This window comes from Sorghum bicolor, chromosome 1 (genome assembly GCF_000003195.3).
Source record: "Sorghum bicolor cultivar BTx623 chromosome 1, Sorghum_bicolor_NCBIv3, whole genome shotgun sequence".
NCBI classification, from domain to species: Eukaryota; Viridiplantae; Streptophyta; class Magnoliopsida; order Poales; family Poaceae; genus Sorghum; species Sorghum bicolor.
The window spans coordinates 24379763-24440980 of record NC_012870.2 but is presented as its reverse complement, the minus strand read 5'-3'; the positions used below and the strand labels follow the sequence as shown (position 1 = coordinate 24440980).

Below are 61218 nucleotides of genomic sequence, written 5' to 3'. Positions count from 1 at the left end.
CAAGACCAGGTACCCCCAGATACAAAAGCAAATCTACGCAATCTTAATCACCTCAAGAAAGCTGAAGCACTACTTCGACGGACATAGGGTGCTAGTTACTACCAGTTTTCCATTAGGAGACATCCTGCGCAACAAATACGCCAACGGAAGGATTGTGAAATGGGCAATGGAGTTATGTCCATTTTCCTTAGATTTTCAGAGTCGCACTACCGTCAAATCTCAGGCCCTGGTCGACTTCATTGTAGAATGGACAGACCTAAACGAGCCTCCCTCCCAGATGTCTCTGACCACTGGTCAATGTTCTTCGACGGATCCTTGAACATCAATGGAGCCGGGGCAGGAATACTTTTCGTCTCGCCAAACAAGGACAAACTCCGCTACGTCCTTAGGATCTTCTTTCCAGCGTCCAACAACGTCGCCGAGTACGTAGCATGCCTGCACGGCATCCGACTAGCTGTCGAACTGGGAGTAAAACGCCTTTACGTCCACGGTGACTCCGCACTGGACATCAACCAGTTAAACAAGGAGTGGGACACAACTCACGAGAAGATGGACCTCTACTGCAAAGAAATCCGGAAATGGGAATCCAACTTTTACAGCATAGAATACGTCCATGTGGTCCGGGACAGGAACCAGGCAGCAGATGCGTTGTCGAAGATAGGGTCATCCCGGGCCCAGATTCCGCAAGGTGTTTTCGTCCAAGATATCCACACGCCAAGTGTCGGTACAGTCCTGGTCGACAAGCAACCCAATGAGGCAATGCTCATAGACGACACCACTCCGACAACCAGCAGCCGCGACTGGCGCACTCCCTTCATCAAGTTTTTATCGGACGGTTCGAGATTTCAAGATAAAACGGAGAATGAACGTCTTATACGACGATCTAAGAATTACATACTGGTTGATGGTAAACTTATGCATAAGAACGCAAGCTCAGAAGTATTGTTGAAATGCGTATCGCAAGATGATGGCGTCAAGCTCCTGGATGACATACACGTCGGGTCCTGTGGCAATCACGCTGCTTCCAGAACACTGGTCGGGAAGGCCTTCCGAGCAGGTTTTTACTGGCCAACCGCAGTGGCCGACGCCGAGAAACTGGTCCGACACTGTGAAGGATGCCAGTTCTTTGCCAAGCGGACCCACGTACACGCTCACGAGATTCAGACGATCCCATCGTCCTGGCCGTTCGCCTGTTGGGGCCTCGACATGATCGGGCCATTCAAGCCGGCCCCCGGCAATTTCAAATTTGTCTTCGTACTGATCGACAAATTCTCAAAATGGATCGAGTACATGCCACTGGTCAAAGCAACTTTCGAGAAGGCTGTGGAGTTCCTCAGTCAAATTATACATAGATTCGGGGTCCCCAACAGCATAATTACTGACCTAGGCACCCAGTTCACTGGCACTACATTCTGGGACTTCTGCGATGACAGGGGCATAGTCATAAAGTAGGTGTCGGTAGCCCACCCGTGGACTAACAGTCAAGTGGAGCGAGCAAATGGAATGATTATTGATGCTTTGAAGAAAAGGTTGTACACTGAAAATGACAGAGCACCAGGACAATGGATGAAAGAGGTACCAGCTGTGGTCTGGGGTCTCCAAACACAGACTAGTCGCAACACGGGCGTATCGCCCTACTTCATGGTTTACGGCACCGAAGCAGTGCTCCCTTCGGACGTTGTCTTTGGATCTCCAAGAGTCGAACATTTTGACTAGCCTTCGGCCGACCTCGCCAGAGAGCTCAAAATCAACTGCACAGAAGAAAAGCGCTTAATCTCATGCCTTCGAACAGCAAAGTATCTCGAAGCTATTAGGCGCTACCACAACAGGAACGTCAAAGACCGCTCCTTCGTGGTCGGTGATGTGGTACTCAAGTGGAAAACAAGCCAGGAAGGAATGCACAAGTTATCTACACCTTGGGAAGGATCCTTTGTGGTCGCCGAAGTCACACGCCCTACATCTTACAGACTGGCGTACCCAGACGGAACACGCTTGCCCAATTCCTGGCACATAGACAAACTGCACCGTTTCTATCCCTAAGTTCTAGTACATTTTATTTGTAAACCTTTTATGATGAGTAATAATAAAATTTGTCTTTCTTGCTATATACTTTTTCATACGCAGAATATTCGACAAGTGCTACAATTACTTTCGAGGGCAAAGGTCCTGAGAGGCCGTCATTTTGACTCAGTGATACATCACTCAAACAATATTACAGTGCTCAAAGCCATGGTTATGATAAATCAAGCTTTATTACAAACTTTATACACAAAGTTTACAATAACAACCCCTCTGGGCGGTCTCTAGTCTACTCCTACAGACTACCTTACAGGCCTACTGCTCGGGCTGATCACCCGCATGGCTCTGCTATCCAGTCGAAGGGGTCGGGGCCACCGGCGTCTGGCTGGTCAAGACCGCAGGCGTCGACCACCCATCTCCTGCAATGGACACCCCCGACAACTCCCTGGCAGACCTGTCTGATCCGGGTTGGTTGAGGGGAGTTGACGTCCCACAAAGGTGTATGTCGCCGATCATTGTCGACGACAGGTCGAGCAGGCCGACACGAAGGTCATCAGCCTCCTGCGGACCAACCTCCTTGGGATACCCCCGCTCCAGCCAGGACAAGTTGACCAGGGGGTAGTGGGCACGCACCATGCTGAGGACGTGCGCCCCGGCAAACTCCCCGGCGTCCTTAACGAACTGCTGTAGCCAACTCCATGCCTGTTGCGCCTTCTCGACAGGGGTTAGCCTCAGTGCGCGGGGTTGGTCTTCGGGGAGCTCGGGGCTGATCAAGTCGAGCACCGGGGCCACTCCTTTCCAAATTTCGATACAATTGGCTTTCCAGGAGTCCCGATCCTTCACCAGCTCGTTGAGGTGCTTCTTGGTGTTAACTTTAAGCACTATGATAAAATTCCCAAAGACAGCCAAGCAAGAAGTCAGTATAAACACGTCAAGAGGAACATTGCGTAGTCAAAAAGGGTGAAACGGCTCTCACCAGCCAATTCTCGACTCTTGTTCTTCAGCTCCTCGCCAGCCTGGCGCCCGGCCTCCAGTGCGCCGGTACGCTCCTAGTCGAGTCGCTCCCTTTCTTCTCAGAGGCGCTCAATCTCCTCTTCCAGAGCTGCAGAAATAATAGCTGGTTAACAAAACCGACCACGCAGTTAACTACAGCTGCTCAGAGCCCATGACTCACCTTTCTTCTCCCGATCCTTATCGACTAGTCGCCGATTTAGATCGAGCAGGCGCTCTTCCTGAGCCGTTGTCTCGACTGCCTTCTCCTCGGCCTCTGACCGAAGGCGGTCTACCTCTATGGTTAGGGCCTTGTTCTCGGCGACGATACCTTCAATTTGGTCAAAGCACCTTTTTCGGTACTTCGCCGTCTTCATTGCGCTCTGCAAGAATTATATGTATTGTGAAGTAAACAAACAACAATACATACACATTTTTACAGAACACAAGAACACTTACTTTGACTTCTTCGACGAGCCGCTTGGCAGCGCGCTCTACTCTTGCCACCTCCTCGGTCTCAGCGAGCTCTTCATGACCGATGAAGTGGTCCCCACATTGGCGCCACACGAAAACGTGTTGGCGACCATCTTGGGGGCGCCCCTGGATCTCCTCAACCTCGTCGTCGGAGGTCACCTGGGCCTCCTCGTCCTCCGCGCTACCCCCAGCCGTAGTAACAGGTATCACAGGACCCTTGCCCCGACCAGGGGAGCCCTTTGGAGAAGAAGCCTCCGCCCGGGGTGGAGTTGGGGCCCTCCTTTCTTCAACAGGCGGGGGAGTCGGGGCTCTGCCTCCACCCTCCGCGACACTACTCAGGGGAGGCATCCGTGCAGCCTCATCGTCCCTTGTCGGGGTGCTCGCCCCGGCCCTCGCTTGAGCTGGGTCCTCCCCGGCAGTCTGCGTCGCAGTCACAACCGTGGGTTGCTCTTCGGTTGGCTCCTGGGTGGTTCGCTCGGCGGCGCTTTCAACGACAACTGTCGGATCGGCCGTTCTCTGGCCGGCGACGTTGCCCGGATCAACGTCCGATGCCGCACTAGCAGGAGACATTATTTTGACGTAAAAACCAAGAAACAACAAGAAGGAAAGAAGTGCAGAAGACAAATTGAAAGAACTTACAGATCGGAGCGCCTGTGCGTCGCTGCGAAGAACCTCCTCCTGGTCCTACCAGTCGCCACTGCTGCATCTACCCCCCCAAGCCGCATTGGCTCGGTGTGCGGGGCGGGCGGATCACCGGTCACGTGACCAGCGGTGGTCGGCGCAACGTCAGGCCAGCTGCGCGGTTTCCGGACCAAAGAGGGCGCAACCTCCTCCTCTTCGTCGTCGTCGTCGGTGATCCTCACGAGCCGGCGACGCTTCGAAGCATGGCTGGTCTCCACCGGCAATGCCTCCGTAGGGGATGGCTCCGCGGCCATTGGCCTCTTCCCCGCCACCCTGTCCTCGGTGGTCGACGCCGGTCGGTGTACCGAGCAGCATCGTCCACTGCTGGGTCTACCCCAGCAGGATGGTCTATTTCGGGTGCCAATGATACATACACTGAGCACCGGTCAATATCTCCAATCTGCATAGAACAAACGATAAGTTATCAATCAAGAGATTGCAGTGATCACATAACAATGTAACAAAGGTATTCGTTTACCTTAGGAGCTGGTCATCCCAGCTTGAAGGCGTGCATCCAGTCATCACTCTGAACGAAGTTATCATCAGACAAATTGAATAACTCGTTCATCAACTGCTGAACCTCTGCCTTCTCCAGACCATCCGGGCACATTCTGGTCGGGTCTTGGCTCCCCGCGTACTCATACGCCGAGTGTACCCTCCTCTCGCAAGGCATCACCCGACGCACAAGGAAGTTCCCGACCACTCCTGGCCTGTCTAAGCGGGACCAGTCGATCAGGCTCATTAGCTCCACCACTTGCCCAGTGTGCTCTGGACGGTCTGTCCAGCTGACCCTCTTCTTAGGGATGTAGCCCACGTCGCAGAACGTGGCGCTGCCCGGCTCTTCTCTGATGTAGAACCACTTCTTGTACCATTCGGTGAGAGAAGTGTTCCATGGGCAGCTGAGGTACCGGTTCTTCACCCCGTCGCGCAGATTAAGGTATACTCCACCTGCAATCTTGGAGCCTCCAACTGCTCCTTTCTTCCTAAAGCAAAAAAGATAGCGGAAGAGATCGAAGTGCGGCTCTATTCTAACATAGGCCTCGCACAGATGGATGAATGTGGAGATAAGAAGAATAGAGTTCGGGTGTAGATTGCAAATCCCGATCTCATAGTAGAGAAGAAGACCTTGGAGAAAAGGATGAACGGGAATGCCAAAACCCCTCTTAAAGAAATCCTCGAAGACAACAACCTCACCGGCGCGGGGGTCGGGGTAGCTCTCCCCCTCCGGCGCCCTCCATCCTCCGAGTTCCTGATTGTGCAGAAGCCCCTTTTCGACAAGGTCGTTGAGGGATCTTGTGATACTCCGGGACTTCTTCCATTCCGTGGCCATCATCTCGGCCCTCTTCTTGGAATCGCTCTTCGCCATTTCGGCTCTTGGAAAATCTCAAGCTCAGTTTTGAGGTTTGAAGGTGAGGGGAAAGATGGTGGCTTAAGCAATAGTATGCGATTGCCAAGTAAAAAACAATGATACGACCCTGAGCTTTTATAACAACAGCCCCACCTCTACCACTTCCCGTATTCTGGGGAAGTGGGCGGATCCTGCAGCGGCCGCAGCGTTTCAGTTCTCAATAATTACCGCCGGTTAATATGGTGGATTTTCTGAATAATTAATGGTTTCCTTTTCTTGGACCGCGCAAAGAGCGGCTGCACAGTTACCAGGCGTACCTTTTTACGCAACCGCCTCACAATGCGCCAGGATGCCCCGTCACATCGCGCATTAATGCGGTGACATGCTTTTTCCAAAAGACAAGTGGGTCTGTTGGAGGACCGAGCATGACATGCTCGGGGATTGGTCGACCAGTCTGTTTATCTGACATTTTGATTGACTGCACCGACCACCGAGCATGTCACGCTCGGGGACTGGTCGTCTAGTCCGCTTTTTTGATATCTTGATAGCTTGTGCCGACCACCGAGCACGTTTACGTTCCCAACCACACTCGGAGACTTGTCCACCGATCCCTATGCCGTGCTCGGGGACTGTACCGACCACCGAGCACGTCTACATTCTCAACCGTGCTCGGGGACTCGTCAATCACCCCCTTCACTGTGCTCGGGGCTTACTTCGATCACTCTCCAACCACAACTTAGGGACTGTTCTTCTCAGTTACATATGAATTGGACTCATATACAACTGAGGGGTAATTATATTTTTTAGACCTTGCTACAAGGCTCATATTTCGCCTTCCAGCAAGCTCGGGGACTACATTGGTACGATGCATCTGGCGATGCATCTCAGTTTTACGAAGACTTTTTTGACCCTGGCACCACGTGCCTACGTCACCTACTACCAGGCTCGGGGACTAAGTGGGCACACTTCACCTTGCGGTGAACAAGCTTGCTTTTTGAAAGTCTGTACTTTTTAGAAAAGTAAAGTGGGCACACTTCATCAGGAAAAAATATTTTTTGATTAAGAGCACCATGCATTCTTTGAACAACCTGCTTCTTCGATGTTAATGATGGTCAACTGGTTGTCAAGTTGGTTAAAATACCGTTGCAACTGTTCGAGCGACTTTCCTGGTTGTCAAAGATGTTAAGTCTTACTGGTGGAAGAAGCTCAAGATAGCTTGTTACATCACAATACATGGTGCTCGGAGACTAGCTGTGAGGGTATAAACCCCTATACCCTTACGGCTAGACTTGGGCCAGGAGACTTGGCCCATCACGAAGGCAGTTTGAGGCTTGATCCAACTGCTTGGAGTTTCGCGCAAGGAAACAAGACGTGGAGATCAAGCCGGATTCTAGTCGGTTAGAATAGGAATTGATATCGTACTATCCATGGCAATTGTAACCGACTAGGATTAGTTTCCAGATCTGTAACCCTGCCCTCTGGACTATATAAAGAGAGGCAAGGGACCCCCCTAGGACATCGAATCTCAACTCAACACAATCCACAGCAATACAATCAGACGCAGGACGTAGGTATTACGCCCACACGGCGGCCGAACCTAGATAAAAACCTTGTCTGTGTCTTGCGTCACCATCGAGTTCGTAGCTTGCGCACCGTCTACCGATAAACTACTACCGTGGGTATACCCTAAGGTTGACTGCCGACTAGCTTTCGTCGACACCGAGAAAGCCCTCGGTAAAGAATTTAAAAAAACATTTCTTTGCCGAAGGCTGACTCTTGGCAAAAAAAATTGCCAACGATGTCGACACCATGATGGCTGTTTTTCTTTGCCGACTGACCGATAAAGAGCCCTCGGTAAAAACCCCTTTATCGTCTAAAAATTTCTCGAGGGGTCTTTGCTGAATGCAGCTCTCGGCAAAGCCTTTGTCGAACATGTGAGTCCAGTAATGTCGCGTACGTTTTGGCACAACATGTCATATACTGTAAATGGGTTTCCTAACCTCATCAGAGAAGGAGGATCGAAGTAGACGAGTGAGATCGTGGTATCTTCCCCTCTCTCAATGTGGAATAACTGAAATAATGTGGGCCCTATGTTAAAAAGTAAGTTCGTAGGACAGATAAAAGCCAGCGCGTGGCTTCCATATACTCTATCCGTCGTCCTATAATATTATTTATTCTTGCATTCAAAACTAATCAAAATATATGAGATTTTAGAAAAATAAAAGCAGTCTTGCATTAAATAATCACATAAATTTGTATGTAATCATGTGGATCCTTGTTATTTGTCAATCAATCACCATTAATCAAACTAATAGAAGTGTCTGATGAAGAAATAGAAAGTAAGGCCACATATATATATTTTGTATTCTTCTCTCTTAAGCTGTCCTAAAATTTTTAGAGTATACTATATTATAGGACAGAGGGAGTACAAGTCTATAATGCTTGAATTTATATTAACTTTTGAATATTGTTTTTGCCCATTTATATCCATTACCTGTTAAGAATCAAGGATGTGAATGATTAAATTAAAGTGCCAACTCAGAGATAGTAATTAAATTCGTGGGTTCAGTTCCGTTAGATACAAGCAATGACATCTATTGTAACTAGCTCTCTATATCCATAGAATCTCATCCATGATCCATACACATCGAAAATATAGTTAGTTATATTCATACCATAACATAAGAATAATAGGAACTGGGATTACTTGGGAAAAAAAGCTGAATTTTGCATGGATCAAATAACATGCTATCTAAGGAAATGAGTATTGCTAGTTTACTGAAAAGAATCCCATACTTAATAGCAATCAATATTCACTATGATAAAATTAAAGTATTGAACGAACTCGTTGGAACCTAGAATATAGAACTCCTGACGAGCAAGTTCCACTAATTAAGGAACTTAACTATAGCAAATGAGCTACACACTACCAACTTATGGCTTCTCTTGTGCAGTTGGACACTTGTACATGCGAATTGAGTTCGTTAAAATTGTTACGATATCCCCTCAAATAATTTTCTGGCTAATCCGTACGTGAAATATTACGAAATTCATTAAAGTCATGTCATCTCAAAGAGAAGTGATCAACATCGATCTGATATGGTTGATATTCGTTCTCGAGTCTCGACCGACGTGGAGTTACAACTGGCACGTCGTTTGCCGGCAGTTTAATTCTAAATTTGTGAACCATGCATGTAATATCTTTCTGCATCGTCACTACGAATTCACATTTGGGGATCATATCGATCGGTTGGCCGGTGCTAGCTCTATCTTCAGAACCGCAGAACATGCAGCGAACAGGGTTTCGACTAATGTGTGGAAGGAATTCTGTTAGTTGATGGTTGGTTGCCTCAGAAATCTTCTTAACAGATTGGTCATTCTATCTATCAGACTGCGACCAACTAACTCACCTTGCATCCATGATTAGTTGTTCCAACGCCAAAGTCAGAGGCCTTGCTTGGAGCCAGCAAGCCTGCATGCAGCCAGCAGTGACTGCGCGATCATCGTTGCATCTGCAGCCATGTGCTTCGATGGAACACGGATTCTTGTCAATCAGGATGATCGACCATCATACCCGTAATCAACACCATCCGGTGACTAATAAATTAATAATATAACAAATTCTTGCTCATTCGGTTAGCCACGTCGCGCCTCTTCCTCTAGCTATTTAAGCACTGGCCTCACAGACGCCTTCTTGCCATCTCATTCCATCCACAAGCTCAACTCAGGAACATACAGCTTGTTAAGAACCTCCATTGCACTTGCACAGCCAGCTCACGAACACGCCCTCACCAGTCACCATTCTCTCTGCATTGCCGACGACGTCCATATATGGATACGTCGTCCAGATCCCTGATAATCCTGTGCACAGTCCTTGCAGCGTGCCTTAGGCTCGCCGCCGCTGGCTGGTCTCAGGGCACCGCGACGTTCTACGGCGATGCCGACGGATCCGGCACCATGGGTAAGACAAGATATATATTTGCATGCACATTGTCTTGCTGTACAAGAGCTGTGTGCACATATTTTGTATAGGCGACCTTATTATTACTCCATCCGCACATCACATATATACTAATTAATCAAAATGCATATATATGTAGGTGGCGCGTGCGGGTACGGCAACCTGTACAACGCCGGGTACGGCATCAACAACGCGGCGCTGAGCCAGACGCTGTTCAACAACGGCGCGTCGTGCGGGCAGTGCTACCTGATCACGTGCGACAGGTCACGGTCCGGCGGGCAGTGGTGCAAGCCGGGCAGCTCCATCACGGTGTCGGCCACCAACCTGTGCCCGCCCAACTACGGGCTCCCCAACGGCGGGTGGTGCGGCCCGGGCCGCCCGCACTTCGACATGTCGCAGCCGGCGTGGGAGCACATCGGCGTCGTGCAGGCCGGCATCATCCCCGTCCTGTACCAGCAGGTCAGGTGCACCCGCACCGGCGGCGTGCGCTTCAGCATCGCCGGCTCCCAGTATTTCCTGCTCGTCAACATCCAGAACGTCGGCGGCAGCGGCGCCGTGGGCGCCGCCTGGGTGAAGGGCGACAAGACCGGGTGGATCCAGATGTCCAGGAACTGGGGGGCTAACTGGCAGGCGCTGTCGGGACTCGTCGGCCAAGGGCTCAGCTTCGCCGTCACCACCACCGGCGGGCAGTACCTGCAGTTCATGTACGTCGTGCCGGGGTGGTGGCAGTTCGGCATGACCTTCGGCACCAACAGAAATTTCGCCTACTAAAACATGCTTCAGTTGTTCGCCATTTCTTGCGGCTCGGTCGAACGTGGCGTGTGCGTGCTCGTGGTTTTGACAGAGCTAGCTGCACTTGTTGCCATTGCATCCTTGGTGGCCGCCTGATGACTGGCTTCTTCCCTACGTGATGCTCCGACTGCAGGAGGTGCGCGCCCATGTATATTTCAATTTTCGTCGTCTATGTATATTTTTTTCCTTCTTACAGACGTTTGTTGTCCCAATAATTTCATTTTTAAACATTGTGTTTTTTTGAGTCTTAGATTTATTGATAAGTGCATTGTGTGTAAACCCTATATATAAGTACATTGTGTAAACATTATGTTATTATTTGGAGATTTATTGTTACTGAGTCAAAAAATCATTATCACAGTATTCCAAAATACGTACTGCCTCCGACCCAATAGCAAAATAAGCCACATTTTCCGTATACTGGGAAGCAACTTATTAATTAGGATACTATTTTTCTATAGAAATATGTTTATATAAAGGTACAGTAAAAAATTATGACGACATACAAAACAATTTCAACACAAGTCCACAAAGACAAAACTTTAACACATATCCACCAAGTTCGTATGCCGAATGAAGGCACGGCATATGCAAAACAGCCTTATTTTGTTAGAGTGAGTAAGGCGTACGAGCTCACAAGTTTAGCTACCGAAGATAAAGCGGAAGAGACTTCCATATACGTGACAGTATCTCTCTATCAAATAATTGTCCTTCTAGCCATTAATAAACAATGATAGGGTATGTGGACAGATCATTTCACTATAGCAATAACATCCTTGTAGCTTTTTTTAGACATACTTTCTAAATTAATTATAAGATGTATTGGATTTTTTAGGTTCATAGCTTTTACAATACACTGTCTAAATATACACTATATCTAGATACATAGTAAAAATAATATATCTAGACAAGCCAAAACATTCTAAAGAATGGAGTGTATGACAATTTTGTGGTACACTACTACTATTATAAATTTTGTATTATTTTTATATAGTTAGCAGACTTTGCAGATACATTACAGATGACATAGTGAATAAAATTGTGCATTTCAAGTGTCAAGTAGGGCTCGTTCGAAAATCAAAATGCCATTTTTTTCCCTTCCAGTGACCATATTTTTTCGTTATAATAGGTGGGTGCGGTTCCTAGAAGCTGCCAGTTATATGAATTATGCACTTCTATATCAATGTGGTTTACTGAGTGAAAATAAATGACTACAACTTATTTTTATCATCTTAAGCTGTAAACATGGATGTCAACGATAAATCCCATGGACCAATTATATTCACACCCTCAAAAAAATTGAGTTGAGTTTAACAAACCTATATATGCTGATACCATGAAACTAAGTTCCTCTGTATTATATTATCATTTAGAAGCTACTGCTCTGCTGTAACGTCACATGATCACCAATCAGCATCTCATGGGGCAATTCTGTTGGAGTTTATTAATTAGTAATTAATTATTAGAAGGTTTCTGACTTTGAGGTGCCTGTGTCTGGTGCCAGAGGAGTACTACTAGGTTTAAAAAAGGAATGATCGATGTTGGTTATTTTATGAGTTGTAATTACAGATGAGATTGGTTTATTAATTAGTTAAGCCTTAAGGCACTCACAATGCAGACTCTATCATAGAGTCTAAAGTTATTTATTACATCGAACAATGTGGACTTAGAGTCTAAATAAGACTTGGAGTCTTATTTTTTCTACCTCTTTCTTCAATAAATATGCTGTCATATCAGCAAAATACTATAAATAATATATAATTAATTATCTTGGACTCTGTGATAGAGTCTTGCATTGTGAGTGCCCTTAGAAAGGTAGAAAGGTGTTTCAGATAGCGATCTATCTAATAAGCCCTTTTGGGGCTCAGAAAACTCGGATATTTTTATCTAGATAAAAAATAACCAAACTGCTCACATCTCATCCCAAAGTCCACGTCTTCTTCCTCTTCACTTCCCTCCTCTCGCTACTTCCTGTTCTTGACCGCTGCTCATTTATGGCACCTGTGCACATGTATGGAGTATTAAATATAGATAAAAAAATAACTAATTGTACAGTTTATCTGTAATTTACGAGATAAATTTTTTGAGCCTAGTTAGTCCATGATTAGATAATAATTATTAAATAAAACAAAAGTGCTATAGTAGTCAAATCCAAAAAAATTCGCGAACTAAACGAGGCCTTAGTGTATTGCCCCGCTTAACCGTCTTCCCTACTGCCTGACCAGCAGTGCCACCGCCGCCTCACCCACGTGGCCATGCATGCCGCCGTCGCCACCATCGGCATCACTAGTCTTGCCTGTTATTATCCACAAATCCCCTTTCATTCTAAGCCCGTCAGGAACCGATGAACCCTACCTCGTTGGAAAACGAAGACAATGACACAAGGAAGATGCTAAGCCAGGTATGTGGCGCCGTTTCTTTATTGGTAAAAAGAATCGAGAGTGTGGGTAAAGAGTAAAACAGTCGAGTGTAGTATATATAGCGCATTTCTCTGCAGATAAGAACCGGTAGCTGCCAAATGAGCAACTGTATATAGGATGATCTGATCAAAATGAAACTTAATACCATATACCATTTAATAAAACAATTGAACCAACCGACAATACATTGATGTATACATATGTGCATGTTCAGATCGTAGAAACTAATAATTCAACCAAATGCGATATATCACAGATCAAAATCTAGATCAACCCACATCAATTACACCATCAGGTCAACTGATCTTGATCAATTAAAATTTTCAGAGGCTGGCCAGGCACACGCACACGCACATGCAATTATGCGGCCGGTTCCGATGATGCATTGAGCTGCTAATAGTCAAACTGCGCGTTGGTGGCGAAGGTCATGCCCAGCACCCACCACGCCGGCACGACGTTGTTGACGTACAGCGTCTGGCCGCCGGTGGAGGTGACCATGAAGGAGAGCGCCTGCTTAAGGAGCGCCGAGTTGCTCTGCCATTGCGCGCCCCAGTTCCGCGTCATGCCAATCCACCCGGTGTTGGTCCCCTTCACGGACATGGACTGGATGGATCCACTGCCGCCGACATTGGTGATGAGAATCAGCTGGAAGTACTGGGACCCGGTGATTCTGAACCTCACGCCTCCCTGCCTCGAGCATCGCACCCTGCATATGCAAATTAAACCACCCAACAATTAAGATCGCGAGTCATTCATGCATGCGTATCATATCGATCGACAATATTAATATAGCTAAAAGCACTGTTTTCTCATGTAATATAAGAAAAAAACAATGCTGGCTGACAGAAAAATATAATTTATAATACAAATGAACAAATTCATGTCGGCTGTAGCTACATACCGTTGGTAGACGACGGGGATGATGCCGCCGCGGTAGATGCCGATGTTCTCCCACGCTGGCTGGGACATGTCGAAGTGGGGGCGCGGCGGGCCGCACCAGCCGCCGTTGGGGAGCGCGTAGTTGGGTGGGCACAGGTTGGTGGCGGTGACGGTGACGGTGTTGCCGGGCTTGCACCACACGGACTTGGTGGCGTCACACTTGATGGCGTAGCACTGGCCACAGGAGGCGCCGTCGTTGAACAGCACCTGGCTCAGCGCGGCGTTGAGCACTCCATAGCCCGCGTTGTACAGGTTGTCGTAGCCGCACGCGCCACCTGCATATGCATGCGTCGATGGCGTACCATGAGTTCAAGCAAAACCAACGTAACTGTGAGTATCAGTAACAAGCTAATTAAGCTTGCCGCCGCAAGGCTGGCTCTTGCTGCATGGAAATCGGGCCCTACGTACGTACCCATGGTGCCGGAGCCGTCGGCGCCGCCGTAGAACGTCGCCGTCCCACTGTTCCAGTTCCAGTAGTCCGCCCTTGCCGCCGCGACCAGCAGCGCAAGGACGACGACGACCACGGCCAAGGGCTTGAGCTGCGCCACCGTGGTGCCCATCTCGATCGATCGGTCGCTTGAATCGATCGCCGGCCGACCACTAGAGCGACGAACTGAACAGCAGCTGCGATAGCTAGAGTTGGGAGAAAGAGAGAATGACCGAGAGTATATAGTAGATAGATCAGGATTATTGATCAATGGCGGATGGATGGATGGATTGCGACGACGCCCATGGCATGCAGTAGGGCTTAAATAACATCAGTAGAGCAGCAGCCGGTTGCATGGATGATCATCGGAATGATGGTCGTTGGCAGGGAATATAGGGGCATGATTGATTGCACGGCGCGTACGTTCCTCTCTTGGTGCTTGGTGGGTGATATTATTACGGTATTAGCTGCTAGCTAGCTATAGCGAAGCTCACATGCATGCGTTCATCATGCATGCAACAGTAGCGCAAACATGTCAACGCCTTTGACAACTGGTACGGTACGGTGGCGCGCGCCGTGCATGTTGCGGCGGCTCGGTTGATACTTTCCTACTACTTGACATATATAGATAGACGAAGACCCTCTCTGTGATTATTGCTAACAAGTAATCCCTTCAACTAGTACCAGTAGTTTTTTTTGGTTTGTTTGTTTTTTGATAATAACTAGTACCAGTAGTCGTGGCCACTAGCCAGCGTACTTCTTCAACTCTTACGTATTAATTAGTAGGCCATTACGCGCGAGTCTCCTTCAGACTGAGCCTCGCAGGGACTAACGGAGGTTGATCAGAATAAGCGTGGCGATAAAGAAACGAGGACCCCACATGGGACCACGAGAGGCAGCGAAGTGGCCACATGCACGGCGGTTGGGACGACGGAGAGCACGGCCGGCCGGATAACTAGCGAGCGGGACATGCATGATGGCCTCGTCATCGCCGAGTTTGCAATGCGTCGACGGGCTCCATCTTCTGCTCAATTGCCACCGTCTGCGATCGGCGGCGGCCGCGCCCCCTCAAATGGTCAAATCCTTGCTGGCTGAGCTAGGGAGCAGAGCGTAAGTGTACCGAGCGCGCGCGTGTCTTTGCTCAGGGGAATGGTCGCTTTTACTACGTACAATAGCTCCGTCAACGTTCTTTTTTATTATTACTGGACATCGAAGTTGTTTCCCTACAGCTTTCGCAGATTATGTGTTCCTTATGTTGAATATAATGGGCTTTTAGCCCATAATTATATTTGATGATTAATTTAAAAGCCTATAATAAATACTATAATGAAAACGGTTTAGTACCGTATTGATGATTGAACATATGTTAACTTAAATAGGTGGCCTTTGATAGCTCATATGGAGAAGTTGAGGAAGGGAAAAGGGGTGCCACACGCGCGCGCCGCCGCCGAGCCGAGGCGTACGACACACGAGGACCAGACCAGACGTGACTTGGCACACGCGTGGTGAATAAGAAAAGAGAGGAAAACACGATGTCGAGGGTATCGGTAAGGGGTACCCTCAGCAATACGCATTATGAGATTGCCCGTATGAAGGTCGAGACCCTTAATTCGACGCTCCAGTCTTACGTATGCGCCGCCATCGACGGTCGCAGCCTCGAAGACGGAAATAGTCTCGAGCGAATCGGTTCAGGACTCGAGCGACGACTGCCCTCGATGACGGAAGCGGGCTCGAGCGAACCGAGAGGTGTCGGGCGTGAGGACACTGTCCGCCGCCCGACGCGCGCACGCGAGCCGAAGCATTAAATGCACCTGACGCTTCCCCACCTAACACACAGGTCACGGAAGGCGTGATAGGGAGCAAGCTTCTGTCCCATCGTTCTTTTTGCAGCCTTCCCACCGAACGACCCAGGGCGAGTCAGGACACAGGAAACAAGGATGGAACGTCTAATCGGGACCCCCTCGAGACACCCAAGGTCAGCGCTCCAGATATCAGCATATTACGCGGCGCCCGACCCTCGACCGAACAAGGTCCCATCCCAGGGACAAGTCGGGCGTCGACTGACAACACCACAGCTGCTCCGCCGGATCCGCCACCATACCATACGAGCATGCGACCTCAGAACCAGCACAAGGCGGCTGGCAGGGCAGCACGCAGGAGCACGCGTAATCATCACCAAGCTATCAAGATGGGACGGCTCGAGGCCATGCCGTACGGAAGCCTCGAGTAGGTCAGCGCTCCATGCGGCTATCGATCCCTACTCTAACATCTATGCATGTACCCTGTGTCTCTCCTTGGAGCTATAAAAGGAGGGACTCAGGAATAGAAGAGGGACACATCACAACACAAGAACCCACACACACGTAGTAGAGCGACACATTTCATACCACGCTTGTATTCGCCCCTGTACAAGCACTTAGGTGCAAGATAATACGAACTCTCTCCCCCCGCTGGACGTAGGGCCTTCTCTTGCCCGAACTAGGATAAATCTCTGTGTCTTCTTGCATCACCATCCGGAAAGGGGAGCACGCATACAAATTTACTCGTTGGTGTGACCCCCCGGGGGAAAAAACACCGACAGTTGGCGCGCCAGATAGGGGTCCTGCGTGTTTTTCACCGATTTCCCACCACTTTCCGGATGGCTACTCCTGCCTCGCCGCTTCCGCACTCCACGGTGATTTGGTTTGGGAGTCTCGAGTTCATGTCTACGGGCTCCGGCTACGACATGATCTTGCTCTCGGTCAAAGGACCAGGAGGAGTCCGCGTTACGCCAGCACGGTTGAAGGCTCCAAGACGCCCTCACCACCACGCCTCCCCGCCTAAGAAGAGGCGCGGGCAACACCACCGCGGCCCCTCTGCTTCGGCACGACCAACAACTCGTGCAAGGCAGGATGTGGGCCACGGGTCAGCAACACCATGTGATCGAGCAACGAGCGCGACGACTCAGCACCACGCGACGACGGGGGGAGACGCGTCTCGCGCGCCCTCCCCCACCACAGCTAGGCTACTTCCACACGGGTTGTTCTCTCCAAGGGCGGCACTGCCGTTCGGGTTGGACAACGCCGCGGCATCGCTCGCCAAGACGATATGCCCAAACGCTCAGACATACGTGGAAAGACCAATGGTCATCCCACGTAGCTCCGAAGAGCGGCGGCCGACGTCCGAACTGCCGGACCTTTCCCGAGTACGAGGCCTCCGCCGTCTAGGCCCCGGACGATACTCGATCACCACCCTCAGGCAACGATGGCTGGAGGAAGGACGTGAGTGTTTCCACGCTGCCGAGCCGGACTCCGACTCCGAGACAGACAGCTATGACCCTACGAGGGAATGCTATCACCTCGACGGGGCGGCAGAAACCACCGACGAGACACGGGATGCTGTTGCGGGTGGTCGAGCCCCCGCGGCGCAAGAAGACCCCAGGACGCCTGGGAACGACGGACGGCTCGACCCTCTTCCTCAGGAAGATAAAACTGCGCAGCTCGCGCAGCTGCGGGAGCTCAAGATGAAGCTCGACGAAGATCGCGAGCGCCTCGTCCTGCTCGAGCAAATCCTCGAACAAGACCTGCCCTACCCGCCGGGCGGAAGTGTCCGCAGACGCGCTCGAGAGGTACATCGACAGATCGTCGGTGACACAGAGGCGGAGCAACCTGTCGGCCGTTTCCCTCGAGCAGGCCAGAATGTAGTGGCAGCAACGATGCTGCTACGTAACATGCCAGAACCATCAAATTCCCAGGCCCGACGAATTCGAGATAAAGTTCAGACATTGCTCCAGGTGGCAGCAGTTCAACAAGCCGAAAGTTCGGCATCTCGACGACGAGGAGCTGCCACAGAAAAGCGCGACGAACAGCCTCTAATCGAAGAGGAGGTGTCTGTCCAGCAACAACCTCCCCCTCGAGGTAGAAAGACCGCTCTCATCCTCCCTGCCGACAATCAACGTCGACACGACGCGCGACACGACGTCAAAGAAAATAGACGCCGCCGGCATGGAGACGCGGAAGAACGTGGTTATAGCACGCATCGCGGTGGGAGGTACGACAGCGACGAGGACCGGGTGGCCCCCGAGCCACCGGGCCCGCGGGTGTTCAGCAGGGCGATTCGCAGCACGCCCCTGCCTAGTCCATTCCGACCCCCAACCAGCATCACGAAGTACAATGGAGAAACCAAGCCAGAGCTATGGCTGGCCGATTTCAGGCTGGCTTGTCAGCTAGGTGGCGCTCGGGGGGATGATCGAGCCATCATCAGACAGCTACCCCTTTTTCTCTCCGACACCGCCCGTCGATGGCTCGAGGAACTCCCAGCCAATCAGATTCACAACTGGGTTGACCTGGTCAGAGTCTTCGAGGGTAATTTCAAAGGGACCTATATACGGCCAGGGAACTCGTGGGACCTCAGCAAATGCAAGCAGAAGTCAGGAGAGACTCTTCGGGAGTACGCTCGACACTTCTCGAAGCAGCGCACTGAGTTGCCACACATCCCCGACCACGACGTCATCTTGGCGTTTGTCTCGGGCACCACCAGTCGAGACTTGGTGCGGGAATTAGGCCGCAATCGACCTCAAACCGTCGACGAGCTGATGGACGTAGTAGCTAACTACGCGGCAGGGGAGGAGGCAGTCGGCGCCTTCTTCAGCTCAGAAGGAAGAAAAGGCAAGCAGCCTGTCGATGAAGATGGGACTTCCAGTCGAGGCCTCAAGAAAAATAAAAAGAAGCAGAAAGTGCGGCAGTTCCACCAGGGAGATTCGGGTGACGACCTCGTCGCCGCAATGGATCGAAAGAAGCCGCGAGGCCCTCCGGAGGGAGGCATCTTTGACAAGATGTTGGAAGAGCCGTGCCCTTACCATAAGGGAGGCGCTAGCCACAAACTCAAGGACTGTCGCATGCTGAAAAAGCATTTCGATGGTCAGGGGTTCAAAAAAGATACGCGCAAGGACTCCAAGAAGGAGAAGGCTGGCGGCAAGGAGGACAACAAAGATGACGACGGCTTCCCCGCCGTCCACGACTGCTACATGATCTATGGCGGGCCTTCGACTCAGTTGACCGCGAGGCAGCGCAAAAGGGAGCGTCGCGAAGTCTTTGCAGCAAGAATGGCGGTGCCCCAGTATCTTAGCTGGTCAAGCACTCCCATCACCTTCGACCGAGAAGATCACCCTGACAAGGTAGTCGCCCCAGGCGTCTACCCACTCGTCGTCGACCCCATCATCGTCAACACCCGACTCTCGAAAGTGCTAATGGATGGTGGCAGCAGCCTCAACATCATCTACCTCAAGACCCTCGATCTCCTCGGCATCGATAGAGGACGCCTCCAGCCAAGCGCCGGCGGTTTCCATGGCGTCGTACCGGGGAAAAAGGCACTGCCAGTAGGTCGAATCGACCTACCGGTCTGCTTCGGCACGGCGGCCAACTTCAGGAAGGAGACCCTCACCTTCGAGGTGGTTGGGTTCCGAGGCACGTACCACGCCATCATCGGGCGCCCGGGCTACGCCAAGTTCATGGCTATACCCAACTACACATATTTGAAGCTGAAGATGCCTGGTCCCAAAGGCGTCATCACCGTCAGTTCCTCCTTCGAGCACGCGTACGAGTGCGACGTCGAGTGCGTCGAGTACGGGGAGGCGGTCGAGAGCTCCACCGAGCTCGTTGCAAAGCTCGAAGCCATGGCCGCTGAGGCTCCAGAACCTAAACGACATGCGGGCAGCTTCGAGGCGGCGGAAGGAACTAAGAAGATCCCGCTCGACCCCAACAACTCCGACGGCAAGGTGCTGACGATCAGCACCGACCTCGACCCCAAATAGGAAGCCGTGCTCGTCGACTTTCTCCGTGCGAATGCTGATATGTTTGCATGGAGTCCCTCGGATATGCCGGGCATACCAAGGGAAGTCGCCGAGCACTCCTTGGAGATTCGAGCCGGTTCCAAGCCAGTGAAGCAGCGGTTGCGCCGATTCGACGAGGAAAAGCGCAAGATCATTGGCGAGGAAGTCCACAAGCTTTTGACGGCCGGATTCATCAAGGAGGTTCATCATCCTGACTGGTTAGCGAACCCTGTATTAGTTAAGAAAAAGAATGGGAAAATGAGGATGTGTGTCGATTATACTAGTTTGAATAAAGCATGTCCGAAAGTTCCCTTTCCATTACCACGCATTGATCAGATTGTCGATTCTACCGCGGGATGTGAAACCCTTTCTTTCCTTGATGCTTATTCTGGTTATCACCAAATAAAAATGAAAGAGTCCGACCAGCTCGCGACCTCTTTCATCACGCCTTTCGGGATGTATTGCTACGTGACCATGCCATTTGGACTTCGAAACGCGGGAGCCACGTATCAACGTTGCATGCTCCACGTATTTGGCGAACATATAGGCTCAACGGTCGAGGCCTACGTCGACGACATTGTCGTCAAGTCAAAGCAACGAGGAGACCTGATCCAGGACCTCGAGGTTGCCTTCAGCTGCTTACGCACCAGCCGGATCAAGCTTAATCCCGAGAAGTGCGTTTTCGGCGTGCCTCGAGGCATGCTCTTAGGATACATTGTTTCACAGCGCGGTATCAAGGCCAACCCCGAGAAAGTCTCGGCCATCACGAAAATGGGGCCAATCCGAGACATCAAGGGTGTCCAGAGAGTCACGGGGTGCCTGGCGGCTCTGAGCCGTTTCATCTCGAGACTAGGAGAAAAGGCATTACCATTATATCGACTCCTGAAGAAGGTCGAGCGTTTTTCTTGGACCCCCGAGGCCGAAGAAGCACTCGAAAAACTGAAAAAGACGCTGACTTCGGCACCAGTCCTGGTTCCACCTCAACCTGCGGAACCGCTGCTCCTCTACGTCGCGTCGACGACCCAGGTCGTCAGCGCGGCGGTGGTGGTCGAAAGACAAGAGGAGGGTCACGCGCTGCCAGTCCAAAGGCCAGTCTATTTCGTCAGCGAGGTGCTTTCGGAGACCAAGGCGCGTTACCCCCAAATCCAGAAGCTGATCTACGCCGTAATACTTGCCCGTCGCAAATTACAGCATTACTTCCTTGGTCATCCTATCACGGTGGTCTCTTCTTTCCCTTTGGGAGAGATAATCCAGAGCAAGGAGGCCACGGGAAGGATAGCAAAGTGGTCGGTCGAGCTCATGAGCGAGACTCTCACTTACGCGCCTCGAAAGGCCATCAAATCGCAAGCCCTGGTAGATTTCGTCGCGGAATGGACGGACTCCCAGCTTCCCCCAGCTCGGGTCCAGGCGGAGCTGTGGACAATGTATTTCGATGGGTCACTCATGAAAACTGGGGCCGGGGCCGGCCTACTGTTCATCTCACCCTTGGGCGTCCACATGAGGTACATAATCAGGATTCATTTCGCCGCATCTAACAATGTCGCAGAATATGAGGCCCTCGTCAACGGTCTCAAGATCGCTATTGAGTTAGGAGTCCGACGCCTCGACGTCCGAGGCGACTCCCAACTCGTCATCGACCAGGTAATGAAAGCCTCGAGTTGCCATGACCCAAAAATGGAAGCATACTGCAAGGAGGTGCGTCGACTCGAAGACAAATTCCACGGCCTCGAGCTTGTCCATGTCGCTCGACGCTACAACGAGGCAGCCGACGAACTCGCCAAGATTGCATCTACCAGAGGCACAGTGCCGCCTGATGCATTCTCAAAGGATCTACACGAGCCATCCGTCGACCTAGGCACGGGGGCTGGCGTCGACACCACCATCGCCCAACCTACCAATGCTGTCGACGCGCTCTTGATAGAGGAAGAGGTGATGGAAATAGAACGACGACCGGGTCGACCATTCGATTGGCGCACACCGCTCCTCGACTGCCTTATCCGCGGTGAGTTGCCAGAAGACAGGACAGAAGCTCGTCGTATCGCTCGACGGGCCAAATCATATGTGATCTATGGTGAAGACAACGAGCTATATCGACGGAGCCCGACGGGGATCTTACAGCGTTGCATCACCATAGAGGAAGGCCGAAAACTCCTCGACGACCTGCACTCGGGGGCTTGTGGCCACCACGCCGCCCCACGGACCCTTGTAGGAAACGCTTTTCGGCAAGGCTTTTACTGGCCAACGGCCGTGGCGGATGCCATCGAGCTCGTACGCTCGTGTCATGGGTGCCAATTCTACGCCAAACAGACACACCTGCCCGCCCATGCTCTTCAGATGATCCCCATCACCTGGCCGTTTGCGGTGTGGGGGCTCGATTTAGTAGGACCTCTACAAAAGGCGAAAGGAGGGTATACCCATTTGCTGGTGGCTATTGACAAGTTCTCCAAATGGATCGAGGCTCGACCCATCACTAACATCCGCTCCGAGCAGGCCGTCCTTTTCTTCTCCGACATCATCCATCGATTTGGGATCCCCAATGTCATCATCACCGACAACGGCACCCAGTTCACTGGCAGAAAGTTCTTGGATTTCTGCAATCAGCATCACATCCGTGTGAACTGGTCCGCAGTAGCCCACCCTCGAACTAACGGCCAGTTCGAGCGAGCCAACGGCATGATTTTGCAAGGACTCAAGCCAAGGATCTACAATCGATTGAAAAAATTCGGCAAGAAATGGGTCGAGGAGCTTTCCTCAGTCCTATGGAGCCTAAGGACAACGCCAAGCAGGGCCACTAAATACACCCCGTTCTTCATGGTCTACGGCTCTGAGGCTGTCCTCCCCACAGACCTCGAGTATGGGTCACCTCGACTCAAGGCTTACAACGAGCAATCAAACAAAGAAACTCAAGAAAACGCGGTCGACCAACTCGAGGAGGCTCGAGACATGGCCCTCCTCAACTCTGCTAGATATCAGCAGAGACTCCGACGCTACCACGACAAGCACGTGCGCAAGAGGGACCTCAACGTAGGCGACCTTGTCCTACGACGCCGGCAAAGCAACCAAGGACGCCACAAGCTGACCCCACCTTGGGAAGGCCCGTATGTGGTGGCCGAGGTCCTTAAGCCAGGAACGTACGAACTGGCGGACGAAAAAGGGGCAGTCTTCACCAACGCATGGAACATCGAACAGCTACGTCGATTCTACCCCTAGAAGTCCTAGAATTACGATCCTACATTTTGTACGAAGACTTTGTAAATGAACGCATGAATAAATAAAGTCTTTCCCTCGAGCGGTTTCTTTCTGTACCAAAAATAGTCACGAGTTATAGTCTCGACGTCAAAAGGGGATGCCAACCATGACCCATCATAGTCCGCACCCCCTCGGGGGCTACCAGAGGGACGACCCCTCCCCAAGCGTCGAAAAAGCCAAAAAGTTTCTCTCTTTCCTACTTAGTAAACCTTGAACGATCGAGTAGGCGAGGCGCCTCGAGCCCCTCGAGGGCCGAAGGATAATGAGCCTGAGAACACCTACGCCCCCGGGCTATGGAAATTCTACTCACTCCCTCACCCTCGAGGCGATCGAAGCTGTCTTTTACGAAAAATCGAACAAGGAACACATATGTAGGCGCAAAAAGAAATAAAAGAACCTCGAGTGGAAAGACAAACAGACATTTAACAACCACAAAAATACTGTATCGCTTAAAAACAGGATTAACAAAGTTTTATACAAGGGGCCCCAGGCACCCCGAGCAGGCTCGCAGGCCTCAGTCCATGGTACGATCCTCGCCACCCTCACCTCCGCCCGAGCTAGCCTCAGGAGGGAGCACCTCAGGCTCGAAGAGCTTGGCCAACCTTTCTCCAGGAGCCTCCGCGTCGTCGATCAAGGCATGGAGCCTCTCCTCGTTCTCCGCGTCGGTCTTGGAGATGTCGGTGACGAAGCCATGAGACACCACCTCCATGTCGTAGGAGAAGCCCGAGCAGACAACCGCCATCGCCCGCTTCACCCCGATATGGAGGGCATCCCGCACCCGATCTCGCAGCGTTGCGCCTACGTAGCACAACTGGTCGATCAGGGCATCGCCTCGGGCGTCCTCCCTCGACTCATCCATAGGCTCGACCTCCCAAGAGGTCGAGAGATCGCTTATCGCCGTCCGCACTCGACGGTTCAAAGCAACCTCAGCCTCAAGTTGAGCCTTGGCGTTGCGAGCCTCGGCTTGGGCGGCCAGGAGTTCGTCCTTGAGCCCTACAAATACCAATACAAAGAAGCTTTAGGAAAAGCTCAAGCACACCTCGAAAAGGAAATTCGACGAAGGGAACATACCTTTGATGCTCTCCTCTAGAGCCGTGTTCTCGCCAACCAATCTGGTGTTGGCACGCTCGATCTCTCTGTTGGAGCGCGCCAGCTCAGTATTGGCGACGCGGAGATCTTCGATCACCCTGCCAGCCTGAGCGACGGCTCCACTCTTCTCCAGCAGTTCTCCCTTCAGACGCTCGACGTCGTCAGAGAGACTGCGGGATCGAGCTCGCTCCATCTCGAGGTCTTCGAGGGCTTTCTTCTTTGCGTCCTCGGCGGCACCCCTGGCGACCTCATTGTCCACGTACGCCACCTTCATCTTCTGGAAGGTATCGCGGAGGGAGTCCAGGTCGGTTTGGAGAAGGCCCTTCTCCTTGTCCAGGTCCGCGATGATGCTCTTGTGGGACAGGACCTCCTCCCGGGCTCTGGATGCGGCCTCCTCGACCGTAAGAGCCCGCTCCCGTAGCCGCACCGCCTCCTCCTCCGCCTTCTTCGAGACCTCTCGGGCCTCGGCCAAAGCAGCCTCCCTCACCTTCTTCTCCTCCTCGAGTGCTATAAGATCTTTGTAAGCTTTAAGCAGCTTTTCCTGCGACTCGAGGAGTTGATCCTTGAGGAGGGGAAGCTGCTCCCATCCGCCCCTCGTGGCATGTATGAAGCTAGACTTGATGCGAGAGGTCTCTTTCATATCCTGCGAATCAGGGGTCAGGGGGATTAGAACACGGGGACCCGAAAGCACCACAAAGATTGGAGCTCGAGAAACACTTACAAAATAGGCTGGCCCGAGCCCGTTGTTGATGACGTCCGATAGGAGCCCCACCACGTGTTTCATCCAAAGGCGGAGCTCCTCGACGTGCTCCCACTTCTCGACTTCCTTCTTGTCATCGAGGAAGATATTGGGCTCGGACGGGTCGCTGGACGCTCGGATACGAATCCGATCGGGGCACCAGTTCTCCATCTCCCGATCGGCCCGCACCTTGACGCCGCGGAGAAAGTTCTCGACGGTCTCGAGGGAACCCCCGTGGCGCAAGAACAGGTCGGCAAGGCAAGGGAACCGGCCGTCGTCGTCCACCGTCTTCCACGTACCGTCCTTGCTCCCAGACGACCCGATCTCGTCCTCCTCAGAGGGAAAGCGGTCCTCCCACGCTCGACGCTCCCGGAGGAACCCTGGGGCGATCCCGTCCATGCCGTAGAGTGTCCTCTTGATCTCGGACTCGGGGTCGGTGGGGGTGCGCATCATGCAGGCGAGCGCCACCACTCCGTCCGCTCGCCCCGACTCTGCCCGGATCGCGGCAGGCGCCCCCGGGAGGAGCCACGCTGGGGTGGGAGGCCCGTACACCGGCAAATCTTCCTCTTGATCGCCGGGCTCTTGCGACGCCAGCGGTGCCGGTTCGGCCAAAATTTGAGGCGGGGGCTCGAGTGGCTCGTTCTCTTGGCCCCCCAGCTGCTGTTGCTGCCCCAGCTGCTGCTGCTGCTCCCCCTGCTGATGCTGCAGTTGCTCCTCCGGCTGGGGTCGCTGCTGCTGCTGCTCCAGTGACGGCTGCGTCGCCTCGCGCTCCCGCCCCTCCTCCTCCACCATCTTCCTTTGCGCCTCGAGGGCTCGAAGGCCTGCGGGCCAGGGAGTCCGTCCTGTGACGTTGGGAGTCGACGCTTCTTCCTCCATGGGTCGAGCGCCCCCAGACGCTTCGTTGCCATCAGACGTATCGCTGATGGTGATGGGTTCCCCCTCGACCCCCAATCGAGAGGGCTCGGGGGCTCCCTCTGACGCTCGCGTCTGGGGGGCCGCATCATGAGTCGGTGGTGGCGGAGTAGGCGCGGGACGAGGCGAAGCTATCTCGACGCCGGCTGAAGGTGGGGTGCTTGACGAGCCTACAAAACAAAGGGTAAGGGTCAGACGTTATGATAACCGACGTAAGAATATCGCGACACCCAGGAATTAACTACGAACCTGGTTCCGTGGAGGCGGCACCCGTTCTGAGCCTCTTGGCCATCGATGGTTGGGCCTGCTCGAGGGTCCGTTTCAACCTGAGAAAAAGTCGGCATGTGAGGAAGGGTGAAAGAATGGGGGGACAAAGACCGCAACAACAAAAGGGCTTACCCCACGGGCAGAACGGCTCGCCTTCCGCCTACCCGACCAGCGGGCCTCGAGCCACCCCGCGTCGGGGCGCTAGGCCCCTCGGGGGCAGAAACTGGCCTAGGTACGTCGGTCCCCGCCTGGCGGGCGCCGGGACTCGTGCTCCTACGACCAGCGTCCCCTTTCTCAGAGGCCGCAGCGCGACCGCGAGTTAGCGGCCCCGACGCCTGGGACCTAGCCGGACCGCTCTCCCTGGGCGCCAGGGGAGGGCGCGGTGCGTCTTGGCCCGCCTTGGGCGCGGAAGGAGCGTCGGGCCGGGGACGACGAGATCCGCTCGGACCCTCCTCCGGCACCTCCGTCCGGGGGGCGTCGACGTCACCTCGAGGCGGGCCCTCGAGGATCCGATCGAGGCGCGACGCCATCCCCTCGGAATCGTCGCTACTCTCGTCGTCGTCATCGTCATCGTTGGGGGATTCTTCCTCAGGTTCCCCCCTCTGCCTGGATTTGGCTCGACGCGCCTCTAATGCTTGGCGGTCGAGGTTCTTCTTCTTCTCCCCCTTCTTTGCGGAGTCCTTGGCAGACTTCAGCTTCTCGGCGGATTGGCGCCGTTTGTCGTGATCGACCTCGTCCTCCTTTACCGGAGGCCTCGAGGACCGGACATCAATTCGACCCTGCCAAAACTAAGGTAAACTTAGAAGAAAGAGAGGGAATAAGGGAAACCCAGAATCGAGGATGCGCGTAAGAAGAAAGCGTACCAGATCGATCGAGCCTGCGTCAGGCCTCATGGGGAAGCCGTTGACATGCTCCGGCTTAAAATCACCGGCAATTGCGGCCCTGACTCGGGCCGCGACTTCATCGTCCGCCGGAGGCTCGCTGGACATCCGACATGCCTCGAGGTCCCGAGACGAGACACCAGGGCCCATCTCGTCCATCCTCAGCGGTCGTGACATCAGAGGGAGAACTCTCCGATGATGGACGGCCGAGAGGACAAGGGCGGCGGTCAAACCTTCCTGGCGAAGCTTCTTCAGGGCGTCGAGGAGAGGGTCGAGCCGAGGCTGATGAGCTTGGACGACGCCGTAAGTCCAGTCCGCTGGGCGCTCCAAGATCAGACGGCCCGAGTAGGAAGGAAGGAGGTTGTCGTCGTTCCGCAGGTAGAACCATTGGGAGTCCCAACCGGCGTGGTTGGTCGACAACCCTACCGGGATGTACTCCCGCGGCCGGTCCGTCTTCCCCGTCTTCTGCACCAGATTGAGGCAACCCGCCCGCACGGGTTTCCTCACGCCCGTGGTTCCGGTGGAGGCGTGAAACAGCTCCCCCCTGTAGAGGTGGAGCCACAGCTCCCAGTGCGGCATCATCCCTAGGAAGCCCTCACACACGGCGGCGAAGACCGCCGCCACGGTGATGGCGTTCGGAGAGAAGTGCTGCAGCTCCACCCCATAATGGAAGCAGAGGGCCCGCATGAAGCGGCTTGGAGGCGCGCCCAGACCGTGGCGGTGAAACTTGGCGAACGACACCACGTAGCCCTCGGGTGGCTGAGGCGCCCTGTGGCTCGCTGGCGGCGCGATCCACTCTGGCGACGACAGCGAGGTGCGGCGGCGCAGCAGTCCCTCCTTCTCGAGCTCCAACAGCCGGCGCTCCGTCATCGACGACGGGCGCCAGTCATCGGCGGCGACGAGTCTTACAGGCATCTCGGCTAACGGGGCGGTGGGTTCGCTACGGGTCGAGGGGGCGTGTGCGCGGGAGATGACGAGAAAGCAAAGGCAGCAAAGGAACGAGAGCGAGAAGGCGGAAGGGAGAGGAACGGCGGTGACGCGACGACATATTTATAGGCAGCTGTCCGCCAACGGACAGATCCGAGAAGTAAGGTAACTCCCCCCATAAATGCGCCGCCTGACAGCTCTCTCTCTCTCTCTCTCCTCACAGGCCGGACTCTCCGAATTCCTCGCCGATACGGCGTCGTAACGTCATCCGCCTAAAAAGACGCGCCCAACGGGCAGAAAGGCGAACCGCCACGACCGTTTCCTTCCCTCGTAAGCCAAGGGACATAACCGCAAAAGTCTCGAGAGGTCGATGGCTGGCCCGCCGAAAGGGTTCGACAGCCGATCTCGAGCGCCAGAGTCAAGGATCCCCAGCGAGCGGTCGAAGATCGAGGCCCGCCTCGAGGACTCGCTGGTGATGTTCAAGGTAGGGTCGAGACAGTCGAGAGGAATCCCCCCGAAGGGAGGCATCGAGCCGCTGGACTCTATCGAATGAGACCAGTATCCCCGACCACGTCGACCCTGCTTTATGAGGACGCCTCCGGGCTACAGCTGACCCCCTCGAAAGGGGCACAGGTTCTCACTTGGACTACCCGCTAGGAACTCAATTTGGGATGGAAGACGCTCGCTCTATCGAGAGTACGTCGAAACCCCCGGGCAAAAACGAGCCAGTCAGAACCTTCCACCACTGGTGTCGAAAGCGTTCCTGCGAATTAGATAACATAACCCTCGAAGGAGTCAAAAACTCCTCCGAGGGCTCGGGGGCTACCCCGCGGGGTCGCTCGCGCGCCCCCACGAAAATTCGACCGTAAATCAAAACCTCCATTCGAGCGCTAGCGCTCAAATGGAGGCTCGGGGGCTACTGTCGAGGGTATCGGTAAGGGGTACCCTCAGCAATACGCATTATGAGATTGCCCGTATGAAGGTCGAGACCCTTAATTCGACGCTCCAGTCTTACGTATGCGCCGCCATCGACGGTCACAGCCTCGAAGACGGAAATAGTCTCGAGCGAATCGGTTCAGGACTCGAGCGACGACTGCCCTCGATGACGGAAGCGGGCTCGAGCGAACCGAGAGGTGTCGGGCGTGAGGACACTGTCCGCCGCCCGACGCGCGCACGCGAGCCGAAGCATTAAATGCACCTGACGCTTCCCCACCTAACACACAGGTCACGGAAGGCGTGATAGGGAGCAAGCTTCTGTCCCATCGTTCTTTTTGCAGCCTTCCCACCGAACGACCCAGGGCGAGTCAGGACACAGGAAACAAGGATGGAACGTCTAATCGGGACCCCCTCGAGACACCCAAGGTCAGCGCTCCAGATATCAGCATATTACGCGGCGCCCGACCCTCGACCGAACAAGGTCCCATCCCAGGGACAAGTCGGGCGTCGACTGACAACACCACAGCTGCTCCGCCGGATCCGCCACCATACCATACGAGCATGCGACCTCAGAACCAGCACAAGGCGGCTGGCAGGGCAGCACGCAGGAGCACGCGTAATCATCACCAAGCTATCAAGATGGGACGGCTCGAGGCCATGCCGTACGGAAGCCTCGAGTAGGTCAGCGCTCCATGCGGCTATCGATCCCTACTCTAACATCTATGCATGTACCCTGTGTCTCTCCTTGGAGCTATAAAAGGAGGGACTCAGGAATAGAAGAGGGACACATCACAACACAAGAACCCACACACACGTAGTAGAGCGACACATTTCATACCACGCTTGTATTCGCCCCTGTACAAGCACTTAGGTGCAAGATAATACGAACTCTCTCCCCCCGCTGGACGTAGGGCCTTCTCTTGCCCGAACCAGGATAAATCTCTGTGTCTTCTTGCATCACCATCCGGAAAGGGGAGCACGCATACAAATTTACTCGTTGGTGTGACCCCCCGGGGGAAAAAACACCGACACACGATCTGACCGTTGTACAATTAATGACAATTAATCAAGTGTCACGCGTGGTGAATAAGGAAAGGGAGAAAAATAGGATCTGACCGTTGTACAATTAATGACAATTAATTGCTAACCAGACATTTCCTCTTGAGGCCTATATATTCCATACGCGAGTAACCTTCCTTACCTGCGAGACACAACACTTCCTCTCATCTCCTGTCGAGTTACTCTTTGTTCGTCCCCGTCCCGAATCTCTGCGCGCACAGAGATCGGGAGAGCAGGCCTCCAGAACCCATCGAGACACCTACTCGGGTGTGCAGGCAATCAGGTTGTTGGGGAGCGTCTTCCGCGACAGCTCACCGGCGAGATCATCTTCTTCCACTCCGGCGGATCGGGCGTCTTCTTCCTGGTGGACGGTCGAGTTCGGAACTGCGACTACTTCGTCTTCATCGTCTTCTTCCTGGTGGACGTTCGCGGGACTGCACTGCGATCATCTTCCTGCATCGACTGTGGTCCACTACTGCAAGCAACGCACTATGTCGACTAGTGCGAATGGAGCCGCCGGTGCCTTCGGCACTGGTCCCTCCTCAGGGTACAATCTTATTTGATTGTCTTTTATTTTCAGTATGTCTGCAGTAGTATTTGGAATGTTTATCTCTATTTTGAGTAGTGATAAAATTGCACACGTGCACATCTATGCCACCACAATATTATATGTAATTTTCTGGATTAAATCAAACATTAAAATATCTAATTTTCTAACACCTTATAGTTATGACGTATTTATAAAAAACAAATTGTTTATTTTTCTTCGCCTTGTTCTACAATTTTATATAGTACTAGTAAATATGTCTGTGTGTTGCAAAGGAAAAAAGTTATCAAATGTTCATGAAAACAACAGGAATGTACATATATCTTTTTATGTTTTAGTATTTTTATCTATATATCTAAACCTACTTTATTTAACAATTAAAAAATAAAATTTCAAGCTACTTTTTTTTGTCTATCTCTGAATAAGTTGGACAAGGATTGCAATCTAAATCCATATAGAAAAAAGTAAGAGTAGATATTTATTTCTAATAATACTAAACTACGATAAATTTCTTTAGTTTGGATTTTTTTTCTTCTATTTTTTATAAATTCTGAATTTTTATTTTAACCATAGAGATTGTGTCTGATTTGCCATAATTTTTACTTTTTTTATCTTTTGCCGTACAAAACTATTGGTTTGGGTCTCTTTTTTTATTTTTTCAACACAAGTATAGGTAGGATCCTATTCTAATCCAAATAAATACCTTCTACTCCCTCCATTTCAAATTGTAAGTTATTCCAAGAATCTTGGAGAGTCAAACTTTTCTAAATTTGACCAAATTTATATAATAAAATAATTATTATTATGATACCAACTAAATATCATTAGCTTATTCCTTAATTATATTTTTATAATATACTCACTTTACGTTATAAATCTTAGTATTTCTCTTTATAATTTTGGTCAAACGTAAAAATACTTTGATTTTCTAAGTTTGTTGAAATGACTTACAATTTGGAATGGAGGGAGTAGTAAGTTGGACTGGATCGTAATATAAATTCATATAGGAAAAAAAGTAGAGATCTATTCCTAATAATACTAACCATGATAAGTTTATTTAGTTTAAATCTTTTTCTTTAGTTTTTTTCCATAAACGCTGACTTTTTCTTTTTGTCATAGAGATCATGTCCTCATTTGTCAAAATTTTTTTTCTTTTTCCTTTCTTTTTTACCATACGAACTCTTGGTTTGGGTCTCTTTTTTCATAAACGTTCTGACTTTTTTCCCTTTTTGCCATAGCAGTCGTGTCCACGCTGGCCATGTTTTTTTTCTTTTTCTGCCTTAATTAGAGACCATGTCCTCATTGGCCACATATGTTTTTGGTCATGATTTTTTCCTATTACAGATTAATATGTTTTAGAATCGAACTCTGTATCATACTAGACATGAGCTATTTTAACTAAGTCTAGACAAAAGAAACTCTCCAGACCAAACAAATGGATGGACGAGAAAAAATAGCATGAAATTTTGCCTCTTTATTAATGTATATATAAGTGCTATTCTACACCCTCCAAAACTGAGCAGTACAAAGTTCAGTATCATCCAGTACTACACCTAAGACTACGAAATACTGAACAATACTGAAACACAGATACTGAACGATACTGAAGACGCATTTTTTCTACATGCACATGTAGTTACTCTCATGTCTATATCTCTAGATTTAAGGTGCATATGACCGGACGAAATGTATGTAGATGAAGTCTATATCTCTAGAGTGATATGTATGTTAAGTATGCATGCATACATAGAGTATGCGGTTACACTTATTGTATATAATATAGTATTGGCATTTTAGTAATATATTAAAAATATGAATTTATTTAAAAAAATTCGCGTGGTAAGATCTAAAGTATTTTAATAGGAGTACATAAACATACTCAAATTGATAAACAAGTATGAACATATACACAATGTGGTTTATTGCAGCTAGACCCGTATGTTGCCCAAGAGATTGCATGTACCGAAGAATCTCCACCATCTACTGATGCGGATCATTTGAGGGTCTGACACGTGGATTATTCGAACCAGCCGATGATAGAGGTTGCACAAAAGAGAAGACGTTGCATGTGTCAGACAAAAAATCCACTAGGCTACATGTGTTGTGGTTTGATCCTAAGCATTTACCTACCTACCAACTTAAACAATCATATGGGAGAGAGAGGAAGTAGAGGTCGCGTCGATAACGCTGTCACCAAGATAGTACCACCATGCTCCTTGCCTCCTCCAATGCTCATGACAACCCCTGAATCAAAGTCCTAGGAGCTTGGGTTGTAGTCGTTTCTATGGAGAGACCTTTGCCGCCGACGTGTACTCATTGGTTCATTGGTGCGGTCGTAGAATGTCGGGTTTGTGTACGCCTCGGATAGGTTGTCCAGATTGTAGGAGACGTTGAACGTCGCCTTACCCTTGTGGGCCATAGCATATGCCATGAACGTAGTGCACTTCTGGCCCGCATGTGCCACCGGCTGCAAGAAAGACAACAAGATTAGTAGAAATCAAGCCAAATTGAGCGTTAAAAACATATGGGATCAATTCAAAAATTCATCAGCACCTACGGGGTCACATGTGAGAGGTGTAGGTTTATAACTGACGTACGTGACAACTTGCGCGAAATGTTCGCAAATTTTTATCATAGCATCCACATGTGATGTGAAGACGTGTCGCTAGGTTTCAAGATTTTTAGACTTTATTTGCATTTTATATAATTAAAATGCATTTCTCCTGCAACTTTATTGCCATGTTTCGTGTATAAGACGTTCGAAATTTCGGGCATACTCCTGCAAACGGCCTCAAACTATAATACGTATCATGAATATTATTTTTTCCAATCGTCAAATTCTATGATTCGATGCACCTACAGTTCAATTTTCCATTTTCAAAAATATATTTAAATAAAATAAATTAAAAATATATAGAAAATATATCAAGAACTGTGCCAAATTTGAACATGCCCTTCAAAATAAAGTGTAAAGCCAGAAGAAAAAGTTTAGAGGCAAAAAACAAAAAAAATCTTTACCAAGTGCCCAATTCTGACACTCGGCAAAGAGCCTCTTTGCTGAGTGTCAAACTGTGGCACTCGGCAAAGGGTGGCGATGTGTACCACCGTTAGTCTTTGCCGAGTGTTGTGCTTTGCCGAGTGCTCGACACTCGGCAAAGAGCCTCTTTGCCGAGAGCCAACCTTTTCCGAGTGCTGACACTCGGCAAAAAATCTCTTTGCCAAGTGCCCGACAACATTTGACAGTTGGCAAAGCATATGACACTTGGCAAAGCTCTGGTTTTCGGTAGAGATTCTGACTCATGTTTACTCTAGTTAATTTCGCATCAGTCATTGAACAACGGTCGGTGCGCAACTGATCTTATCACACGCAGTCTAAATATTTTTCAATCAAATATGAAACACCTTACATTTTTGTATGTCTGGTTCTACGGGGCAAGCAAGCAGCTGGCCCGACATAGAGACTAAAATCTTAATTACTTCCCACAACTAAACCAAGATCATTACAAATACAAAATGAAGGAAAAGATTTGCACAACATGCATACATAATGCTGTAGGCAGAAAGCTTTCTCCAAGCTAACTATCTACTGAAATGCTATCCAAAGAGACGGGCTCGCTCCGAGCCTAGGCTTAGTAGGTAGGCGAGCGCTATATATATTTATATATTCTTCCTGTAGTTAGTAGGAGAACTGCAAGTTGCTGGTGAATGACATGCCGAACACCCAGTTCTGCGGCACGACGTACGGGAAGACGATGCTCTGTCCGCCTGTGGACGTGACGCCGAAGGTGAGCGCCTGGCCGGCGATCCCGGCCAGCGACTGCCAGTTGGCGCCCCAGTTCCTGCTCATGGGCACCCGGTTGGTGTTGGCGCCCTGGACCCAGGCGCTGGCCACCGAGCCGCTGCCGGCGACGTTGGAGATGAGCACCAGCTCGTAGTGGTTGAACCCGGTGATGGTGAAGCGCACGCCGCCCTGCTTCACGCAGGGCACGCGCTGGTACAGCACCGGGATGATGCCGCCCTGGTAGATGCCGATCTTGAGCCACGCCGGCTGGGACATGTCGAAGTGCGCCCGCGGCGGGTTGCACCAGCCGCCGTTGCTGCCGGAGTAGGCGTAGTTGGGCGGGCACAGGTTGGTGGCCGAGACCGTGACGGGGCCGGCGCCCTGCCGGCACCACCGCGCGTCCGTCTGCGGGTCGCACGAGATCTGGTAGCACTGCCCGCACGACGCGCCGTCGTTGTACAGGACCTGGCTCAGGGCCGCCGTGTACTGCCCGTAGCCCGTCGCGTACAGGTTGCCGTACCCGCACGCCCCGCCTGATCGAAACGTACGTGTGGCAGTTCACATATGGGAGCGTGACATAACATGCATCCAGTGAAATCTACTACTCGTACGTATGAAGCATTATTGTTACTAGCGCATGGGTAGGGTAGACGGTAGTGGGTACATACCCATTGTGCCCGAGGCGTCGCCGCCGCCGTAGAACGTGGCGGTGCCCCTGGACCAGGCGTCGACGGCCGGCGGCGCGGCAGCCAGCGCGACCACCGCGAGGAACACGACGGCCAGAGGTTTGGGTGTCTCCATTACTGCCACCCTTAGCTTGGCGTCTCAAACAGAACAGCAGGATCCAGTGCAAGTGAAGATGGATCACACAGGAAGAAGCTCACGATAGAGGGAGGGATCAAGACGAAAGGTGGTGGTCTTCGATGTGGTTGCTACAATCGGTTCTTAAATAGCTAGGAAGGGTTGGAGTCGTCGACGAGAAACAGCTGAATCCAAGCGATCAAGATCGACGGGCACGACGGCACATGAGCGCGCGCAGCGACAGTTGCGCTGATGCATGCGGATAGCCGATCAGATTCAGATCGGCGCTGCAAGCGCAAGTGCATGGCGTGGCGTGGGTGCGCTTTTCTGGTCTCGAGTGCTCTAGCTCCGCCCGGCTCTTGTTAATTCAGGAACGTAACATGCAAGATTCTGTTATACTTCCATTCTCTGGCCGCGTCCATCAAAGTCAGCTCTGACACCCGATGGAGGCGATTGTCAAAACAAATTAAGGGTTGAATTCCGTGGACAGAATGATTAGAGATGAACTGGAGGTCGTCTATTGGACGCGTTGATAAGTAACAAGAAGCTAGCGCTGATAAGCAAGAACTCGACAGATAGTATCGTAGCATCTCCATCGCTCCGACAAGTTAAGCAACTAAACCCATTTGTTATTTGATACGAATTACTGGCACATGCACATGCGCGGTCACGTGAGGCCGGCGGCGGTCGACGTACCCAGGCCAACCCCCGCCCGCCCTCGCCCATGCATGGATCGTGCCGAGATGCTGTGTGGTTAATCATTATTAATCCTTATGATCACTTGGTCAATGTTTTTGCTTAAGGTACGAGTGATATGCTAGTTCACCGTGGATTCAGTTGTAAAACATGTCGCCAGTGGTTAGAACCTTTCGCTCTTCTCTCTCATAGTTAGCATGGTAGATAAATGCAAAAGAGCACATAGACACAAAATAGAGAGATTGTTCTTTATTTCTCTTAATGTTGATGATTGCATCATGGACCCTCCACGTATATATTGTCCTGCCCTAAGAGTTTGGTAAGAGTCCATATAAATAATAGACTATGATTATGATTTCTCCTCCTCATTTCTCTACTAGAATTTGTATGTTTTAGACGCTTCCCCATCGGTGATTACTACAATATGCACCGATGAGGATGGGGGGTTTCTTATTTCCATCAAGTGAACATAACTCTTGTTTTGATTGGAATGTTACACACCGATCTAGCTTCAGATCAAAAGACCCGAATCCATGGAACCTTAGCACCATATCTTCTCTGGTTATTAACCAAGTCCCAAACCAGCTGACCTCACCGAGAAGGATAATCCCTGCCTATGTAACAAAGAACACAAGCAAAAACTCGAAAGAAGAAACTCAATAATTGAAGTGACAAATTGCAGATCTATTATCAAGCACTCAAAGTTGGGTTCACAACCGATGACGGTGACTGGTCGAAGATATGTTCATCTCAAGTAAATTCAAACCTTAACTTGGGCGATAACTAATCAATATAAAGTTTCTGGGTGCATGATACCCCATGGAGGTGCGCCCCTAATAGCATCTAAAATGATACATGGCCCAACGAACCAAAAGACGGTGATGCATCAACCTGGCAGATTTTTTTATGGTAACTTGTTTTGATAATTCCCATTGAATTTAGTGGAATTTTAATGTCAAACCAAAGCTATTGGTTATATTATAAAATTAACTTTCCATGGATAGGAGGACCATCGAAAATGGAGCTTGTATGTGTCTTGGACGTTCGTTTTACACTTCTACTACATGCTGACCCTGGAGGCCTAGGTAGACTCAAACTCGAGTTGGATTGGGTCTCCCGCTTGACTTGGACGTCCTTGTTGTTCGTCTCCACCTCTACATCTCTCTCCAAGTACTTCTCGATCTTCTCCAATGTTCCTAAGTATGATAACATCATTAGGTAGTAATCTACTCTCAAAATTATGAAAAAAGATCACTTAATAATGAGCTCACCTCTAGGTTCAATTATCGCATTCAAGCTCTAGTCATTAGACCTTGCATAACAGTTGGAGGATCGATGGGTGCATTCGAAGGAGTGATGTCCTCATCACATGCCCCACTAAAAACTCTAAAAAACCTAGTGAAAATAGTGGTTCTTAGAGAAGAGAGTGCATCGCATTTGCACCTTGATTACACATGTTACCTCATGGAAAAACTTGTGTAAGAAATCTTCATGTAAAAACTCACATAGGGAAACTAAGTACAACGCCTAACCTTGGTCATAAATAGATATTTATCTTCACGATATATGGATAAACTAAATATTTTAGCAAATATGATCTACTCCCTCTGTTCTATGCCTAAATCTTGATATTCATAATATTAGCAGTTTACCTTCAAGGTAGATTCAACTAAATATGATCCCTCCTAATAAAGCCATCCTTTGAACTTCATTGTTCGAATTATCGAAACCATACTTTCAAAAATACATGTATCATTAATAGTATGCAGTACCACAAACTATACATCTTTGAAAGAGTTGGATTGTAATTCTTTTATGAATTATGATGTGGCAGGGTTATAACCCTAGGGTATCTCAAGGCAACCAGTATTTAGTAGGCCACGCGGCCCTCAATATGCTAGCAAGTAAAGGCCCAAACGACCAAGGCCTAGATAAGCCAAACACGTCGGGCCTACGCCTAGGCTAGGGTCAGCCACTTCCTACCTTAATCGTCTAGCAAGTGCGATCCCTTCCCCGTCATGACCTTTGGAAGGGGCAGACAAAGGTTGAGCCCTGCCAGGCATGCCCACTTTGGCAAGAGCAAACATGCCTCACTGACCTCACAAAGGGTCGAGGGGGCAGCAACCATCTCGCCCTGGTCAAACATCACCTTTATGCCTTATCGATAAGATAATACTAAGCAGTGGTGGCAATGGGTATGACACCTGCCGTCCAAGATACGCATCAACAAATGAAGGTACGATCCCACCCACCAAGGGATGGAATCCGCAACAAAGGACTCGACGCAGAGACCATCTGAGCTGGCTTAAAACCATGACCCCAATGATCAGGGTCATGGCCCTCAGCCCCATGAAGCTATTAGGCGAATAGTGACCCGGGGTAGCTGCCTACCGAGGGTACAACGCCTCAGGAAACTTGGAGGCAATGACAACAACCATGAAAGAAGTTGCATTGCATAGGTTGGCTGAAGGACACCCATTGTACCTACAATGCCGACATGGGCGGCATAATAGCACCACATCACTCCCTATTGCAATGTACCCATGAGACCATGATGGTAGCCATGCATAAATGGGCACTAGAAGATGGCGTAGCTTGCAAGCCAAGTTAACTAGGATCTTCTCTACGTATCAAGCCCTGACTCTAAACTCTATATAAGGGCAGCCAGGATGCTCTTCTTTGGGCATCGATCCATTCATCCCACTCATTCTTCATCCTCCACCTAACCACTAGAGTAGCAAGGGCTTCTAGAGGTTCTCTTTGGGCAGTCCCTCATCTAGGATAGGTTCCACTACCTCTTCCTCTATTCTTGCACCCCCATTGTAAGAAATTTAGAGCATTCAAGCAAGGAACCCACACTTGATCGTCTCTGAGACTAGGTGTAGGGCTCTAGCCTGAACCAATATAGATCCTTGTGTCTTCTTGTGTGCTACCATCATCTTCCTAGAGCGCATGACAATCGTATAAGTTTACTAGTCTGATTTATAAAACATTGATAGTTGCGCACCAGGTAGGGAACAATTGCGCACTCTTGATTGTTGAAGGAGGTGATGGCTCCATGCACTGTCGGTGGACTCACTGGTGGAATGGCCCACGACGGCCACATCCACCATGAAAACTATAGCTTCATAGGCACCAACGAGCTAGCGCCCACGTCCGCCATCGCCCGTGATCTAGACCTCTACTAGAGGAACCTAGGTCTTGTGGCTATTGAGGTTTGTGAGTCTAAATATAGTATTAAGGATTCTACAAGCACATAGAACATCAGTGTAGCTTTCTACCGAGAGTATTTTAGGTATCATTATTTATATTTTACCAGAGGGAAACAATGAAATGAAGATTTATTGAGTAATAAAGGAATATCTATCAACATAGCACCACATCACTCCCTGCTACAACATACCCACAAGACCATGATGGTAGCCATGCACCGATGGACACCAGAATACGGCATAGCTTGCTAGCCAAGTTAGCTAGGACCTTCTCTATGTATCAGGCCCTAGCTCCGCACTCTATATAAGGGCAGCTGTTGGCGGTCCTTAAGTACCATATTTAATTATCAAATAAATAAAGAAAAGGATCCAAATGCAACCAACACCCAGACTTAGGGTTTTATCTGATAGAATTCCACGAGTTTTGGTGTTTGTCTATTTCTAGAGGGGGTTATCAGGAAATATGGAGGAAAGGCCCACATGTCGGGTTTACATAGAGATATTAAGGTTCCACGTAATTTTCTATCATCTAGAAGACTCCAGAAGCCACGGGAACAAACAGGAAGCCGAGCGGGCTCGGGGACAGGGTGCCCGCCCTCCCCCCTTGGGCACCCGCCCTGCTATAGAGACCAGTCAGGTCCCGTCTCACGGATTATGCTCCACCGACCTAAAGGATTAAGGAAAACCGTGCGATTAATGTCGGTTTGATCCGACAGCCCAGATTCACTTGAGGGGACTATATAAGCAGACCCCCTGGCCCCTGGAGGAGGCACCCCTTGATCCCTATTCATTATTCATAGACAGAGCAAAAGCTAGGGTTTGGAGATAAGAGCTCTCCTCTCTTCTCTAAACTAGAGTAGATCTAGATAGTAGCAAGATGGAGAGCGAGGGAGGATTGGAGGAGAGGCCGGCCTGTCGGTTCTTCCTCCTGTTGTACTTCACCATGATCAAGCTCTAATCAAGCTTGCTCATGGGATGACTCTAGTAATCTACTTCTTATTTCATTATGCAATTACTATCCATGTATGTTCTGGTTCACAACTCTTTTGAGTACTTTAATCTATAGGACGCTATAGGTGAGAGTTGTAGTATAGGTGTAAGCGTGGTGCTTAGACCTAGATTACTTGTGGATATCCCCTGTCTAGCCGGATCGTGTGGTAGGCCGCGTAGGTGACAGTTACGTTGGTCCCCTGTAGTCCACCTCCTGTTAGCAGGACTGGTAGGGTTTATCGACCTATGGATAAGCATCCTTTGTGGTGTATTCTTATCACGTGGTTCGTCCCAGACATAGACATACCCCTTTGAAGTAGAGAAACCATAGTTATCCTCTCTATTCTTCTACCATCGCCCATATACTAGATTGCTCTACTCTATATTTTCCTATTATCACCCATTGTTATCTTACCTTTAATATTATTCTTATTCAATTCTACCATCTTTCCTATTTACACCTATCTATCTATCTAGGTTAAGTTAGAGCATAGTTGGTTCTCCCGTTTCCCTGTGGATACGATAAAACCTTTAACCGGGTAAAAGCTACTACGGTATCCGTGCGCTTGCGGATTTATCTGTGTGCGTATAAATACCATAGTACACTCTAGTGCCATGCTGGAGATGACAACCTAGTATTCAAGTGGTGTTAGCAAGTGTCAACAACAGCCAGGACATCCTTCTTGGGGCATCAAATCATTCATCCCACTCATTCTTCATCCGCTTCCTTTCCACTAGAGTAGCAAGGGCTTCTAGAGCTTCTCTTCAGGTAGCCCCTTATCTCGGATAGGTTCCACTACCTCTTCCACCATTCTTGCATCCTCCATTCTAAGAACTTCAGAGCATTCAAGCGAGGAACTCGCACTCGATCATCTCTAAGACTGGACGTAGGGCTTTGGTCTGAACCAATATAAATCCTTGTATCTTCTTATGTGCTACCATTTTCTTCCTAGAGTGTGCAGTAATCGTATAAGTTTACTAGTCCGGTTTATGAAACACCGACACCCACGTATTCGAGAAAAAAGAATTTACTCTATATGGGAGCTAAAAATATCTTTTCTTTCAATCTCCTTCACAAAAGAAGTTCCAGTCTCAACTAGTAAACACAACTTCTACCTGGCATGCCAACTAAATATCTAGCCTGAACTAGTATGCTAGATATTATAACTTGATATTTAATGGGACATATGCTAGATATTTAGTTGACTACTAGTAAAGTCAACTTTTATTTGACTAACGGTAAACACAACTTCTAGTTTATAACTTGACTTCAAGCTACTCCTCTTATTTTAAAAAATATCTAGCATATGCTCCGCTTCATACTTCGCAAGAGCTAGTCAAACTATTTTTTATTTAGTGTGTGATACTATTCCTAGTTCAAGCTTCGATGAATATTTTTCTCTTAAGTATATTTTCCTTCTAGGAAATATTTGGCATTAAAAATAGGCTTTCTCTCACCTTAATATCAATATTAGATTTTAGTATTATACTTCAAAAGCTATCCCCTATTGTGGGCTTAAAATAATAAAAATTCATATGCATGTATCTCCGACTAAAAGTAGAGGCCCATTCATGTATGTTATAATAATGAAATTTTATGGGAAATATTCATGCACATATTCAATTACAGAAGGTTATTACTCATTATGTGCAGTGAGCTAGAATATACAAAGTGCACTTAGGAATATTCAACATACCTAGTTGTTCTTAGATTTGCACATGTCAGTTTAAAAAACTAACTATCTAGCTTCTTTATTGTTTAGCCCAAAAATCTATCAAAAGTACTCATACATAAAAAATGGACCATATACTTTAAATGTATAAAATATGCAACATTCAAATCCACATGAATTTGTTCTAGACTTTTATAAAATTGCCATCGATGCAAAATTCCCTAAATGCCTTTTCATAAATCCCAAATCTTTAAAGTATTTTTATCTACCAATACATATTTTCACTATGTCTAACCCATTCAGTTGGGTCACTTCTCTATTGACTTAATTTCATGTTAAACTACTCCCCTGATCTTAGGGTGCTTGGTCACAAACCAATCAGTTGCTTATGCATGCAATGCATTAAAAGCAAAATATTTCTTAGTTCAACAAAAATTATATGGACACAGTATGCTAGCAAGACAATTCAATTTAATGATGAGGGAAGTGAAAATGTAGTTACTAACTACAAGTATAGCTTCTATGGCAATATATATGCTAAAGTAGAGATAGTTGTAGCTCAACCAAAGCACAACATCATGATCTAGGGTTTTAGTTCGAGCCACCCATATCCAGCCAAGATTGACGCCGCTTAGCATCCACCATCATCATAGTTGTCATCATTATTGTCCATTGGGGAAACATTGCATCGACAAAGTGGAGGGTGGTGGATTCATAGTCCCCTATGTGATGACACCATGGATGACCAGAAGGTGCATTGATCTAGGTTTTAGTTCGAGCCACCTGCATCTAATCAGGGTTGATGCCGCTTAGCACCTGCCATCGTTGTAACTACCTCCATTGTCATCCATATCATCTTCCCCATCGAGAAAGTGGCTACCCTTGCACCAAGGTGGATCCATGCTCACAACACATGAGGAAGTGAAGCACCATGCCAACTGGATTTGGGCTCTTGCTACAGCCATTGGCCCGTCATCAGAAAGAGGAGTTGCTATTGTAGTGGCACTAGCATTGCTATGTGGAAAGGTTGGTGAGCCATGGAATCCACAGGAAGGGAAAGGAGATAGCTATAGAGATTACCTCAGTAGAGGTGCATCTCTTGCCGCCACCTCTACTTCCTAAAAGCAAACCTAGAGCATGGCCTCATGGAGACACAAGGACTAGACCACAACCTAAGTAACATAGGTCACCTGGTCCAGCTATGCCATGTCGCAAGCCCACATGCCAAAGCTCATGCTAGAGCGGGGCATGCAGACAACGACATTTATGATGCTAGAGACATAGTTATTCAAAACTACAATCTAGATCATTGCTATAAAATTTAGTGGCTAAACCTAAACTTCTATTTTATGACTCTAGTGTCTCCTTGGGTTCTAGTTTGTTTTAGCTAGACTTATTTCCTAAACAAGATTGAAATCAAAGATATCTTTAGCTCCCATATAGATTAAATTATTTTTTTCTTGAATATGCGGGTGTTGGTGTTTCATAAACTGGACTAGTAAACTTATATGATTGTCACATGCTCTAGGAAGATGATGGTGGCAAACAAGAAGACATGAGGATTTATACTGGTTTAAGTCAAAACCCTACATCCAGTCTCAGAGATGATCGAGTGTGTGTTTGTCGCTTGAATGCTCTAAAGTTCTTATTACAATGGGGGCGCAAGAATGGTGGAAGAGGTAGTGGAACCTATTGTAGATGAGGGCAGCCCAAAGAGAAGCTCTAGGAGCCCTTGCTACTCTAGTAGAGAGGTAGAGGATGAAGAATGAGTGGATGAATGAATTGATGTCCCAAGAAGGGTGCCCTAGCTATCCTTATATAGAGTTTGGAGCTAGGGATTGATATATAGAGAAGGTCCTAGCTAACTTGGCTTACAAGCTACATCATCTTTTGGTGTCCATCCATGTGTGGCTATAGTCATGGTCTTGTGGGCACATTGCAGCAGGGAATGACATGGTGCTACTATTTTGTGCAAATGTGGCTTCCATCATGGTCATTGTCATTGTCACCTTATTTCCTAAGGCGTTGTGTCCGTAGTAGGAAGCCGCCTTGGGTCATCGTTCCCTTGATTTCTCTGTGCCATTGAGGGCCACAACCTCGATTGCCAAGGTTGGGGCCTCGAGCTGGCTTGGATGGCCTCTACATTGGGTCCTTTGTTGTGGATGACATCTCTTGTTGAGTGGGATCTACCTCCGTCCTATTGATCCATATCCTGAACGGAGGGCATCATACCTATTGCTATTGTTGCATGGTATTGTCTTGTTGGTATGGCATAGAGATGATGCCATATCAGGCCAAGGTGACTGCTGCCCTTTAACCCTTGTGAGATTAGTGTGGTGTGCCTGCTCTTGTCAAAGTAGGCATGCATGGCCGCGTTCATCCTCTCCCTTCTAGGGGTCATGGCTAACCCTAGCCTAGGCATAGGCTTGGCGTGTTTGGCTTATATAGGCCTTTACTAGCTAGCGTATTGAGGGTTGTGTGGCCTGCTAACTAAATGATGCCTTGAGGTACCTTGGGTCAGAGAGCTGTGTATCATTGTATTAAAGAGGGAAAAGGGTTAGCCCCTTACAAACACCATCACCTCACTCTAGGCTAGGTTGTGAGGGATTGTTTTCATTACATCATAGGAACTAAAACTCTAGACAATAGAGATAGGGGTGAGCCCTAACCACAAATCTCCAATCGACCAAACCAAGGTAAACTAACCAAGCTCGCCACCACGACCCATCCCTAGCATGCGTAGGCCACGCGCTCCTATCATGCACAAAAAATGATGTTCTTCTTTGAACTGCTCGAGTAGCCTAGTGATGTAGTTAGGGGCAAGACCCTTCAAAAATGCAGGCATTTTAGTGCTTCCAAAGGGTGCATGAGCCTAGAGTGATAATTGTGTTAAGCCCTTTCTTCTTCTCTTTTGAAATTTTATTTATTGCTTTCTGCCACCAGGTTGCTAATGGATTCTCTTGTCTTGTGGGAGTTTCATCATGCAATCCTAGAGGCGTGAGGATTTGTGACCAGAATTCCTGAGCAAGATCGCATGTGGTAAGCTGGTGTTGAACCGTCTCATCTTCCTAATCACACATGGGGCAGCAACTTGGGTGAGGCAAACCTCTCTTACCTAATCCATCTATCGTTTGGCACCTATTCTAGATTGCTAACCATAGGAATAGCTTGAACTTTGGTGGCAGCCAAGATTTCCATAAACATCTCCATGGCTCGAGGAAATGGATACATTGAAGAAAGCTCGATAAGCAGATTTTGAAGAAAACTAGCCTGGCCCATCAAGTCACCAAATGTGGACATTGGCATCCTAAGAGAGAATTACCTCATGTAGAATATCCCATAAATAAAAGAATTCAAAGAGACCCACCATTGAAAGCCCCCTCCAATACCGGCTGGCCAAACATGCTCCTAAAGGGTGTCAGCCACCATGCGTTCCTTGTGAATTTTGGATGGCACTGCAACAATAACCACTGGAGATAAATCTTCCAAATAAGCACCACCATTCACTTATCCTTCCAACATAAAGTATTTCTTCCAACTTGACCTAAGATTATTTCCTAAAGCAACGTTGAATAAAGCCCCAACATTTGGATGAATGTGCCAGTCATCGAGGGCAACCCATGACCATTTGGGGTTTGTCTTCTTGAGCCATAACCAACGGATTTGCAGTTCCCAATTCATGAACTCAAGGTTAAGTATCCCAAGTCCTCCAAATCAAGGGTCGCTAGACCTTTTCCCAAGCCACCAAACAAGCACCACCATTCACTTGTTCTCAGGGGCAGAACCAGGCCCCGGACTGCCTGGGCTGCAGCCCGGGGCGTGGCCCAGAAATCCCTTTTATAGTTCCTTTATCCAGCCTAAGATAATAAAAATATAGATTTAGCCCTATCTGATGTGCCATAAAAATACCTTACAGTATTTTTAGCCCCCCCTTGAGTTGTTTCTAGATCCGCCACTGCTTGTTCTCTTTTCTTCCAAACAAAAGCTCTTCTTCACTTATCAATGGCATGCAAAAACCATTTTGGAACATTGAGAACTACTGACATAAACCAGAATGACCAATAGGACGAATCTTACATTGGTAACTCTCTCTGCCATGGTCATGAGAGCAGCATGACAACCATGGAGTTTATCACTAATCTTCTTGATCCATGTGAGCAATTATTCCTTTACTATTTTCTAGTTGAGTGCGGCAGTCCCATGTAAGTGCAAGGAAAATCTGTTGTCGTTCATGGCAGTGTAGAGGTTACCATCTCCAATTGTGTCGGGTCACACCGAATATGTACAACACAACTTTTCTGTAATTTTGTTTGTAGGCCTACCAAACATGTCCAAGATGCTCATATGTTCATCTCAACCTCCTGTGGCCAAATGAAGAGGACAAAAGGACAATGCCATCGACATATAAAGGGATATGCGCTGACCTGGATTTCCTTGTGTTAGCGGTTGTAGCAGCTCCAAATCGAATAAACTATTGAGCACGTCCATTATGAGGATGAATGACATTAGAGAGAGGGGTCTCCTTGTCAGAGACTACATTGATGTCTTATTTTCGGACCTGGTTCACCATTAAGAATTATCTGGGTGAAGTTGTGGACAACAAGCTAGATACCAGATTACACCATACTTGGACAAAACCCAAATGTGATACAGTAAATTCTAAACTTAAATTAGCAAAAAAAACGTTATAAGCAGCTAGGTAGAAGATAGTGATGACTTCAAGTATCCTCTATATCGTACTTGCTCTTAGCATTAGTATGAGCATTTGTAGCTAATCTGCAGTTTCTGTATGCTATATATTGTGTTGCACATTAATATGACTTGCTCTTAGCATTAGTATGAGCATTAGTATGACTTCAAGTATCCTCAATAAGCACATTAAAAATTCTGCAAAGAACCTAATATTTTCTTACTATCATACTGCTCTGGTAGTATAAATGATGTATCATATTGTTCCCAGAATGACACGTTCATACTGATTTACCAAAAATAAAGAGGTGGCATATGTTCCGTGCTTTCATTGACACATAATTTCAAGTAGCAAAATAATATTATTGTCAAATTATCAATTTATTGTGACTCTATTATGATATAGACTTATAGCTAGTGGAAATCAACATTTAGCTTCTGTTGATCAAACCATGGTACCAGAATGACTAATAAAAATAAAAAATAAAAATGCTAAAGTCTAGAGTTTGCCATTTATTGATTAAATCAACAGTTCCACTCATGTGGCTGTTTATGTAGTTAAATTATTAAATTACGTGATTGCTTTCATATTTTTTGGCTTTTATGTTAGGAATTAATGAATCTTCCTGCATCTTGTCAAAAAAAAGAATCTTCCTGCATCACTTTATGTCATGTAAATAACTATTAGTCTCCCTGAAATTTAGTTCACTTGTACATGCATGCATGAATTGAACTAAAGAACTCGAGCTTATATTTGGGAATAAATCAAGACTCTAATCATCTTGGTCCATAGGTGACAACTGTTGACGGTCCTTAAGTACCAAATATAATAATCAAATAAATAAATAAAAAGATCCAAATGCAACCAACACCTAGACTTAGGGTTTTATCTGACAGAATTCCACGAGTTTTGGTGTTTCTCTATTTCTGCAGGGGGTTATCAGGAAATACGGAAGAAAGGCCCACACGTCGGGTTTACATAGAGATATTAACGTACCGCGCAATTTTCTATCATCTAGAAGACTCCAGAAGCCACGGGAACGAACGGGAAGGTGATCGGGCCCGAGGGCAGGGCGCCCGCCCTGTCCTAGAGTCCAATCAGGACTCTCTTCGGGGATTACGCTCCACCGACCTAAAGGATCAAGGATAACCGTTCAATCAATGTCGGTTTGATCCGACGGTCCATATTCACTTGGAGGGACTATATAACCAGACCCCCTGGCCTGGCCCCTGGAGGAGAACAAGTTCATCATAGAGTATGTCGGTGTCTACTCCGATGTTGTACCTGCGGGATCAAGTCTCCTAACCCGAGGCTTGCTCCTAGGATTCTTCAGTAATTCGACTTCTAAATTCTAGTAAGTTTTTGTTTTATTGTTCTTTGGTTTATGAGTTTACTTTAATCTCTTCCGGTTGAGTTTAGAGTAATCATTGCTAGCGTAAACGTGGTGTTTGGGCTAGGGTACTCATAGATATCCCCTGACTAGCTGGACTGTGGTAGTAGCGAGGAACGTAACATTTCCGAGTTACCTTTGAAGCCCATATATCGTTAGCAGGAAGGATAGGGTTTATAGGTGCGGGTCGAACATCCTTTGTGGTGTCTAGATTCCGTAAGCTTCCCCAATAGAACAGTAGATCATCCTTACCAAGGTTAAAACGAGACTACGGTTGCAGTCTTCTCTATACATCGCTCACATCGAGAAACATTCTTTGTAGCCTAAAGGGTAGTAGCAATATATTTGGTTAGTCAGATACACGCTTTCTCCCAGTGGTAAAAATATAAATACGTTACTCTGGATAACCTCCCGGGTGAAATGCTCACCAATATCCGTGCGCTTGCGGATCATTTCCTGATGGCGTTACCAAATATCAACAAGCATTTCTGGCGCCGTTGCCGGGGAGAAAGACGGTTTGCTGAGATAACTTTGAGTCTTGCTATTATCTTGTATTATACTTTTATAGTTTTATACTTTTATCTTTTTATTTTTTTCATCTTTATGGATAACTCAAATTCCACACCTATTATTGAATTCTTTGCACCTTCGGAGACCAGCCATAGACCATGGGAGTCAACAAGTCCTTTCTTTGCCCCTAATTATGATCTGTGTCTGGAGTAGATTGCAATAGGTCAAAACCAACCCTTTTCTATAGTCGAGGTCCTATCTTTTAATCAAGAAGATAATGAACTTTTAGCTACACCTAGGGAATCTTTTAATCTTTCTATAAATTCTGGTTTAAACCTAGCCCTACAAGACTATGTTTTTCCTCGATATTTTCACATTGGTCTTAATCATATAACCTTTGGTTGAGTTTTTCTTTCTTTATCTATTAGTAAAGGAAGGTATGTCTTCATTTGTGGACATCCTTTTTGCACTTGTCTTCATAAAAAATTCCTAGAGATAGAGAAGGAATCATCTCCCAGACAAGGAAAGGAAGTTTCAATAGCCGATTTCCAAACATTCCAATCCCATGATTCGGCTATCCAACCCATCCTTGAGCTTAATAATTTCTATTATGCTCTTTCTCTTGAACCTCCCGATAATCCTATGAATCTCTCTAGACATCCCATGCATAAGAGTCACCAAGACCACAAGAAGGATCGAGAAGAGCAACATCAATGGCTAGAGGGCATTAAAAATCCATGTGCTATCACCATTGAATGGATGGACAAGGAAGAAGCCTTAATGAATTCTGACTCTAGCTCAATTTCAAATGTTGAGTTCTTGACTCCCTTTGAAGATGAGATTCATCCAACTACAGAAGAGGACATAGGCAAGACCAATCTAGGAGATACTCCAAACATTCAGATTGGAGACGAAGATAACATTAATGAGCACGGAATTTATTTCATAGCCACTTCGTTTACTCCATGCTCACATGCAACATCTTTCCAATCTATTGGTCTCTTCAACATCACCACATTTGAGATCTCGAACCCCCTCTTCCTTTCTATTTATAAAAACTTTAAAAGGGCGGTTGTCGATGTATATGTCTATAAGAAATATTGCAGATCTCGTTGATCATGATATAGGTCAGCGTTGGAGGGGAAACCACTTCGCCGACATAAATTTATGGTTTCCCAAGGACAAGCTTAGTGTCCTAAAACAAGCACTTATCAGATCATGACATGAACTTCTAATTATTTGCAACATTGCCTTGTGTATTGAGCATATAAAGATAATTGTAGAAATATTTCTTCGGGTATTCTTGTCACTAACCTTTCTAGGATTGGAGCAAGAAGATCGGATGAATGACAAGCACAAGGTATGTCCAACCAATCATCACACAACATTGAATTAAATTCATCCAATCTTGAATTTTGCAAAATTCAAGCTTGGGGGAGTACTTCACATGAAAACATCCTTTGCCAAGTTGCTATGTTGGTTGTCCCTACCTTTGAGACATGCTTGATTTGTTAAATACTAGTCACACTACTTCATCTCCACTTGAGTAGATCTCTATAAATGCCATCATGCTACCTTTGTTTATCCTAGTAAGTGTTGGTTTGGAAGTACTGGACATACTTCCATTGGCATTTAAATTAAGCGTGGTGCTTAGGTTAAATAGCCTTCCTTAATCTGATTAGACATGGAGTCTAGTTTGGTTACTGAACTAAAAACTGCTTGAGTAGGCATTGGTATATTTTGTCGGACTAACTTAATATCAACCTGGGAAGTCCTGAGATACAAACTCACATTGGAGATAAAGGAGACACATGAAGTTTAACGATTTGCACAAGGAAAGACATAGCTCATTCATCATAGAGAGATGATCCATGGAACAAGACGAAGAGTGCCACAAACACGATGCACAACCGCTAAGAAAGAAAAGCTTCCACAAGGTGATACTGTACCATCACTCTTCAAGTAAGGTAACATCTTAAAGTACTTAACTATCACTTTTATAAGCTTCTCCTTGGTTCTGGCGTTCACATGAATAAAGAGACAAACATGTATGATTTATAACTCCAAATTAACCAACCCAATTGATTCAGCATGTTTAGTCCTTTAATCTTTGTTCCTAGTACTACCTCCATGATCCTACACTCCTAATCATATGAGCTAAAATGTTGCACATTCAATCTTTGGGAAGATATAAAGAAAAAGACATATACATAGATAGATTATCTTTCCATAAGGTTGAGCGATCTGATCTGACAAATGTTTTAAATGCTACACTCATGAAATTATCACCCATCAACTTTGTCTTGCTCCCTATGCTTAAGGATAGAGAAGAATAAACATACTTTTGGTTCTGTTGGTGTTTTCCACCAACAGGACCCATGCACTTGATCTCTGCCTTGTCTCTATGAGCAGGTACACTTCGAGCAAAACCTAAAGGAGTTTTACAAGTCCCAGATTCCACTAAGTGAAGGACTTGGATCTACGAGCACAAACACACTGAGCACGATGCTGCCAATGCCACATGTCGAACTACTGGACAACCGAAGAACATGGGTGACATTGTATCAAGAGGTGCAGATGTCAAGACCCACACCTAATCAAATGATGCACCTAAAGGATGAACACAGTGAGAAGTCTTGTCTAGAAGACTTAGAACATTGGATCCTTGCCGGAAGAGGTCAAGATCGTCGACTCAAGTCGCCCTTCCTGATCAAGAAGGACGACCCTGGTGTTCCAAGCATCGAGTGCACAATCAACGGATACTCTTTTCAGAAGACACTCTACGACACTGGATCTGACGTCAACATAATGGCCGCAGTCACTTATCAGCTCCTGCATGGAACCATGCCCCTACAACCAACATACATTCAGCTCCAGATGATTTTCAGGTCATTGACATGGGAGAAGACGAGTACGATTAACCCATCATCCTTGGAAGACCGTTCCTCAACACTATCAAAGTTATCATCTATATTGGAACTAGAGAAGTCCACATGCACTTCCCCTCTAAGAAGGTACGCCGCTATTTTACTGACCCTAACTATATAGTTGAAGATTCTAAGCAGATCAGGATGAGAAGAAGGCGACGCAACCAAAACCAAAGGAGGCAAATCATCAAGGACGGATGGGCAGACTACAAAGAAGATGTAATAAGGTCCAAAGATATACATCTTGAACAGGATTGTCATGAGGAGACCGTAGCACCGAATCAGAAAGAGAAGATAGTTATACACAAAGAGGAGGCGCCATCAGAATCACCGACTACGCCATCCAGAGAATCCTAGGACGACTGAGAAAACGGAGAGTCCCGTTCGGAGGACTTAAAAACACCGAACGCCTTGCGAAGAGGTAAACTTGGTAGTTATCTTTTTCCCTTCAATTATTTAAAATAGATTGTTTAGTTAATCAGGTTCATGCTATCTTGAAAAGAAAATAAAAATGTTAAAAATAGTAAGCCCCATGTGAGTATGCTCATGGCATAAAACCCATAAGTACATTCACTGTGGTGGCATAAAAATAAAATAAATATATTCCTGTGCTATAAAAATGAAAATAAGATTGTGATCCAACCAAAGAGAGTAACATTTATTGAGGAGACTCAACATGATAAAGAAAAGATATTTATGCTAACACTTAACCAGTTCCACAAAGCTTTGTTGTCTATTTGAGCTCCACAGAATTCAAGGATAAAAGAAGACTAGCAGACGGAGGACTTAGTAATCGCTGTCAGGGTGCCGCCAACATTCAAATACACCTCCGTCACCTGCTAGCTATATCAAAAGAAATTATGTCAAAATCCAGCTTGGGGAAGAGCACCCCCATTTATCCAGCTAAGTGTTCTACTCACATTTATACTTTACTCAAATAATAAAAAGATGTATAATCATAAAAACCCAAATAAAGATTTTGTGTTGTTTGCTTAGTTTGCTAAATAAATAAATAAATAAATAAATAAAGTTTGCTATCAACCCTCATGATAAGCTCTCACATGGAAATGATAAATAGTTGCTTTGCCATGTACCTAGTTTTCAAGTTGAGCTCTCTCTCAAGTTTAGGCATAACTGTTATAATTTAAAGCTTGCTCTAAACCTAAACTTGTGGGAAGTGTAGCTAATCAAAAGTCTAAGTCGTTAACGGATATGATATGGGAAGATTGAGCTGCTATTTATCTGTTCCTAGAGATGCTAGAATTCTAGAGAATTTTATCTTTGAAAATCTTTAGATGAGTTCCTGTATGATGAGAGTTTAAATTCCTACCACAGCCATACATACATACTTATTAGACTTTGAGCCACATATTTACTTCTTACTGCTTATGAGCATTGAGTGTGGTCAAGCTGTGTAGACCCTTAGGAGCTTGTCATGCGGTTAAAATCAAGATTCACTTGCACGTTCACTCATACATGCTGCTCCTACTCTGGAAGTACGCATCCACATACATCCACTCGATTCCATCTCTAGATTCACCTAAAAGTATTCTACTCCTAATCTGGGAGAGAATAGGCAAAAACATTTCTGTTTTTTCCTATGAAATAAATGCTCGAGTTATCTTGGTTACTACCAATTGCTATATTATTTCAGGAGATGAGTGCTCTCTAAAAAAAAGAGAAAAAAAATACGAGGAAATAAAAAGGGGCAAGTGCCCGGAACCTCGAAGAAAAGAAAAAATGAAACGAGAGGTAAATATGGACAAGTGTCCGACAGTAGAATTAGAGGTACAAGATACCCACCTGAGAGAAAAAAAATATAGAGCATCTCATTCTCCTCAAAAAGCTTCAAAGTGCAAGAAAGGTATGTATCCCTTAAAAAGAGCAAAAGTAGAATTAGACTTTCACCATTGTTATCACCATACACCATTCACTCGCCACATATGTGTTGGATATTCTTAACATCATTACCAAAAGTAGAGTAAGTTCTCTAAATCTAGTAACGGTGCCAAAAATGCCAAACCTATCCCTCACACCACTTAAGCCAAGTTGTCATCCCCAGCATGATATAAGAGACGCGGTATTGAAATATGCAATTGCTCTTCTAAATAAATAATGAATGGGATCTGCAAGCGCACAGATTAATACTGATGCAGCATTTTAACCGGGAAGTATTCCAGGTATCGTTATTTATATTTTTACCACTGGGAAGGGATTAGCAATCATCAATATTGAATACAGAATAGAATATGAGATTGAGCATCTATCATTGCATGTATAATTGAGAACATTATATCTAACTCTTCATACAGGGATAAGTGTCACATAAAAGATATATGAAATAATAATAGTGACAAGGATAACTAATCTGATCTAGCCACATAATAAATATGATAAGCACCTCAATTAGATACTCTAGAAAGTCATTAGCATGGTATTAGAACGAACTACAAGAATATTCCCTAAGTTATTCTCAACTATATAGTCTAGCATTATCATAGTTAGTGCAAGCATACTTAGCAATCATTGTGAGACAAGACTACGCCCATGCATAGTGATATTAGCAAGGAATATGAGAAACATAGCAATCACTCCCCTGTAATAATGTTGCTCTGCCAGCCCAATACACGAGAGGGGGACTATATAAGAATCAATGAAGCTGTCACTATCACGAACCACCCCACGATCTGGCATATTGGGTACAATCGCAGATAAATACGGTATAAGCACCACGCCTACACAATATCTATCATTTACCCATGGATCCGATGTATAAACGCTATACGATCCTAAGCATGTATATAGATCAAATCTAACTAAGCCAAGTACATAACTATGATAAACTAAGAACAATATAATCTTGAATATAAGCAAATAGAGCAAAGTCATAAGCAATATATTGAAGTAGAACAAAGTCATATTCATAATATTGAAGAACAAAGATAATTAGAAAGTAATTAGAAGCACAATTAGAGAATTACCAAGAATCCTCTTGACAGATCCGGAAACCAATCGAAGATTGACTCCTTCTAGTTCTAATCCTATGTAGCTATGCTAATCTAGATATCTAATTGATGTGGTGGCTCTAATCTTGATCAGAGGCTTCTTCTCCCTTGAAGAACAATGAATTAGGGTTGAGAGGCTCCCTCCTCCAGGGGCCAGGGGGTCTGGTTTTATAGTTCCTTCAAGTGAATATGGGCCATTGGATCAAACCGACATAGATTGTATGGTTTAGATTCATCCTTTAGGTCGGTGGAGATCTCCCGCGAAGCAGAGTCCTGATTGGACTCAGGGAGGGGGCGGGCGCCCAGGAGAACAAGGCGGGCGCCCTGCCTCTGGCCCCGTTTCGCCTCCGCTTCGGTCTCGTGGCTTCTGGAGTCTTCTAGATGTAAGATAATTGCGCGGCACGTTAATATCTCTATGTAATCCCGACGTGTGGACCTTTCTTCCGTATTTCCTGATAACCCCTGCAGAAATAGACAAACACTAAAACTCGTGGAATTCTGTCAGATAAAACCCTAAGTCTAGATGTTGATTTCATTTGGATCCTTTTCTTTATTTATTTGATAATTAAATTTGATACTTAAGGACCGTCAACAAACTCCCCCAAGCTTACCTCTTGCTCGTCCCTGAGCAAGGATAGACTCAGCTATGGATCATAAGTTGTTGTAATATTTTTAAAATTTGACGGTACACATGCTTTTTAAATAAGATCTCATCTTTGAGTTAGAGTAAACTGTCAAGACTTAAAACTTAATTACTTTACCTTCCACCATGGGACTTGTAACCGTCACTTCTGTCTTGAGTAGTTAAAAGATAGAACAGTCTAGCGAAGTGCCATGTCTCTTATTCTTGATCAGCTATAGCTCTGGGGTTTTTGCAGATTTTCAAATAAAACTCAGAGATTCCTTGTATGATTCTCTCAGATCTCTCTTTTGTGGTATTTCTGGATCCTTACTAAGGCAGTAATGGTATATGCCTTCTCTCAATATATGTAGTATTTGTGGTACAAAGCATAGTGACATTGCCTTCTCTCTCACCCTACTCTAATAAGGCTTTAATATCTGGAGCTCATAGGTGGGAGATAAAATATACATACTTACAAGACATTTATTGCATAGTCAAACCATGGATCTAAAGAAACAAGCCAATAAGTTTAATCAAGATGTGCATGTGTGGCGAATGAATGGTGTATGGTGATGACGGTGGTAACAATGGTGAAAGTCTAATTCTACTTTGCTCTTTGAGGGGATACATACCTTCCTTGCTTTTTGAAATTTTATGAGGAGAATGAGATGCTCTTCTTTTTCTTTTCTCTCAGGTGAGTATCTTGTACCCCTAATTCTACTGTCGGACACTTGTCCATTTTTACCTCTCGTCTCACTTTTTCTTTTCTTTCGAGGTTCCGAGCACTTGCTCCTTTTTATTTCCTCGTTTTTTTCTTTTTTTAGAGCACTCATCTCATGAGATAATATAGCAAGTGATAGTAACAAGATAACTTGAGCATTTATTTCACAAGGGAAAAAAATATTTTTGGCTATTCTCTCCCGGATTAGGAGTAGAATATTTTTAGGTGGTTCTGGAGATGGAAATGGATGGATATATGTGGATGGTACTTCCGGAGTAGAAGTAGCATATATGAGTGAACGTGCAAGTGAAATCTTGATTTAACCACATGACAAGCTCCTAAGGGTCTACACAGCTTGACCACACTCAATGCTCATAAGCAGTAAATAGTAAATGTGTGGCTCAAAGTCTAGCAAGCATGTATATATGGCTGTGGTAGGAATTTAAACTCTCATCATACAGGAACTCATCATGCAACATTTTAAAGATTTTCAAAGATAAAATTCTCCAGAATTCTAGCATCTCTAGGAACAGATAAATAGCAGCTCAACCTTCCCATATCGTATCCGTTAACAACTTAGACTTCAGATCAAGTTTTCATCCCACAAGTTTAGGTCTAGAGCAAGCTTTAAATTATAACAGTTATATCTAAACTTGAGAGAGAACTTAAAATGTTCAAATTATGCAGAGCAACTATTCATCATATCCATGCTTAAGTTTTATTTAGATACAGATTAGCATAGCCACTTTATTTATTTATTAAACACACTAAGCAAAGGATATATATAAGCTTAAAATCTTTATTTGGTTTTTCATAGTTTATGTATTTTAATATTCTAATATAATATAAGTATAAAGATAGATAGAAATACTTATCGAGATAAATGGGGTTGCTCTCCCCCAAGCTGAATTTTGACGTAATTTCTCTTGATGTAGCTAGCAGGTGGCAGAGGTTTATTTGAAAGTCAGCAGCATTCTGACAGCGATTAGAATGTCCTCCGTCTGCTAGTCTTCTTGATTCTTAAATTCTGTGGAGTTCAAATAGACAACAAAGCTTGTGGAACTGATTAAGTGTTAGCATAAATATCTAGCCTTTATCATGTTGAGACTCCTTAATAATTATTACTCCCTGTTTTTATATTTTTATTTTATAAAGCAGAAAAATATTTATTCTATTTTTATGCCACCACAGTGAATGTACTTATGGGTTTTATGCCACTCATATACTCACATGGGGCTTACTGTTTTTCACATTTTTATTTTCTTTTTAGGATAGTATGAATATGATTAACTAAATAAACTATTTAAAAATAATTGAAAGGGAAAGGATAACTACCAAGTTTACCTCTTGGCAAGGCGTTCGGTGTTTTTAAGTCCTCCGAACGGGACTCTCTATTTTTTTTCAATTGTCCTGAGGTTCGTTGGGTGGCGTAGTCGGTACTTCCGGCGGCGCCTCCTCTTCATGTATAGTTATCTTCATTTTCCATACCTGACTCGGTGCTTCAGTCTCCTCTGGATAATTCTGTTTAAACTCTACGTCTTCTGACCTTATCACTTCTCCTTCGTAGTCTGCCCATCCGTCCTTGATGATCTGCCTCCTCTGGTTACGGTTGCGTCTTTTCCTTACCTGCTTAGATTCTTCAATGATATAGTTAGGGTCAGTAAAATAACGGCGTACCTTCTCTGAGGGGAAGTGCATATGGACTTCTCCGGTTCCAATGTAGATAATTGCTTTAACGGTACTGAGGAACGGTCTTCCAAGGATGATGGGTGGATCATACTCATCTTCTCCCATGTCAATAACCTGAAAGTCTGTGTAGACAAAATGATCGTCTATTTTGACTGGGACATCAGTTACTGTTCCTTTAACTTCTCAAAATGTCTGATCTGCCATCTGGAGCTGAATATATGTTGGTCTTAGTGGCATGGTTCCGAACAAGAGCCGATAGGTGACTGCGGCCATTATGTTGACGCCCGGTCCGGTGTCACAAGTTGCCTTGTAGAAGTTGTATCCATTTATGGAGCAGTAGATGCTTGGCATTCCTGGGTCGTCCTTCTTGGTCAAAAACGGTGACTTAAGTTGGTGATCTTGGCCTCCATGAATTACAGTGACCATCTTAGCTGACTCGGTCCACACTTGCTTGTTCCTGTTCCTCCTGTTGGTCCTCTTCCTTGATTCACGTCTGGATTAATTTGGAATTTGTGTAATCTTGTTCTTGAAGAAAAATGTCTCCTTCTTCCCTTTGACGTAGAAACTGATTTTGGCAGCACTAGCGTAGATGATAGCTCCCGTGGTATTCAAGAATGGCCTCCCTAAGATGATAGGTGCTCTCTCATCATTTCCGGTCTCTACCACTACGAAGTCTGCTAGAGCATATAAGGTACCAACTCGGACACAAAGGTTCTTCAATATTCCCTTTGGAAAAGTTATCATCTGATCTGCAAACTGCAAACACATGGTTGTTTCTAATAAAGGATATGTAAAGATTTTTTCATAGAGTACCCTGGGTATAATGTTGACACTGGAGCCAAAGTCACAGAGTGCTTCTGGAACATCCACCATGCCGATGAAGATCGGGATGACGGGGCGTCCTGGATCGCCTCTCTTGACCAGCAGAATGTCAGTAGAGAATTCAGTGACGGGGTTACTCCAATTATTACCTGCATCAAACATGTCTACAAGATTTGCAGATTCTAATCCTTCCGGTTGTGATGGTATACCGGGGTTAGTAGTAGGAACAGCAGCAGCTATTTGATTTAATTGAGATTCAATCATTTTATTAAAGCTAATTTGATTCTTGATGGCAGTAGAGAAATTATCCATTCTATTATTTATATTTTCTAGCACTTTATCATTAGATGCCAATTTCTTAGACAGGTTATCCATTAGCTTTCCTTGATTAGACACTAACTCTCTTAGAGGTGGAAAATTATTATTATTGTCGTAAGAATTGTTACCTTGATAATTACCTGAGTAGTTAGGCCTTTGTTGATTCCAACCTTGATTTTGTTGAGGACGGTTGTAGTAGTAGTTGTTGTTGTTGATGTAGTTCACATCCTCAAGCATCTCAGGGCAGTGATTGCCTGAGTGTCCGGTGTCTCCACACTCCTCACAAGTCATGTGAGAGTCGTAGATGTGCATAACTTCTTTCTTGTCTCCAGCTCTATCATCGAGCTTCTTCATGAGCAGGTCTAGCTTTGCAGACAGCATGTCTACCTCCTTGAGCTGATGCATACCTCCACCTCTCTTGCGTGTCTGGGTCCTCTCTTCATTCCAGCTTTGATTGGACACCATCTTCTCCACAAGAGCTGTGGCTTGTGGTATAGTAAGTGATAAGAATGCTCCTCCAGCTGCAGCATCCATGGTCTCTCGGGCACTGTTGCCGAGCCCATGATAAAATGTCTGCATCAATATCCAACTCTCCATTCCATGATGGGGACATTCTAGGATGTAGTCTTGAAAGCGCTCCCATGCTTCTGGAACAGATTCATCATTTTGTTGCTGAAAACTTGTAATCTTCCCACTGAGTGCATTGGTCTTGCCCATGGGAAAGAATTTTGCCAGGAAGTTTGTTGAGCAGAGTGCCCACGTAGTATTCTTCTCCTTTGTAGCGTAGAACCACTGCTTCGCTCTCCCTAACAGTGAGAATGGGAAGAGGCGAAGTAGTATAGCATCTTTGGAAACTCCTGCTATGGTGAATGTGTTGCAAATCTCCAGGAAGTGTTGTAAATGAGCACTAGCATCCTCGTGTGCCTTCCCACAGAACTGGTTGGATTGCACCATGTTGATAAGTCCAGGCTTGAGCTCAAAGTTGCCATCGATCTCTGCAGCAGGTCCAGTGCGGATGTTGTCTGTAGTGGGAGCTGAGAACTCGCGGATTGATTTGTTTGCCATGGCTTCGAACTCTGAAGACAAGTTCTGGTGATCTTCTTGATTGGATGAAGCTTCTTGCTGAAGTGTTGATGATCTCTTCTTGAGCTTGGCTCTCGTCTTCTTGAATAATGCTTCGGGATTGTCAACAAAGTTTCCTGGAAGATGTCTTCTATTCATACATTCCCCTGCATAAGATAAAATAGAAAAATATCAGGGTAAAACTGTATGAGAGAATAGATAAGCTCAATCATATTAGTGATGCGAATGATAACTCAAAATCTTTTATTCCATTCCTGATTAGTAATCAACCTTCCCCGGCAACGGCGCCAAAAATGCTTGTTGGGTATTCTTAACATCATTACCAAAAGTAGAGTAAGTTCTCTAAATCTAGTAACGGTGCCAAAAATGCCAAACCTATCCCTCACACCACTTAAGCCAAGTTGTCATCCCCAGCATGATATAAGAGACGCGGTATTGAAATATGCAATTGCTCTTCTAAATAAATAATGAATGGGATCTGCAAGCGCACAGATTAATACTGATGTAGCATTTTAACCGGGAAGTATTCCAGGTATCGTTATTTATATTTTTACCACTGGGAAGGGATTAGCAATCATCAATATTGATTACAGAATAGAATATGAGATTGAGCATCTATCATTGCATGTATAATTGAGAACATTATATCTAACTCTTCATACAGGGATAAGTGTCACATAAAAGATATATGAAATAATAATAGTGACAAGGATAACTAATCTGATCTAGCCACATAATAAATATGATAAGCACCTCAATTAGATACTCTAGAAAGTCATTAGCATGGTGTTAGAACGAACTACAAGAATATTCCCTAAGTTATTCTCAACTATATAGTCTAGCATTATCATAGTTAGTGCAAGCATACTTAGCAATCATTGTGAGACAAGACTACGCCCATGCATAGTGATATTAGCAAGGAATATGAGAAACATAGCAATCACTCCCCTGTAATAATGTTGCTCTGCCAGCCCAATACACGAGAGGGGGACTATATAAGAATCAATGAAGCTGTCACTATCACGAACCACCCCACGATCTGGCATATTGGGTACAATCACAGATAAATACGGTATAAGCACCACGCCTACACAATATCTATCATTTACCCATGGATCCGATGTATAAACGCTATACGATCCTAAGCATGTATATAGATCAAATCTAACTAAGCCAAGTACATAACTATGATAAACTAAGAACAATATAATCTTGAATATAAGCAAATAGAGCAAAGTCATAAGCAATATATTGAAGTAGAACAAAGTCATATTCATAATATTGAAGAACAAAGATAATTAGAAAGTAATTAGAAGCACAATTAGAGAATTACCAAGAATCCTCTTGACAGATCCGGAAACCAATCGAAGATTGACTCCTTCTAGTTCTAATCCTATGTAGCTATGCTAATCTAGATATCTAATTGATGTGGTGGCTCTAATCTTGATCAGAGGCTTCTTCTCCCTTGAAGAACAATGAATTAGGGTTGAGAGGCTCCCTCCTCCAGGGGCCAGGGGGTCTGGTTTTATAGTCCCTTCAAGTGAATATGGGCCATTGGATCAAATCGACATAGATTGTATGGTTTAGATTCATCCTTTAGGTCGGTGGAGATCTCCCGCGAAGCAGAGTCCTGATTGGACTCAGGGAGGGGGCGGGCGCCCTGCCTCTCGCCCCGTTTCGCCTCCGCTTCGGTCTCGTGGCTTCTAGAGTCTTCTAGATGTAAGATAATTGCGCGGCACGTTAATATCTCTATGTAATCCCGACGTGTGGGCCTTTCTTCCGTATTTCCTGATAACCCCCTGCAGAAATAGACAAACACCAA

General features: G+C 46.8%; 3 protein-coding genes across 3 annotated transcripts; 1 reads left to right on the top strand and 2 right to left on the bottom strand.

Annotated features, from left to right (window-relative positions):
* On the top strand, positions 9215 to 10638 carry LOC8064866 (expansin-A31). The gene is made up of 2 exons (XM_002467136.2): positions 9215 to 9473; positions 9613 to 10638. The coding sequence occupies exons 1-2, from the start codon at positions 9344 to 9346 to the stop codon at positions 10242 to 10244; spliced, it is 762 nt and encodes a 253-aa protein (XP_002467181.1). The 5' UTR covers positions 9215 to 9343; the 3' UTR covers positions 10245 to 10638.
* On the bottom strand, positions 12836 to 14732 carry LOC8064865 (expansin-A28). The gene is made up of 3 exons (XM_002464526.2): positions 14037 to 14732; positions 13587 to 13899; positions 12836 to 13391 (listed from the first exon to the last, which is right to left on the bottom strand). Exons 1-3 carry the CDS (start codon positions 14182 to 14184, stop codon positions 13079 to 13081), a joined length of 774 nt encoding a protein of 257 aa, XP_002464571.1. The 5' UTR covers positions 14185 to 14732; the 3' UTR covers positions 12836 to 13078.
* LOC8059324 (expansin-A15) lies at positions 33825 to 35392 on the bottom strand. The gene is made up of 2 exons (XM_002464525.2): positions 34916 to 35392; positions 33825 to 34780 (listed from the first exon to the last, which is right to left on the bottom strand). The coding sequence occupies exons 1-2, from the start codon at positions 35046 to 35048 to the stop codon at positions 34143 to 34145; spliced, it is 771 nt and encodes a 256-aa protein (XP_002464570.1). The 5' UTR covers positions 35049 to 35392; the 3' UTR covers positions 33825 to 34142.

Coding starts and splice junctions, on each gene's coding strand:
- LOC8064866 (XM_002467136.2), top strand. CDS start 9,344: ATGGATACGTCGTCCAGATCCCTGATAATCCTGTGCACAGTCCTTGCA. Junction 9,474..9,612: donor CGACGGATCCGGCACCATGG/GTAAGACAAGAT, acceptor ATATATATGTAG/GTGGCGCGTGCGGGTACGGC.
- LOC8064865 (XM_002464526.2), bottom strand. CDS start 14,184: ATGGGCACCACGGTGGCGCAGCTCAAGCCCTTGGCCGTGGTCGTCGTC. Junction 13,900..14,036: donor CGACGGCTCCGGCACCATGG/GTACGTACGTAG, acceptor ATGCATATGCAG/GTGGCGCGTGCGGCTACGAC. Junction 13,392..13,586: donor ATCCCCGTCGTCTACCAACG/GTATGTAGCTAC, acceptor TTGCATATGCAG/GGTGCGATGCTCGAGGCAGG.
- LOC8059324 (XM_002464525.2), bottom strand. CDS start 35,048: ATGGAGACACCCAAACCTCTGGCCGTCGTGTTCCTCGCGGTGGTCGCG. Junction 34,781..34,915: donor CGACGCCTCGGGCACAATGG/GTATGTACCCAC, acceptor CGTTTCGATCAG/GCGGGGCGTGCGGGTACGGC.